Source organism: Oncorhynchus mykiss, chromosome 13 (genome assembly GCF_013265735.2).
Source record: "Oncorhynchus mykiss isolate Arlee chromosome 13, USDA_OmykA_1.1, whole genome shotgun sequence".
Taxonomy (NCBI): domain Eukaryota; kingdom Metazoa; phylum Chordata; class Actinopteri; order Salmoniformes; family Salmonidae; genus Oncorhynchus; species Oncorhynchus mykiss.
In genome coordinates this window covers 20,657,798-20,718,745 of record NC_048577.1, presented here as the reverse complement: position 1 = coordinate 20,718,745, position 60,948 = coordinate 20,657,798, and the positions used below count along the sequence as shown (strand labels likewise).

Here is a 60,948-nt window from a genome sequence, read left to right as displayed (position 1 = left end):
AATGTCTCTCACGTTATGTTTTTCCACAGTTGAGTTTTCAGCCATTGTCCACAACATCCTGACAACCTCCTGACAACCCCACTGTTATATCTAACACAGAGTCCCGAGAGTATTATGTGGTTGTCATGCTTTTGAATAACTACAGGCAACAGATGGGGGGTGGGGGGGGGGGCACACAATACAGGCTTATAATGTCATGATAGTCAACTTTTCCAAAAGCTGTCTACCTTATTGAAATAATTTCAGCCACAGAAAATAGCGATTCATATTCACCAGAACATTTATTTTCAGAAACAGGATGGTCACAAACACTCTGGTCACAAACACTCAAATGTTGTTCATTATTCCTACTTTCTCATCCTAATTCCACTTCCTGGAACTCCAGTAAGGCTTCCTATGATTGGCGGATATCGTAAAAACAGGTATATTATTGACCTATCAGGATTAGAGGCATTGCAGTGTTAACAGTACTCCTCAGGTATTGTATTCGACAGCTCTCCTCTTTAGTCGTAACGATGTGTGGTGTTTGCGGGTGTGGGTGTGGGTGTGTTTCTGATAATATTATGCGCTGCCAGTAGAGATGGACATCTAGCTGGAAGAGCGCACTGTTGTGGTTGTGACTGTGGTTTTCGATCCCCCTGCAGAAAGAAAATGAGTTACAACATGCTGATAACCTACTATCACAACCATCATATATTATCATTATAAAGACATGATATAAAATACATGTTATTTACCTGAGCCAACAGTTCTGAAAAGACAGTTGGTGAAAAGAAATGGAAAAAGAATGTGTTAGAGAGTATAGCTATGTTGTATCTGTCTGAAAGACTAATAATAATAACAATGACTAATATGATTATTTGGGCCGTGTTAAATGTATGGACATTTATGGGCATTTCCAATAGATTTGCAAGGTTTACCTGGACTCCTCCCCTTCCAGGAGGCCCCTGTAGGTGGCAATCTCCTGCTCCAGACGGGACTTGATGTCCAGCAGCATCTTGTAATCGTGGCCCTGCGTCTCGATGCTCTGGCGCACCCTGTTTAGCTCCTGTTCCAGCATGTCGATCTGGTTCTGGTAGCCCGAGAGCATGGCGCTGTAGCGGCCATCTGTCTCTCTCAGTGTGTTCTCCATAGCTGCTTTCTGTGTGGCGATAGAGGTGATACAGGGTCAGTAACAGGAAATGCATGTATAGAAATGATGAAAATAAACCTCAAAGCAGCCATAGTTATTGCACTTCATCAACTTAGATAAGCAAATGTCAACGAACTTCTTCTATTACACCATACCAAGACTATGTTGATGAACACAAACGTGCCTGGCACCACCAAGCACAGCGGGGTCACTTCTTGCTTATTTTAAATGAGATACTGAGTTCTATGTATTCCCAGATGTTTATTTTCTTTAAATGGCCTTTAGTGGAGACTGCTTCGGGGATGACGGCTCATAATAATGGCTGGAGCGGAGCGAATGGAATGGCTTCAAACACAAAGAAACCACGTGTTTGATACCGTTCCCCTGATTCCACTCCAGCCATTACCACGAGCCCATCCTCCCCAGTTAAGGTGCCACCAACCTCCTGTGCTTTAGACCGACATGGAATGTAGCCTTGTTACTGCCGCGGGATGGAATGAGATAGACTTACTGAGTTTGATAAGCCCCAGCTAAGTTTCCATGGGAGTTTGGCTCTGGCTCTGTCACCTCTGCATTCCTCTGGACACACTCACACTCAAGCTGTCTTCCAGATAGGGTGCAGATGCCCGTAAAAAGCGAAAAAACCTCTGCATAACCCTAACCTCCCCCCGTGTCCACTAATCCCCCACTTATAGCCTTTTTCCACTGCCCTCTCCCATTTCCCCTCTCCTACTCCATCTCTCTCCAAGTCCTCCCCCTTCTTCCCTCCCTTTTATCTCGTCCATCCCTTTCAACCGCGTCCACCTCGCTCTTTCCCTCTGTTGAAAGAGAGAAGCTAGACTCCAGAGGATTGGTACAGAGAACGGGGACATAGAATCAACTGTTGCCAAAAGTGGCATAAAGTTGTGCAAAAGCTATGGCCCCAAAAACTGTGGTCCGTTTTCAGACGTCAGTGATTCTGGCTCACCATGCTGAGCTGTGACTGCAGCTCGATCTCCAGGCCCTGCATGGTGCGTCTCAGGTCGTTGATCTCCGTTTTGGTGGTCTGGATGATCTCTGTGCTGGTGGCCACCTCCTTGGACAGGTTGGCTGACTGAAACACAAACAAACCAGGGCCGCCATTTTAATCCCGCTGTGGCTCACTCTCCTGACGAATTTGGACCACAATCTTCAAAATGATTACCGTTAATGACAGTCAGTTCCATATTTTGGTTTTGAAGATGTAATTACAAAAGATTAAGTGTGGGAGACAGTTGGAGAATTTTGCTGAAGTGTGCCATGGTGACGGTTACCTTGTCTGTGAACCATGCCTCCTGGTCGCGGCGGTGTTTGTCGATGATGCCCTCGTACTGGGTGCGGATCTCCTCCATCATCCTGGCCATGTCCTGCTGGGGCGCTGCGTCCACCTCCACGTTCACTGTGCCAGTGAGTTGAGCACGCATGGCTGCCAGCTCCTGTGGAATTATGGGAAATGGAGTCACTCTCATCCCTCTTACTTTCTATCCAACTTTTCAAAAACAATCCCCCACCACTAACTTTCTCCTCTCTATCGTCACTGGGGTGTGTTTATCTTGAATAACATCTCATCACTGCAATGGAACAATGTGAAGAAAGTGAATTGCCCCCCACACCTCTATGTGGTTCTTCTTGAGGTAGGCCAGCTCATCCTGCAGACCCTCGATCTGCATCTCCAGGTCGGCCTTGGTCAGAGTGGTCTGGTCCAGCAGGCGACGCAGGTTGGCGATGTCAGCCTCCACCGACTGGCGCATCATCAGCTCATGCTCGAACCTGATTGGTCGGGAGAAAGTGAGGAAGTTATCATGAGACATTTGAATCGAAAATTTGTAGATTAGACATGTAGCTTCGGAGTGATGATTTGGTTGTTTGCCTCTTATAACCTAGTGTTGTAATAACTGAGACTATGGAGCTGATTGAGGAAGTGCCCTAACTTGGTCTGGAAGTCATCAGCAGCTAGTTTAGAGTTGTCAATCTGCAGCAGGATGTTGGCGTTGTTGCATGTGGCACCGTTGATCTAAAAGAAAACATGAAAGACTTTCATTGTTCACCATGGTTGAGTCGCAGTTAGTCAACTTGGAAGCTGATAGTATTTCGATACGCTGTTGCATCTGTCCCAAAGCTTGTTGAACACACATTCCAGGAGTTAAAGCATAAAACCTAAACATCAATGCACTAGAAAAAGCCATCTGTATCACCTCCCTGAATGACCTCATCACCTTCATGCTTGAGATGTAATTAATTTGCTTCATTTGTTTAATTAATAGCTATCTTTAAAAAAATAAATGTTGTGCTCCTCATTCCTACATACAGTACTGTAAGCCAATGTTCCTTTCCCTAGTATCCTGTCGGCACTGCCTACTTAACACTGCAAGAAATGCGAATTTGATGGATTTGATTAGCCCATAGCAGACGAGGTCAGCACACTACCTTGTCCTTCAGGTCGTTGATGATGGCCCAGTATTTGCTGTAGTCCCTCTCGGCGGCAGGGCCCTTCTTCTCATAATACTCTCTGATCTGAATCTCCAACTTGGAGTTGGCCTCCTCCAGGGAGCGCACCTTATCCAGGTAGGTGGACAGGCGGTCGTTCAGGTTCTGCATGGTGGCCTTCTCGTTCAGGTGGATGGCGCCGCCGTCCAGGGCGCTGGACAGGTTGAAGCCACCGCCGCCGCCGCCGCCGGATCCATAGCCGCCACCGAAGCCGGCCCCGCCGCCGTACCCAGAGGAGACTGAGCGGACGGAGGAAGAGGAGATGCGAGTGCCACCGCCAGAACCACCTCCGTACACGCTGAAGGCCTTGGGGGCGCTGGACACGTAGCCCACCCGGCTTGACATGATGTTGGAGCCCCCGGAGAAGTTCATGGGGCCGCCGCCGCTGGAGCTCTTGTATGAGTAGTAAGACATGCTGACTTGCTGGCTGCTGTAGGTCAGTGGAGTGGCGACGAGAGGAGAGAGGACTGTTGTAGAGCTGGAGCCTCCAGGAGTGTGGAGTTGGACAGAGGAAGGCTGGATCCTGATATAGTCTGAGCCCTGGGGCGGGCCGTGTGGAGGTGGGAGAGGAGAGGAGGAGAGAACAGGGAATGGACAGGGGGAGGAGAGGGTGACTTTACAACACTCTCCAACACTCACCACCACAGTCTGTTTGAATTTAAGGACCAGGGTTCAGTTTCCACCCCTGTGATGAAACTGTAATGGAATGCCTGTGTGTGTGTGTGTGTGTGTGTGTGCGGGGGGGGGGGGGGGGGGGGTGAAGTTAGCCAGAGAAGGAAACACAGACTGTTTAATTACTAGGACTTTATGCCAGTCTATCAAACTATATCATGCTCTGTTATTTGCCTGTAGTTAGGTATACATTGTTGAAACATTGAAGTATCCCTTTTTTTCCAAGCTAAAGTAAAGTGTTACCTGCCACACCTAAAGTAAACATCTTATTACAGGATAAGTGCTAAACATACTGTATCTATCATTAAAACGGTGGGTGTCTTTCATTAAAGAAACTAAACATGGTGAAACCATTAAAATGCTTACTCCAAGTTACCTATTGGTACATAGGTAATCAGTGACCATATTGCTTTTATCGTCAACGAGTGATAAAATGTGAACGCACTGTATATCAAATATATGGATTTTATAAAGACGCAATGCATCTACCCAGAAAGGGTTGGCATGCAGTCAATCACTATTGAGCACTTTATTGATTGAAACATAATTGATATGGTAGAAAACATGACTGTATGAGGTCACCCAGACCTCTACTGTTTTCCATGCTCTCAGCCTGGTCCTTTTAGGGGCCCAAGTACACAGCCCATTGTTCTCCTTCTACTCCAAACATCCCCTTCAGCCCCATGGACCGTGTCCTGTGTCTCTGTGTGTTTGTGTGTAATGTGCTAGTGTGTGTGTTAGTGTGTAGTTTGCTAGTGTGTGTGTGTGTGTGTTAGTGTGTAGTGTGTATGTGTGTGTCTTCTGTGTTAGTGAACTGAGACTCCCAGTGCGTATAAAGTATGTTGTTTTTGGTCGGGGTTGAGGTAGAGTGTATGAGGGATGAAGGATGATGAGGGAGAGAGAGAGCCTCAGAGGGGGTTGTGACTGTGTGTGAGATCAGTCTTGGACACTGGCCCGCTCCCACCCCACATCTGGTATCAGCTGCTGAGAAACAGGGAGAGAAAGGAGGGGAATGGGGCCTCATACCTCATACAATCTCTAATAGGGTTGTGCCTGAGTTGGAGGGGGAGGGGAATGCATTCACTTTTTCTTCATACATGTGAGAGATGGTAGTAAATTTGAGGGGAAACCACTCCCTGAATGCAAACGAAGAAGAATTGCACGCAAAACTTTGTTACAGAATAATCCAACAATCCATACAGCAGCATACCCATCACAATGTCGCTGACTTTAGACATTGTGCAGGCTGTGCAGGCTGTGAAGTGTAAGATTAGTTTTAATCTATAGTGGAAATTGAAACATCTCCAATGCAATTTCGTATTCAAAACATCTCCCAATGTAATTTTGCATGAATTCATTCATTGAATTGCAGTAAATCTTCTGTATTCATTGGATCAAAAACAAATACCAAATATAGAATCAACCCTGGTTCTAGAAGTCTCTCTGGTTCATGGAAGTTTTCCACTCTTGCTCAACCCGGCAGCTGCCAGTACCTGGCCTTGGCACAGGTGGTGAGAAGTGGGCATAGCGGGCAGATACCTGGCCTTGGCACAGGTGGTGAGAAGTGGGCATAGCGGGCAGATACCTGGCCTTGGCACAGGTGGTGAGAAGTGGACATAGCGGGCAGATACCTGGCCTTGGCACAGGTGGTGAGAAGTGGACATAGCGGGCAGATGCCAGGCCTTGGCACAGGTGGTGAGAAGTGGACATAGCGGGCAGATGCCAGGCCTTGGCACAGGTGGTGAGAAGTGGGCATAGCGGGCAGATACTGGGCCGGTGAATCGTCTGGACCAGCAGAAGGATGCGGTCACTGACTCACACAGACACTTCAACAACCAACCCATTGTACCGTGTCACATCGGAGCTTGCCACCTGTAGAAATCAACACAGTGACTTAGGCTCACTGTCTGGGTGCCTGTTTTCACTTGCACTGAATGAATCATTCACGTTTACAGAGGTGACCGGAACTTTCTTTCCGTGTAGAATGTTTGTTTTCCTGCCATAAAGATACTGTAGAGATTGTTATGAGTATATATCGAGTCTCAATCCTAAATTGACAAGACAATAAGGTGATATTTGCTGATGAAAAGTATGTGATATAGCAGTCGCAAAAGGTGTGTCTGACCTATCTGAACTCTACAATACAACTCTGTTTGAAGAATATGGCAGCTGCTGTGGCTATGGTGCTACTATGAATGGAATAATAACCCAAAATATATCCTTAGCTGTCTGGCATAAAACTGAATGAGGGTCCATTTATTTCACAATGCATTGAAACCCTGTGCCGTTTCTGTGTGTTTCAGTGCAGCTAAAAACTGGAGATATCCTAACCTTACACGCATTGAAAAGAAGCTGTAGGGCGAGCAATAATTTCACTGTAGTTTTCAAAGAATGACCACAACTCTCAGATCTACAAGTAACACAGCCTGTTTTTTATTTAACCAGGCAAGTCAGTTAAGAACAAATTCTTATTTTCAATAACAGCCTAGGAACAGTGGGTTAACTGCCTGTTCAGAAGACAGATTTGTACCTTGTCAGCTTCTATAATCTGACCTTCCGGTTACTAGTCCAACACTCTAACCACTAGGCTACCCTGCTGCCCATGTAACTGTGTATAACTCCGCTATGACTACACTCATAAAGAAAAATAAATCTAGGTAGGAGCCTTTTGAGTTCCATGTAGAACCCTTTACACGGTGGGTTCTACATGGAACCCAAAAGAGTTCCACCTGGAACCATTTTTTTTTGTTATACCTGGAACCAAAAAGGGTTATCCTAAGTGGAAAGCCGAAGAAACATTTTTGAAACCTTTTTTCTAAGAGTGTATGTGTAACGATGTACGCTGAGTCGGGAAGCAAGTTCAGGAAGTGAATACATTTAATGAATAAACGAACAACACCAGAAACACAAACAGCGCACCGACAAGAAACAGAAAAAATGACGACTGAGGAAGAAACCAAAGGGAGTGACATATAAAGGGCAGGTAATCAAGGAAGTGATGGAGTCGAGCAGCCTGGGGACCTAGAGGCCGGAGAGGAGCACACGGTGACAGTATGTTTATGATGCTTTATGCAAAAGACGCAGGGCTCTATTCAATCTGTGTTGCTGAAGCTTTACAGATTGAGCAATAGAAATGGGAAGGTAACATATGCAGCGTTTAGTGCGTGAGTGCAGTCTCGGCTAAAAAGCATCAACATTTCCTTTAAATTTGAATCACGCTGTAAAGCTGAACGTCTGTGATGCAGATTGAATTGAGCCCTCAATCTCGACTGAATTGACTCAACTTGCCTAGGCCAGAACTAAGCTCTTGACGTTTGTCTAAGGTGCACTCAAGTCTGGCTTTGTCTGAAAGGGGTTTAAATCAAATGAGTTTAAGCCGTAGCTAAGAATGAGTCACTGTAGAAACTCTACTCCACCCATGCACTCTCTTTCTTTCCCCCCATCCCCCTCTCTCTCCCCAGCCCTTCAGCTTAGTTAAACACAGGGGGATAGAAAGGGAAGATAAGAACCCTTGAGAAATGGACAGTCTTTGGAATGGGGTTGTTTTCGCATGGGACTGAGGGAGAGCTTTAGGACCGAGTCTTACAGACTGTCAATGTTATGAACTATGAAGCGAGTAGATTTGTTGGCTTACTGTTGGCATGACAACAAATACAAGGCAGATTGCCTTGTGCTTTTTTTCCATGGTTTACACTTGTTAGTAGTGTTACGGTCTGAAGATAAATAGGTTTTACTACTTGGTAAAAAAATGTAGTGGGTCCATGGAATCTGAGTCGTGCATTTATAGTAAATGTAAACGTTGGTATGAGACACGTTCCTTGTACTTCAATATCCATTATCAAGGATACCTCACTGTTTTATAAATATCCTAAATTAGATTATAGAAGAGACAATGGTTGAAAAATGATGGAGAGATGGAAGGGGGATTGGCTTTGGTCTATACAGAAACTGAACAAGAACAGGTGGCTGCATGTCTTTTTTGTAAGTAGGGATGTGGTTACTGTTGAATACCTCATCTGTTATGTGAAATGTTGCCTTAGCTAGCTTGAACAAAAAATGGTGGTCGGAGTTAGTTCCACTCCGAAACTGGCCATAATTACCTTTACCGAAAAAAACTGGCTTCTGGCTAACAGTTGTGGCAAATATTTTGGCCAATTTGCCGCAAATCTTCCATATTCTGTCATATTTTGTCATCTGTCATATTTTCACATGCAAATTAGTTTTTTTGTTGCAGCAAATTTGTGGTGACTTGGGTACTTCTGGCAAATAATTCTGGGAAAACTCTACTGTTTGCCGCAAATTTGAATATGAATATGCAAAGATTAATAACAACATCGAAATGTTGTAACATGGTCCACGCACCCGCACAGTCATGAAGAGGGCACAACAGTGCCTCTTCACTCTCACTTGGCTGAAAAGCTTTGGCATGGGCCCTCAGATTCTCAAACATTTCTACAGCTGCACCATTGAGAGCATCTTCAATGGCTGCATCACCTCTTGGTACAGCAAATGTAAGAACCTTGACCGCAAAGCGCAACAGAGGGTGGTGCAGACAGCCCAGTACATCACTGGGGCCGAGCTCCCTGCTATCCAGGAACTCTATAATCAAGCAGTGTCAGAGGAAGGCCCAAAAAATTGCCAAAGACTCCCGCCACCCAAACAATAGACTGTTCACTCTGCTACCATCCAGCAAACGGTACCGGAGCATTGGCTCTCTGACCATCAGGCTCCGAGACAGCTTCTACCCCCAAGCCATTAGACTGCTAAATAGCCAGACTGATAAATAGTCAAGTAATGGTACCAAAACTATCTTGCACTGACCCTACGCACACTCACTAGATTATATATGCAAACCATATACACTCACACACTCTACAAACCCCTCATACACCCGCACACACATAACACACACACTAACACTTTTACACATCATTTTCTGCTCCTTCTCTGTTCTTAATTTTACTCTTATTATTATCGATCCTGATGCCTAGTCACTTTACCCTGCCTTCATGTACATATCTACAGCAAGTAGCCTAGTGGTTAGAGCATTGGGCCAGTAACTGAAAGGCTGCTGGATTGAATCCCTAAACTGACAAGGTAAAAAAAATCTGTCATTCTGCCCCTGAGGAAGGCAGGTAACAAACTGTTCCCTGGGCGCTGTGGATGTTGATTATGGCAGCCCCCTGCAGCTCTCTGATTTAGAGGGGTTGGGTTAAATGTGGACACATTTCAGGTGAATGCATTCAGTTGTACAACTATCCCTACCTCAAATACTTTGTACCTCTGCACATTGATCTGGTACTCCCTGTGCATTTTATTTTATTCCTCGTGTTACTATTTGATTTTTAACTCTGCATTGTTGGGAATGGCTCGTAAGCAAGCATTTCACGATGAAGTCTAGTTGTATTCGGAGCATGAGACAAATAATATTTGATAGCTATCAAATCCAAATTTATTTGTCACATACGCCGAATACAACAGGTGAAATGCTTACTTACAAGCCCTTAACCAACAACAAAAAAGTGTTAAGAAAGTATTTACTAAAATAAACTGAAGTAATTTTTAAAAAAGTATTAATTAACAGTAGTGAGGCTATATACAGGGCTATCACATCAATTGTGCAAAATATGATAGCTGATGTTACTAACTACCTAAGCGCTAGCCACTACTAACGTTAGCTAGCGAGCCAGTCAGTGGTGCTGACAGATTGAAACTGATATAGCAACAACATGTGTTTCACCCGATCCCATAAAACATGACATTGCTAACCAGGCATCAATTAGCTAACACAAGTTTGGAAGGAAGTTTAATTAATGAGTTCAGTAGATAGCTAGATAGTCCGGGTCGATATTCACGTAATAATAAGGAATTCCCCTCGACCACACCCACAAATTGGGGGAAACAAACATTCTTTCCCAATGACCCCCAGTGTAAAGAGCCAACTTCGACGTAGATGTTTTGTTACGCAGGAATAACAAAACATTCCCAAACAAGTAACAAGGTCAAAAATGCAACCAGATCAAAAATCCCAACCTATGGTTCGCAATGCTCCCTCGTATGGAAATAGAGCCTGCGAGAAGAGAACTGTGGTTTCATGCTATCATGAAACGTCAGAGAGTGGGAAATGTAGGAACCTGGTGTCCAAGTTGGCTACACATACCTATGTGTGTAGAAAACATTTAATCACAGGTAAGACATTTAACCAAGAACATCGGGCCGTTTCCGTCTAACGGAATCCAGCCAACTTTGCCGGCATCTTACCAGAATCTCCCCAGAAAAGGCCTGATGCAAATTTAAATACATGTATACAAAATGACCCGATTTAGTCATTTTAAATATTACTATTATTTTATGCATACAAATGATACCCATCCATCCCCCAAATAATTATGTCAGAGGAAACACCATACCCCTGGTGATTGTGTCAGCGTGCATGCACCTGGCCCACCACATGAGTCGCAACAGCGCGATGGGACAAGACCATCCTGGACGGCCAAACCCTCCCCTAATTGGGACGACGGTGGGCCAATTGTGCATCGCCTCATGGGTTTTCCGGTCACGGCCGGCACAGGTATCTAGCAACGTCATGAAAAGGGGCATGATGGAAGCCCTACGATGTTATGTTTCTCTAAGTAGTGAGAACGCCCGGGAGAAGGCAATGTAGAAAAGTCATCTTAAGACATGCTGTACTTTTCTTAAATGTTGTTTTGTAATTGACTAAAACAAACAGGCAAGAAAGTTGCGTTTGAAAAAGGTGAAGTTTTTTCTGTGAGCCAATGGGGTAATGTGGATAACCACAGGTTGTTTTCCCAACAGGCGGGCAGGGCTGAGTCTTTCTATCTAATACCGACAGGGACTATATCCAAAGACTTTTAGAACTAACCCAAGATAATCCCGAGCCTGTTGTTTCCAATGAGAGCAAATTAATCATAATGGGCAAATATTTATTTATTTGCATATTTCCGTTGGGGAATGCCTACTCTGTGAAGTGTGCTTGTGCAATAACTCAATTTGCCCTTGCAATCTTTCTAAACAATGCCATTTTTTTAAAACTTTGGCAAAGGGTAAATAAAGTCTACAAAAAGCAGTCCACTGTTTGCTACAGATTCTAGTTTTGGAAACAGAAAACTGTATGGAGGTCAAATGTTTCATCGATGAGAAGATTAGCAGAATGCCGGCCAAAATCCACTTCACTCTATCTTCTTCCACTGCCGGCCACTGGGCTTCCTCTCATCACCATTTGGTAGTGAGTGGAAACTCCAACCGGATGCTTCACATTTATACATCCAGTGAAATATCTGGCTCATTGCTATATCTGTGCTATAGCTTGGTTTCCATTTTCTAAGTGAATGTTCTTCTCCCCCTGACTGGTCGTCAACAGTTACTGGTCTTGGAACTCATGTCTTCACCAGGAACGGCTTCTGGTAAACTGTTTGCCACTAGTCGCAATAAATATTCTTGCCACGTGTTTGCCACAGATTCAAATATGTCGAATCTTGAGATAACTATTTCCCAGAAAAAATCCACTGGCAAATTGTTTGCCACTAGGTTTGCCAAAGGTTTGCCAAAGGTTTGCGCAGATTCACCACTGGTGGCAAATATTTTAAAACTTTTTTTGGCACACTTTAAATTTACCACAAATTTGCAGGAAGTTTGCCACATCAAATTATTTTTTGGAAGGGTACACACTATTTTTCTGGAAATAAAACTGTTTACTGTTCTGTATATCACTTCTACCCATCTATCTCTAGTATGTATGCAGGGTAGCCTAGTGGTTAGAGCGTTGGACTAGTAACCGGAAGGTTGCGAGTTCAAACCCCCGAGCTGACAAGGTAGAAATCTGTCGTTCTGCCCCTGAACAGGCAGTTAACCCACTGTTCCCAGGCCGTCATTGAAAATAAGAATTTGTTCTTAACTGACTTGCCTGGTTAAATAAAGGTAAAATAAAAAATAAAAAAATAAAATAAAATGTACTGTATCTCTCTATGTAATGCCCTCATATGATTGATTATATGAGATGCTTTGGGAATATGGGCCCTGGTTAATATTTATTTACAACATTGCTGCCATGGCGATTGCACCTGATCACATAGTACCAGATGGTGAATATCTCATCATAGGGTGTGAGTGTTTTCTTTACTCATTCTTGAACGTCTCTTTGTCTATTGTTGAAATCTGGATCGTCTGGATTCCTATCATGAGTACAGACGGATACAGTGTCACAGTGTTGTTGTCATCAACAACAATAACCAATGACACAGTGAGAGCTGATGGCCGGTACACCGTTCCCATGCCTGTCACAAGCCTGTAATTGCCTGTTCCTCAATCTCTGAGTGACAGGTGAAGTTGTGAAATATGGTGCGTCTATTGTCACATACATAAACGTTCACGTAGCTTGTGTTTGGACTGTAACATAAAACGTAAAAACAACTGAGAAGCATAAAAAAAGTAAAGATAACAAAGTAGTTTGTTTTTGTCTTTAACGCAGCTGTTTATCACTTGTGAATATGGTAAACAACAAAGGTTGAAGAGTACAATGGTGTGAGTATGGCAATCATATGTGTTGGGAACTAGCAGAAATACAGTATACAGTATACTTTATGTGAGACTCATTGCACTGTATAAGTGTATAATTGAAATATTTGAATTACTCCTCTTTGAGGTTCTTGTCGTTAATGGCTATGAATGCTAAGCATGAATTCAATGTGCATTCATTAATAATATTGTGTCTTTTATTAACTTAATTTTAAGTCACATACCGTAATCTTTAGATACCCAACATCCGCCATTGTATTGTGCGTTCTGTGAGTAAAACCCTGCAATGTAAACAAGGTTATTCTACGCTGATTTCACTGGTATATAGGCCTGCACTACATCATTGCAGTTTTGGATGTACAGTGCCTTGCAAAAGTATTCACCCCCCTTGGCGTTTTTCCTATTTTGTTGCATTACAACCTGTAATTTCAATGGATTTTTATTTGGATCTCATGTAATGAACATACACAAAATAGTCCAAATTGGTGAAGTGAAATGAAAAAAAATAACAGGTTTAAAGAAATTCGAAAAAATAAAAAACAGAAAAGAGGTGTGTGCATATGTATTCACCCCCTTTGCTATGAAGCACCTAAATCAAATCTGGTGCAACCAATTACCTTCAGAAGTCATATAATTAGTTAAATAATGTCCAGCTGTTTGCAATATAAGTGTCACATGATCTGTCACATGATCTCAGTACATATACACCTGTTCTGAAAGGCCCCAGAGTCTGCAACACCACTAAGCAAGAGGCACCGCCAAGCAAACGGCACTATGAAGACCAAGGAGATCTCCAAACAGGTCAGGGACAAAGTTGTGGAGAAGTACAGATCAGGGTTGGGTTATAAAAAAATAGCAGAAACTTTGAACATCCCACGGAGCACCATTAAAATCCATTTTTCAAAAATAGAAAGAATATGGCACCACAACAAACCTGCCAAGAGAGGGCTGCCCACCAAAACTCACGACCAGGCAAGGAGGGCATTAATCAGAGAGACAACAAAAAGACCAAAGATAACCCTGAAGGAGCTGCAAAGCTCCACAGCGGAGATTGGAGTATCTGTCCATAGGACCACTTTAAGCTGTACACTCCACAGAGCTGGGCTTAACCGAAGAGTGGATAGAAAAAAGCCATTGCTTAAAGGAAAAATAAGCAAACAAGTTTGGTATTCACCAAAAGGCATGTGGGAGACTCCCCAAACTTATGGAAGAAGGTACTTTGGTCAGATGAGATTAAAATCAAGCTTTTTGGCAATCAAGGAAAACACTATGTCTGGTGCAAACCCAACACCTCTCATCACCCCGAGAACACCATGTTTTCATCGGCAGGGACCGGGAAACTGCTCAGAATTGAAGGAATGATGGATGGTGGTAAATACAGGGAAATTCTTGAGGGAAACCTGTTTCAGTCTTCCAGAGATTTGAGACTGGGATGGAGGTTCACCTTCCAGCAGGTCTATGACCCTAAGCATACTGCTAAAGCAACTCTCGAGTGGTTTAAGGGGAAACATTTAAATGTCTTGGAATGGCCTAGTCAAAGCCCAGACCTCAATCCAATTGAGAATATGTGATATGACATAAGAATTGTTGTACACCAGCAAACCCATCCAACTTGAAGGAGCTGGAGCAGTTTTTCTTGAAGAATGGGCAAAAATCCCAGTGGCTAGATGTGACAAGCTTATAGAGACATACCCCAAGAGACTTGCAGCTGTAATTGCAGCAAAACTAACTAAGAATAGTTAGTTTTTTGTTTTTTTGTCTTATTTCTTGTTTGTTTCACGAAAATAATATTTTGTATCTTCAAAGTGATAGGTATGTTGTGTAAATCAAATTATACAAACCTCCCAGAAAATCTATTTTAATTCCAGGTTGTAAGACAACAAAATAGGAAAAATGCCAAGGAGGGTGAATACTTTCGCAAGCCACTTTAAAAATGCATCCAACATGATGTTGAAAAGGCTGGTCCTCATTTTTTATCAAACTTAAGTTTGGAGATATTTGAACGTCAGTTATACATTATGATAAAATATTTTTGCATGATTATGAGCAAGCTTACAAAATATAGCGCTGGGTGAAACAGCCAATGTTTTTTTACTGCAGAACATATGTTAATCTGTGAAATTGGTATAATAATATGGGTGTACATACAATTGAAGTTGGAAGTTTACGTACACTTAGGTTGGAGTCATTAAAACTCGTTTTTCAACCACTACACAATTTTCTTCTTAACAAATTGTAGTTTTGGCAAGTTGGTTAGGACATCTACTTTGTGGATGACACAAGTAATTTTCCAACAATTGTTTACAGACAGATTATTTCACTTATAATTCACTGCATCACAATTCCAGTAGGTCAGAAGTTTACATACACTAAGTTGACTGTGCCTTTAAACAGCTTGGAAAATTCCAGAAAATGATGTCATGGCTTTAGAAGCTTCTGATAGGCTAAATGACATCATTTGAGTCAATTGGAGATGTACATGTAGATGTATTTCAAGGCCTACCTTCAAACTCAGTGCCTCTTTGCTTGACATCATAGGAAAATCAAAATAAATCAGCCAAGACCTCAGAAAATAATTGTAGACATCCACAAGTCTGGTTCATCCTTGGAAGCAATTTCCAATGGACTGAAGGTACCACGTTCATCTGTACAAACAATAGTACGCAAGTATAAACACCATGGGACCACATAGCCGTAACACCACTCAGGAAGGAGACGCGTTCTGTCTCCTAAAGATGAACGTACTTTGGTGTGAAAAGTGCAAATCAATCCCAGAACAACAGCAAAGGACCCTGTGAAGATTTTGGAGGAAACGGGTACAAAAGTATCTATATCCACAGTTAGACAAGTCCTATATCGACATAACCTGAAAGGCCGCTCAGCAAGGAAGAAGCTACTGCTCCAAAAACGCCATAAAAAAGACAGTCTACGGTTTGCAGCTGCACATGGGGACAAAGATTGTACTTTTTGGAGAAATGTCCTCTGGTCTGATGAAACAAAAATATAACTGTTTGGCCATAATGACCATCGTTATGTTTGGAGGAAAAAGGGGGACGCTTGCAAGCTGAAGAACACCATGCTACCATGAAGCACGGGGGTGGCAGCATCATGTTGTGGGGGTGCTTTGCTGCAGGAGGGACTGGTGCACTTCACAAAATAGATGGCTTCATGAGGCAGGAAAATTATGTGGATATATTGAAGCAACATCTCAAGACATCAGTCAGGAAGTTAAAGCTGGGTCGCAAATGGGTCTTCCAAATGAACAATGACCCCAAGCATACTTCAAAAGTTGTGGCAAAATGGCTTAAGGACAACAAAGTCAAGGTATTGGATTGGCCATCACAAAGCCCTGACCTCAATCGTATAGAACATTTGTGGGCAGAACTGATAAAGTGTGTGAGCAAGGAGGCCTACAAACCTGACTCAGTTACACCAGCTCTGTCAGGAGGAATGGGCCAAAATTCACCCAACTTATTGTGGGAAGCTTGTGGAAGGCTACCTGAGAAGTTTGACCCAAGTTAAATCATTTAAAGGCAATGCTACCAAATACTAAATTAGTGAATGTAAACTTCTGACCCACTGGTAATGTGATGAAAGAAATAAAAGCTGAAGTAAATCATTCTCTCTACTATTATTCTGACATTTCACATTCTTAAAATAAAGTGGTGATCCTAACTGACCTCAGACAGGGTATATTTACTAGGATTAAATGTCAGGAATTGTGAAAAACTGAGTTGAAATGTATTTGCATAAGGTGTATGTAAACTTCCAACATCAACTGTATGTCTAAAATGTTATCCCAGGGCTACAGACAGTACAGACAATACATTACCACAAAGCATAAAGAGTTGTTTAATAAAAATTGAACCTGTTCATTTCATTGCACTGTATCAACAGAGACAGAGTGCCTGAGTTGTCTGGCCCTCCATCCTTCATCACCTTTCCACACCCGTCAATAAATCTCTATGGCCACACCCTACTGCAAGTCAACCTGATTGGTGGACATACTACCTGTGGTCATAGTGCACACTCTAGTGGTAGCAGAGAGAGACATCAAAACCACTGAACCTTCCAGATGATATCACAACTGTCGCATTATCATTGACAGAAGTAAAGTCTATAATTTTATTTTGCCAAGTGGGACATGATCGTTGATCATGATTGTTTTGGTACCTGGATCAACAATACAATACCAACAAGGTATAAACCAGGTAGTTTGGCTAATGGATGCTGATTGTCTGAAAGCTGTGGTATATGAGACAATATACTATGGGTATGAGGCAAAGCTACTTGTTTGCTGGTCTAATTGCGTTGCGAACCTGTTTATAATAGCAATAAGTCACCTCAGGAGTTTGTGGCATACAGTGGCGACCCGTCATTCAGAGCCCCACTTGTTTTGAGCCCCACCTGTTTCGCAAAATAATATATATATACACATACAGTACCAATCAAGAGTTTGGACACACCTACTCATTCAAGGGTTTTTCTTCATTTTGACTATTTTCTACATTGTGGAATAATAGTGAAGACATCAAAACTATGGAATAACACGTATGGAATCATGTAGTAACCAAAAATGTGTGAAACAAATCAAAATGTATTTTATATTTGATATTCTTCAAAGTAGCCACCTTTTGCCTTGATGACAGCTTTGCACACTCTTGGCATTCTCTCAATCAGCTTCAGGAGGTAGTCACCTGGAATGCATTTCAATTAACAGGTGTGCCTTGTTAAAAGTTAATTTGTGGAATTTCTTTCCTTCTTAATGTGTTTGAGCCACTCAGTTGTGTTGTGACAAGGTAGGGTTGGTATACAGAAGATAGCCCTATTTGGTAAAAGACCAAGTCCATATTTTGGCAAGAACAGCTCAAATAAGCAAAGTGAATTGACAGTCCAGCATTACTTTAGGACATAAAAGCCAGTCAATGCGGAACATTTCAAGAGCTTTGAAAGTTTCTTCAAGTGCAGTCGCAAAAACCATCAAGCGCTATGATGAAACTGGCTCTCATGAGGACCGCCACAGGAAAGGAAATGCATTGTTCGCTGCTGCATAAATTATGTATTATGCCAGGGAGATATGTATACCGTTGTTAAGAAAGTAATACTAATGTATGTTTTATTTTACCTTTATTCAAATAGGCAAGTTGGTTAGAAACTGCCCATGTTCTGACTTCTGTCGCTGTACATTTCAAAAGTGCTGAACAAATAGTTATATTGACGACGTCTGTCTTAGCTCGTTCATTAACATCTTAATGAAAATTACAGGTGGCCTCTGATCCACTCGTCTTGCCATAGTTTGTACATATTGTCAGTAGAAACCACATTTGTATAAGCAAGTCGCTGCCAGGTAAGGCTCCGCTGTTAGCCAGGTGTAGCAGTGGTAAGGATTCACTCCATAGTGCTGAAAATAATGCGTTGCTGTTGGGACAGCATTATGCAGGTTTTGGGCATCATTATAGTGCAATTTAATGTATTGTTTTAGTGTTGTGTTCTGTTGTGTAGTGGCCTTGCTGGCATGCATCTAAAACATTTGTTTTTAGTTGAAATCGCCACTGGTGGCATATGACCAGCATACTGTACCACGGCTAAGGGCTGTATCCAGACACACCGGTTTGCGTCACGCGTAAGAACAGCCCTTAGCCGAGGCATATTGGCCATATACCAAAACCCCTCTGGCCTTATTGCTTAAGTATAGTTCAACCTGTTTAGAAATGGGATGTTGTAATAGCAAATAAGGAAATAAGTTTTACATCTAGATTGAAGTGGTGGTTGAATATAAGGCTAATTTGGCTTCCTGATAATTACATGACACAATCACATCATTACATCATTATATCATTACAAACAGCACCAACTATTTGGTTGTTTGTGATTCATAAAAAATAGCACCACCTGCAAGATAGGTTTTTTTCTAGTTTAAAAACCTCTACAGGATTGGGTGACCCCCCCCCCCCCAACTGGACGGTTGAGCTAACGTAGGCTAATGCGATTAGCATGAGGTTGCAAGTAACAAGAACATTTCCCAGGACATAGACATATCTGATATTGGCAGAAAGCTTAAATTCTTGTTAATTAATCTAACTGCACTGTCCAATTTACAGTAGCTATTACAGTGAAATAATACCATGCTATTGTTTGAGGAGAGTGCACAGTTTTGAATATGAAAAGTTATTAATAATTAGGCACATTTGGGCAGTCTTGACACAAAAGTTTGAACAGAAATGCAATGGTTCCATCGATCAGTCTAAAACATTTCACATACACTGCTGCCATCTAGAGGCCAACATCTAAATGGCGCCTGGGCTGGAATAATACATCATGGACTTTCTCTTGCATTTCAAAGATGATGGTACATATAAAATACAAAAAAAACGCATGTTTGTGTTATCTTTTACCAGATCTAATGTGTTATATTCTCCTACATTAATTTCACATTTCCACAAACTTCAAAGTGTTTCCTTTCAAATGGTATCAAGAATAGGCATATCCTTGCTTCAGGTCCTGAGCTACAGGGAGTTAGATTTGATATGTCATTTTAGGCGAAAATGGAAAAAAAGGTGCGGATCCTTAAGAGGTTTTTACACAGAACATATTACAAACATATTTCTTGCTTTGCAAACACAACAGTGGTCAAATATGTTTTTGTGAATGTGACAACATTTGTGACTCCACAGATTACATTTGTGACTGCATGGATTACATTTGTGACTTGCATTACATGTGTGAGTTGCTCCACATATTTGTGAGTTGAGTTTTACGGATCAGATTAAGACATCCTAAATTTGCATAAAATGATATAAATGAATATATCACAATTACTTTTAGAAATGGATCTGTTTGTTATCCTATCTTATTTTCCTTCTTTCCTATCTTAATTTCCTGTTCCTTTTACCCTTTCCTCCCCTCCTTTGCTTTCCGTGCTCTCTTTCCACCTATGCTTTCCTAGCTCTCTTTCCTTTCCTCCTGTCCTACAGTAGCTTCCTTTCCTCCTTTCCTTGCTCCCTTTCCTTCCTTAGATTTATTTTCCTCTCCTCCTTTCCAATATATTTTTCCTCCTTTCCTAGCTTCCTTTCTTCCTTTCCTCGCTCCCTATCTCCATGTGTATGCTTGCTTATAATCATAATCATATTTTTTTATAATAATGTCAAATTGATGAGAAAATATTTCCAGCAGGTAAAGTCAACTTGTAGAGTTGTTGAGGTTTTAAAAGGCTTCTAAAGTTTGTAATTTCCACTCTACAATGACTTGATTTGCCCTAACGGAAAATGTATCAACCCCCCAAAAATCCCAATGAATTATAATCCACATAATAATAACACAAATCACAATGTGATTTAACTTACAGCCCTTATTACATACAGCCCAAACTACATTCCCTTATCTGGTCAAGCTGGAAACAGGTGCACAAAGATTTCCTGTGTGACGGATTGAACAGATCAGAGCTACTGGCAATAGATCAAAAGGACTTGTAACGCAATGATGCTTTGATGTAGAACACATTAATACAATCATATCAACTTTTTGCCTGCAAGCTGCCTTTTCGTTGGCAGGTAAATGCACCAAACGGCTTTGGGAATCACTAAGCTAACCCTTAGCTTTAACTTTCACATCACATTCTCGGTAACATTTATCAACTTCATAATCACAGTCTTTTGTGATTCACTCAATGGACTAACTCTGTGTTAGATATGGGGGGGGGGGGGGGGGTATTAAATCTGGTGGGGGGGTCTGGGGGTCCTCCCCCGATTTTAAAGAAATGTTTAAATGCATTTCACTTATACCTTTCTGCTAACCATCCATGACTTGCATCTAGAGCACAATTATTCACATACCGGTAGTCCATTGACAAATCAAAGTGTTCTGTATTTTTTATGTTTTTAATGTATGAATGCCAGTAGAAGCAGTAGAGAAATCCAGGGCAACACTTACATTCTCACAAATTCTTTTCATCTGTACTAATAGCTTCTTCCAATCACTTAGTGGAACACGTCTGGTTTAGTAAAGAGAAAAGAGAGCTTGCAGAACTACATTCTCTAGTAGTCCAACCATCAACTGCCTTTAAATGTGTATTGTTTCTGTCTCCATCCTTCTTCTTCTCTGCAACGCTGACGACAGAGTAGAGTAGATCTATACATGTAGATATATACATGTGCTCTATTTCTACGGTTTGAGGTTGACATGATGAGATGCACCTGGAGTAGATGGTTAAAAATGTGGCGTGTGTCACTAATTACTTTATTGGTTTAAAAAACATTGAATCCACATAGTGACAGAGCTTGACATATTTAAAAAAAAGAATAATGGGCAAATGTTGCACAATCCAGGTGTGGAAAGCTCTTAGAGACTTACCCAGAAAGACTCGCAGCTGTAATCGCTGCCAAAGGTGATTCTGACATGTATTGACTCAGGAGGTTATTTTATAAAATCTTCCACTTTGTCTTTACATAGTATTTTGTGTAGATCGTTGACGTAAAAAAATGGCAATTCAATCCATTGTAAAGCTACTTTGCAACACAGTAAAATGTGGAAAAAGTCAAGGGGTGTGAAGGCAGTAAGTAACCTATTGCAGGCTAAGTCTAGTGACAGTTTCAATATCAATAACAGAGCAAAACAATAGCAAACCCTGCATCAGAAACGGGATAAACTCCAAATGTATGCACGTTACTAACTGCAGTTTAAGGAACATGCACCTTACAGTATGTACAATAACTGAATGTTTGTTCTCTATATTGCAGTACCCCTGGCCTCCATGCTTCTCCCTCTCGTTTCATTACAATATTGACTCAAACCTATGTTGATCACAACCCTTTTGGGTTGTTTAACGGATAGAATGTCTCAGAGAGAAAACCCATCCAACTGGGTGTTTAAACATTCCTTTTAAATCTTATCTTTCTGAGAGGTTGGCAGCAATGCTGGTGAACACCCTCCACCCACACGGTCTACTGAAACGTAATCCTCCAGACAGTCATACGAACAATGATATGCTTTGTTTAAAATATACATTTTTAAAAAGGAACATGAAATGGATGCAAAATAGGGACCTGTGAAGTGATGCAGCCAAAATGTCAACATTTGAATTCATTGTCAATGCAATTTTTTTATTTTCTTAATGTGTCCTTTGTTACCATGAACAGAGAACACATCCAATTGTTATTATACTATACATCCAATAGCATTTTTTTTTCATCTACTAAAATAATTTTGGAATTGTAAATCTGTGATTGCAACTTAAATCACAGGAGGCTGGTGTCCCCTTAATTGGGGAGGACAGACTCATGGTATTGGCTGGAGTAGAATCAGTGAAATGGTATCAAATACATCCAACACATGGTTTTCATGTGTTTGATACCATTCCATCCACTCCATTCCAGCCCTTATTATGAGCCGTCCTCCCCTCACGAACCTCCACTGACTTCAATACGTCCCCTTGATCATCGCAATGCACACGCGCAATATGTTATCAGTACAACAGTGTCTTTTTGTCTATGAAATAATTGATGACAATATACTTTGAAACACCTCTGTTTCTCCTGCTACACGATGGAGGTTAATACCACAGCATGATCTTTTCTCACTACTTTAGATTTTCTGGTAAGAATGTCAAACAACACCTCCCACAATATCAAGCTTTAGCTTTTACCATTAGCCTAAGTCATTTTACTGGCCAACTTTACTTATTGATAAGTGGGTTAGTGGGCATGAGTAAAAGTGTCACCTGTTAGACTGCACTTAGTACTTACCCCCCCAACCCCTCCCTTAACTCCATTGTGAAGAACAGAGGGACTCCAGGTAAATGAGCATAACAAGAGCTTTTCCAGGAATGCTTGTTAAGGAACAAGAAAAAGATGAAGTGCGAGTTCCACCAGAAAATGGGGCTGACCCACACCACCCTGAAGAAAGTGGAATGGAAGGAGGTGGGATAGAGTGAGCAGGTTGTTCACATTCTTGGGATGTCCACTGTCATCAACAAACTCCGGGCCAAGGCCCTTTTTCTTCCTCCTCAGGTATATAACCTTGCCACCAGAGTGACGCTTGTCACTGCAGATCCACCACTATGTCGTTCACCTCCAGATCCTACACCTCTTCTGGCCACGGTTCCCGCATCTCCACCTCCCAAGCTGGGGGATTCTGCAGCACATCTTCCTCCAGGGGTGGCTTGGACACGGCTGACGGCCTGGACCTCCACGTGTCAGCCAACGAGAAGTCCACCATGCAGAACCTGAACGACCGCCTGGCCTCCTACCTGGGGAAGGTGAGATGTCTGGAGAAGGAGAATGCCGAGCTGGAGAAGAAAATCAAGGATTGGTATGCGTCACGCACGGTTATCTGCCACGACCACAGCGCCTACTTTGCCACCATCGCTGGCCTGAAGGACAAGGTGAGAGGGGTAGGGGGAAGGGTGTGTGTGTTAGAATTATTCCCAGAAGCACTAACTCCATCCTCACTGTTGATTTATTTGCTGGCTCCTCTGTGTACAGGCAGTTAGTTGTTGCATCTGTTCCTATCTATGGGGGTGAGGAGGGAAATGTGTGTGAGATGGGATGAGGGTGTTTCAGCCAAAAGGAATTCTGGCAGAGAACATTTTTTGTTCTGTTCCTTGAAGGCCAATGCAGGTTACGTACTAAAATAATGTCATTAACTACAACTTCACGCGTCTATGGGTCCTGGTCAAAAGTAGTGCACTATATAGGGAATAGGCTGCCAATTGGGATTACAACCCAAGTCTAATTTCTGGCATTTCTGCTGAAGGTCACAGTCACTTGAGAATGTGTGTATAATGATGTGAGTGAAAATTAACACCGTGCCATTGTGATTTCTGTTACACAGATCCATTTGGCATCCAGGTCCAATGCCAAGACTTTGCTGGACATTGACAATGCCAAGCTTGCTGCTGAGGACTTCAAGATGAAGTAAGGGGCTACTAACTACTATGAATCACGACACACTATTCATATAAAACATGTCTGTCACCCAAGGCTCTATACAACACATTCTGAGTAGAAGTTACCCTTTTCAGATACAGAACCAGAATCAGCCTAGCCAAGCTAAATCCTATCCATAACTACTAGTGAGGAAAAGGCTAAACTGATCACTGGCCGTGTCTGAATACCCATACTAGCGTATTACATACTTAAACTGCTTACTCGTTTTGGCGTTTGATCTAGTAGAATTCATGTGTCTTTTCCGACTCACGTGCTTGACAACAGATTAATTGATACGCTGTGCCAAAATGAACAAATGGTGGGAGTCAATGCATTCGCGCAGTAGACGATGCATTTCGATGACTATTTTCAAATTTCACACACTGTAAAACGTTCTTCTTCGCACACTATTTAGTACGCTAGTGTGGGTATTCAGACAGGGCCCGTGTCTAGCCATCCCTACTCCATAGACGAAGCAAAAGACTACAATCTGAACACATATTGGTAGCCTGTGTGATCTTAGCATGACCTTTGACCTGCTCAGGTATGAGAACGAGCAGTCCATGAGGATGGCAGTGGAGGCAGACATCAGTGGTCTGAGGAGGGTCCTGGATGACATGAACCTGGGCCGCTCTGACCTGGAGATGCGTTACGAGGGCCTGAAGGACGAGCTCGTCGTGCTCCAGAGGAGCCACCAGGAGGTAACCGATTGTTCCGGGGCCAACAGTTAGTCACAGGACAACCACACTGTATGGCACAGGGGAGCTGCTTTTCACTGTACACCCATTCAAAACCACACAGCGTTAGCAACACAAATCTAACAAAATGCCATACCTTCTTATCTTTGATGTCCACCAACGCCCACACGTTTCCACCTGCCTCCTCACAGCCACACCTGCAGTATAACATATATGTTTGTGCTGGTGAATCTGAATAGGAATGACATGCATATGTTTACTTGTTAGTGCTGGCCTAATAGTGCAAACAGTACTAGAAAAATATATTGATTATTTGCTTAGTGTTCAGTGACGATATACATTGGACCTTACATGTATTTCATTCCACTTACAGCAGCAGAAAACTCACTTCAGTAGGCATCCACGACAGTTGCTAGGCGGAAGGATATCATTGGCCACTAAGGAGTACTTAGCCCTGTTTTGTATGGGGTGTTATTGGAGCAGTTAATGTTTAATACACAAATATGACATCTAACTAACCTCTGCTGATATCACACCAGGATTTCCCTTACACAGATGGATGGGTGTTTCTTTTTAAAACACAGTTCCTCTCCCCCTCCTCACACTTCCTAGTATTCTTTATTTCTTCCATTAACTCACTATTATCCTTTGTGGGACTCTTACATCCATAAACACACACATTACAGTTCATGTATGGTGCATAATGGGTCATATATTGACCAGTAAGAGACATTAGATTAGTTGACAATAACTTAATCCCTCAGGTTTAAAATCCTCTGGTTGAAAAACATGTAATCACAAGTGTGATTTATCTAAAACGTTGAGACCTGTTTAATCGCAGTCAAGCTACTGTTGGTTGTTATGGTTACTAACTGAGGTTACGCCCTCTGACCTTTGACCTATAGGAGATTGCCATGGTAAAGTCCCACGTGGGCAGCCAGGTGAATGTATCGGTGGATGCTGCCCCATCCCAGGACCTGAACGCAGCCATGACCGAGATTAGGAAGCACTACGAGTCTGTGGCCGTCAAGAACCGCAAAGAGCTGGAAGCCTGGTACCAGGGCAAGGTGAGCTGAATGACCAAGATACTTACTATATGTTGTCATTTATCCAAAAGAGTTACTCTCGAAAGGTTTTTCCCCCTCATAAGAATAATGCAGTTCAGCTTCAGACAATGTCAGCTGCCCTAAAAGAAACTTGTATTAAAATTAAAAGTGTTACATTTGAAGTGTTAATTAAAAATGCATGAAGAACGTATATTATCGTGTATAGGATGAAGTCAATGATCTACTGAAGCATGGAAATCAATTTAGAGACTGAATGAGTAGGCTCTGAGGTAAACTGTGTTGACTAATGTTGTTGTTTTTTACCTGTATAGCTGGCCACAGTGGAGATTGAAGTCGTGACAAACAATGAGCAGCTGGTTAGCTGCCTCACAGAGTCGAAGGAGACCAAGAACACCCTCCAGAGGCTTCAGATTGAACTGCAGTCCCATCTGAGCATGGTACAAGACCACACACACACACACACACACACACACACACACACACAAAAAAGCCATAATAGAATTGGAAGTGAAAATTCAGGCATGGATTTTAGCCAGGTCTCTGCATATCGTTATTCTGACACCCATAAATACCTTACTGACATTTTGAACTTGGCAACATGCCCACCTCATGTCTGGCCCTGACCAAACATTTTTCTGGGTGTGTAGTCTATTGGAGCACCAGATTCACAACCTCTCACACACTTTTGTGCAACCGAGTTATACAATAATATAATATTATCCATATGTGTAGTGCAATGGAGAGGGCACCCACCCTATCGCCCTTGAACAGAAGCAAAACTTGTGCAACAGTGTCACATACTGTGGCAGTATATCATTGAAGGCACCAGTATACCCACTAGTTCACTCCAGGGGGAAGTTTTCCCTAGGAAACGATCTAGGATCAGCTACCCCTCATCTAATCCTAAACTTTACCATTAGTGGGGAGAAAAAACTGACCCAAGATCAGCGTCTAGGTGCTACTTCACCCTTCACCCACTCCCTCCTCCCCCGATAGAAATCTTCCTTGGAGGGCACCCTGGCAGACACCCAGAAGCGCTACTCTGCTCAGCTGGCAGGGCTCCAGAGCATGGTGACTAGCCTGGAGCTCCAGCTCTCCCAGCTCCACGCCAACATCACCCACAACAAGCAGGAGTACGGCATGTTGCTGGACCTCAAGACCCGGCTGGAGCTGGAGATTGCAGAGTACAGGAGGCTGCTGGACGGAGAGGACGACAGCTCCACCCAAGGTGAGCCATTGTATACAGCTGGCAATAGGCCTTTGTAGACTTCTTCCCAAACGCATCATCATGAGACTGATGCTACTTGGTCTTGCTTGATTTTAAGCTGAAAGCAATATGCTGTATCTTCAACAGTTGAAAGTTGACCATTATTTTGAACTGTATCAAAAGTGGACTAATGAAGAAGATGTTAAGAAACAAAAATGATTCTAAAATGATGCTTTAAAGTGCTCAGTATGAGTATTGCAAAGAGATTTACTCCTTGTCCATTTTTGACTCCACAGTGGTTACCAAGACGATCATCGTGACCCAGACCACTGTGGATGGAAAGGTGATGGAAACTACTGAGTCTTTTAAATAAGTTATTAATAGAACCATCAATAAAGATTATGTGGTTGAATGAGAATGGACTGTGTGGTTTCACTTGTTTCAGAGATATTCATGCTTTATCATAGACAGACTATAAGAATGTCTGAGTATGGATGTCATAGCAGGTACATTTTGTGTTCTCATTTCAAATGAATTGTTTTCAATTTGACATCTTTCAACCAAAACATGGTGTACAGCTCTACAGTTGACCTCAGAAACAGTCTCCATACGTACACGTAACTCTGCATCTAATACTTGAACAACTGAGAGTTTGATTAATGGAGACATACTTATGTAATTCTGCTGACAACTAGTGTGACGACCCTCCCGTTATGTCTGGCAAATTCTTTCTCTTTGCTCTTGTTTTCCTTGGTGGGATGTCGGGGGGCGGAGCCGGGAGGGTCGTCAGCGATGTGGGACGCACCTGGGATCAGTTGTGTCTCGGAGATGTATACACCTTTTCCCCCCGGTTCACTGAGGAAACTCTCACCACGTAGACACACTATTATTTTTGGTTCTGGCGTTTTGTGGTTTCTTTGTTTTGGGACGTCTCAACACCCCTCATTATCACCATCGATGAATGCAACCGCTCACTTACACTACTGACTACACACACCATTGTTAATTGTATATAGTTTACTTTAGTTAATATATGTACTTTTGTTATTCCTCATCTCCACGTTGTCACCCTCTTTGTTATGGGCTTCAAGCCCATTTGTGACACTGGCAATCAGACTTCTTCTATCCGCAATTCAATAATGCAAAGAATTAAGCTCAACTCAGCAGAAGAGAATGTAATAAATTACACTATTCAAGATCATACTGACACATATACTTTCTCAATACCATAGAATTGGCCTCATGTGCAAAATATAACAACCTATGTGATAGTCAGATGTTTGGGAGCACGACAGATCAGATAAATCAAGTTGAAAGACACAGAAGACAGAATGATGGTGTCAGCAAGTCAGAGCATCTTTATTACATTCACAATGGGTTCTGTTGTTGGTGTTCAATCCAGATGTAGTAGAATGTGTTGTTCTGGAAGTGTTAACCATAGAAATAGAATAACCAGAAAATAAATCCCCATTCAAGTCAATGTTCCATATGGGTGTCTGAGGGGCTTTAGCCATTCTAGAAATAATAGGAGGATGATATGGACATCTTAAACGAGAGTTAATCAGAGCTGGCCTAAACAAATAATACAGATAAGGAAGACAGGGATTTCTCATCTTACGAATATTTTATATAAGTTGTAACTTTGTATTTTAGGGTGCATGAATAAAGTACTGGGGAACAACAATATTCCGAGTGCTGGCCTCTCATTTCCTATACCCATTCTAGTAATTATATGTCTATGGGGTTAACCCATTGCTTGCTGCAGTGCTTTCTGTGTGTGTATGTGGGACCTTAAGCGTGTTTGGTTTCACTTGAAGAGACAACCTTGCCGTCCACTATTTCCTCTGTGACGATCACCACCTTGCGTGTGGTGGAGGTGGTGGAGGTGGAGGAGCTGAGGCCAGAGCTAGAGGAGCTGATGTGGGAGCTGGAGGAGCTGTGACCGGATTTCGAGGAGCTGAGGCCGAGTCTGTGAAGGGATACCAATGGTTAAGCATAGTTAGAATCGATGATCATAATAACTATCTATTAAAGGTCACATAGCAGTAGATTCATGTCAAAAGTAACCATGTCTCATAGTAAGGTCAACTTCAAATGAACATTGTTTTTATAGTCAAATGTTGAGAGAGACATCCAATCGCATCCTGCCGTACCCGCTAGCCTCTCCATCCAGCAGCCTCCTGTACTCAGCGATCTCCATCTCCAGGCGTGTCTTGATGTCCAGCAGCATCTTGTACTCCTGGCCCTGGCGTTCCATGTCGCTGCGGAGAGACACTAGCTGCTCCTCCAGACTGGTCACTTGGTTCTGGAGACGTCCCAGCTGCATGGAGTAACGGCCCTCCGTCTCCGCCAGCGTGTTCTCCAGGGAGCCTTTCTATTGGCCGGGAGGGATAGAGATGATGGGTCAAAAACAGTGGGAGTAGGTCTTGAATTTGGAATGTTTACAGTCATACTGAAAAGTTAGCTCTAGTAATTTAATGTGTAGGCAGGTAGAGGTTAGCTATAGTAATGGAGTGGTGCCTGGCTATAACAACTTGAGGGACAGTGTTAGAGACCAGGTGAAAGTGAGATAGTTGAGGGTTGGAAAAGAGAATGATGAAAGAGTCAACTGTTGATTTTTGAAGAAATTTGTAGAAAGTTGTGGTAGTAATGTCCCCTAAACTGTTGTCTGTGGTTAGATGTTTGTAATAAACGGCTCACCATGCTGAGCTGTGACTGCAGTTCGATCTCCAGGCCCTGCAGTGTGCGACGGATCTCTGAGATCTCTGACTTGGAGGTCTGGAGAACCTCTGTACTGGACGCCACCTCCTTGTTCAACGTCTCCGTCTGTAAAAATAATAAGTTGTTAATGGTTGAAAAGCACTCTATTGTCATACTTGAGTAAAAGTAAACACACCTTAATAGAAAATGACTCAAGTGAAAGTCACCCAGTAAAATATTACTTGAGTAAAAGTCTACAACTATTTGGTTTTAAATATATTTAAGTAAATGTAATTTCTAAAATATACTTAAGTATTAAGAGTTAAAGTTTTTTTAGCCAGGGGCATATTCCAACATCCATATTTTCTTATTTGTATTTTTTTTTATACAAATGAAGCATGTGTGTTTAGTGAGTCCGCCAGATCAGCGACAATAGTGTATTACCAGGGATGATCTCTTGATAAGTGAATGACTTGGACCAATTTCCTGTCCTGCTAGGCATTCAAAATGTACTTTTGGGTGTCAGATCAAATGTATGGAGTACATTACTTTCTTTAGGAATGTAGTGAAGTAAAAGTAAAAGTAGTCAAAAAATATAAACAGTATAGCACAGATACCCCAAAACTACCTAAGTATTACTTCAAACTATTTTTACTTAAGAACATTACACCACTATAACTCATCGATCATCACAGGAACAAACCAACTCATGATAGAATGTGACAACATTACCAACTAGAAGTGAAGGAACATCAACACCATGAACATAGTTTAGAGGTTCTAGAGGTTCTACCTTGGTCTGGAACCAGGACTCCAGATCGCGCTGGTTCTTGGCACTAACGGACTCGTACTGCTCACGGATCTCAGCCATGACTCTGGACAGGTCCTCCTGTGGTGCTGCGTCCACCTCCACGTTGATCTGTCCAGTCATCTGTGTCCTCATGGCCAGTAGCTCCTGTGGAGAAACACATAGGGGTGAGTGACTAACCTCTGCTGATGGTAACAACTTGACCTGCCCTCTGTCTTCATTATACATTTGAACACCATTGCTTGATACAGATGTGCTTGAAAGCCAGCAGTGGTGGTCTAGTGGAGACCCATAGCAGGTTGACATGGTCAATAGATGTAATACATTAAGGGACTGTATGGATATGTCCCATCAGCCCACACCCACCTCCTCATGGTTCTTCTTGAGATAGATGAGCTCCTCCTTCAGCCCCTCGATCTGCATCTCCAGGTCAGATCTGGCCATGGTCATCTCGTCCAGCATCCTCTTCATCCCGGCGATGTCCGCCTCCACTGACTGACGCATGGCCAGCTCGTTCTCATACCTGAGAGACAGAGAGAGCTTAGGTCAAAGAACTGTCTGAATGTGTTCCTCTGTGAGAATAGGAAGGGGGGTTACAGAATCTAGTATTCCATTTAGTTTTGGGAAAATAACAGAAAGTAACACCAGGCTTCTGATATGTCTGTTGGGAAGGTGTTATAGATTCTACGTAAACTGAAATAAAAAACAGTATGAGGGTTTTTACAGATTTGGGCTTATTCCATTTGGTATATGGAATGCACCAGCAGTGTACTGTATCTGTGGATGGTGTTTGATATACTTACTTGGTTCTGAAGTCGTCTGCAGCGAGCTTTGCATTGTCGATGTTCAGATAGATGCTCCCATTCAAGCAAGTGGCAGCCTGGATCTGAGAGGTGGAGGATGGCAAAACATTTCAGGATGGGGCATGCATGGCATTTCACCTTAATGCAGTACACACAAACTGTGATATCACACTGTAATCATTGAGTTCTGAGTTTCAGCCGCACTGTAAATGATAGCCCATAGAAGCATTACAGGGAACCTTTTGTCTTTGTGAACATTGTAAAACATGACACAAAGAAACAAATGGCACCTTTCGCAATCGCCTAGGGGCTCTTAACAGACAGGAAGGATTGGCTTCAATGATCTGCTATATTGTCGATGCTTCAGCTGCAAATATGCATACTGTCTTTGCATCTATCTTTGGTGCAATATGTTGGTTGAATCAATTATAACAAATGCATTGAATTTTGCATTTTCCAATAGTCATGAATAACTCTCAGTAACTGACATGTGTACACCATGTATATGTACTCTCTAACGAAGCATGACATTGTCACTCTGCAGACATTACCATGTTTTGACATGCTGTGATGTCATCATTGAGTGCTCTTGCTATCAAGGAGACATGTCACGTACCTTGTCCTGCAGGTCGGCGATAGTAGCGTGGAAGCGAGAGTAGTCGCGAGCGCTGGGGGACGTCTTGCTCTCCATGAACTGACTGATCTTCAGCTCCAGCTTGGCGTTGGCCGCCTCCAGAGAGCGCACCTTCTCCAAGTAGTTGGACAGGCGGTCGTTCAGGTTCTGCATTGTGGCCTTCTCGTTGACCGACACATGGAGGTCGGCTCCACCGCCACCACCACCACCCCCTCCCATGCCGAAACCATAACCTCCACTGCCGCCGCCACCCCCTCCCATTCCGAAACCATAACCGCCACCACCACCTCCTCCGCCGGAACTAAACGAGGAGCTAGAGATGCGCACCCCAGAGCCTCCTGCACCTCCATACACACTGCCGGCCCTCATGGCAGTGACGCGGCCTCCTCCACCACCACCACCACCCATCGAGGAGAAGCGTGAGGAGCCCATACCCATTCCACCTCCACCTCCAGACCTCATGGACATGGTGCCACCTCCACCTCCACCACCGCTGCTGCTGTAGGACATGCTAGATCTGGAGAAGGACATGGCTGCTGAGAAGGAGTCTGCCTGCCTGGGATGAAGAGGAGAGAGAATGTGGTGCCTGGCCCAGCCACTGTTCCCTTTATATGCTGCACATGGCGGAAGGAGGGAGGGAGTGTGGGAGGAGGACATGTGTGGGGGAGGCAGAAGGGAGGAATACAGGGAAGTATTACCACATGTAGGGCAGGGCTCCTCCCCCCACTTTGACACGTTAGAATGCAGAAGACCAGAAGAGGAAAGATAGATATGTACTGTATGTGTGGATATGCACATTTTGAAAATATACTCTTGTTGTGTAACTCCACTCTCCCCCATCTCACTCTGTAGGTGGTGTCAGCCGACAGGGTGCTTGCAGGCACTCACACAAACATATAGAAGTGCACACTCCCATAAAGAGATGGAATTCCTCTCCTTTAAAAGCATCTGGCTTAGAGCATAGACAGGCCTGCTTCTATTAGCCCCAGGTAAGTCATTTAATCAGTCAACACACACAGTATAACTTTGACATGCTGTGACAGGTGACAGATGTTTTCTGAGCATATTTGAATCACTGACTGGCTATTTACCTGTACCTGTTAAGTTACCAAGACAACAAGTTGCAAAGAAACTTCCCAGTACAATATGATCTTTCTCTTGACACCGAGACAACATTCTCCCCGAACAGACCTGTCTTCTTCCTTAAACACAACAGTCGATTGTTCCTTGATAGATTTTCTGATTTTATGCATATACTCAGGTTCCATTTTTCCTAAGTTTCACTCAACTTTATGCGTGTCCCATCTACTGTAGGAGTCTGCAGGACCGACAAAAGTAGTTTTCCCTTCCTTATACCACTTTATAGAGTCCGTAGTCGGGGCATCGTACCCCAGAAAAACTCACCTCAGGTGGGATTAAAGTAGTGTTCTTTTCCGTTAACACCTTGGCAGGGAACTTGGCATCTGAATATTTCCATATACAGTGGGTAGAACAAGTATTTGATACACTGCCGATTTTGCAGGTTTTCCTACTTACAAAGCATGTAGAGGTCTGTAATTTTTTTTATCAAAGGTACACTTCAACTGTGAGAGACAGAATCTAAAACAAAAATCCAGAAAATCACATTGTATGATTTTTAAGCAATTACAGTGCCTTGCGAAAGTATTCGGCCCCCTTGAACTTTGCGACCTTTTGCCACATTTCAGGCTTCAAACATAAAGATATAAAACTGTATTTTTTTGTGAAGAATCAACAACAAGTGGGACACAATCATGAAGTGGAACGACATTTATTGGATATTTCAAACTTTTTTAACAGTTCAAAAACTGAAAAATTGGGCGTGCAAAATTATTCAGCCCCCTTTACTTTCAGAGCAGCAAACTCTCTCCAGAAGTTCAGTGAGGATCTCTGAATGATCCAATGTTGACCTAAATGACTAATGATGATAAATACAATCCACCTGTGTGTAATCAAGTCTCCGTATAAATGCACCTGCACTGTGATAGTCTCAGAGGTCCGTTAAAAGCGCAGAGAGCATCATGAAGAACAAGGAACACACCAGGCAGGTCCGAGATACTGTTGTGAAGAAGTTTAAAGCCGGATTTGGATACAAAATTATTTCCCAAGCTTTAAACATCCCAAGGAGCACTGTGCAAGCGATAATATTGAAATGGAAGGAGTATCAGACCACTGCAAATCTACCAAGACCTGGCCGTCCCTCTAAACTTTCAGCTCATACAAGGAGAAGACTTATCAGAGATGCAGCCAAGAGGCCCATGATCACTCTGGATGAACTGTAGAGATCTACAGCTGAGGTGGGAGACTCTGTCCATAGGACAACAATCAGTCGTATATTGCACAAATCTGGCCTTTATGGAAGCGTGGCAAGAAGAAAGCCATTTCTTAAAGATATCCATAAAAAGTGTTGTTTAAAGTTTGCCACAAGCCACCTGGGAGACACACCAAACATGTGGAAGAAGGTGCTCTGGTCAGATGAAACCAAAATTGAACTTTTTGGCAACAATGCAAGACGTTATGTTTGGCGTAAAAGCAACACAGCTCATCACCCTGAACACACCATCCCCACTGTCAAACATGGTGGTGGCAGCATCATGGTTTGGGCCTGCTTTTCTTCAGCAGGGACAGGGAAGATGGTTAAAATTGATGGGAAGATGGATGGAGCCAAATACAGGACCATTCTGGAAGAAAACCTGATGGAGTCTGCAAAAGACCTGAGACTGGGACGGAGATTTGTCTTCCAACAAGACAATGATCCAAAACATAAAGCAAAATCTACAATGGAATGGTTCAAAAATAAACATATCCAGGTGTTAGAATGGCCAAGTCAAAGTCCAGACCTGAATCCAATCGAGAATCTGTGGAAAGAACTGAAAACTGCTGTTCACAAATGCTCTCCATCCAACCTCACTGAGTTCGAGCTGTTTTGCAAGGAGGAATGGGAAAAAATGTCAGTCTCGATGTGCAAAACTGATAGAGACATACCCCAAGCGACTTACAGCTGTAATCGCAGCAAAAGGTGGCGCTACAAAGTATTAACTTAAGGGGGCTGAATAATTTTGCACACCCAATTTTTCAGTTTTTGATTTGTTAAAAAAGTTTGAAATATCCAATAAATGGCATTCCACTTCATGATTGTGTCCCACTTGTTGTTGATTCTTCACAAAAAAATACAGTTTTATATCTTTATGTTTGAAGCCTGAAATGTGGCAAAAGGTCGCAAAGTTCAAGGGGGCCGAATACTTTCGCAAGGCACTTTAATTTGCATTTTATTGCATGACATAAGTATTTGATACATCAGAAAAGCAGAACTTAATATTTGGTACAGAAACCTTTGTTTGCAATTACAGAGATCATACATTTCCTGTAGTTCTTGACCAGGTTTACCCACACTGCAGCAGGGATTTTGGCCCACTCCTCCATACAGACCTTCTCCAGATCCTTCAGGTTTCGGGGCTGTCGCTGGGCAATACGGACTTTCAGCTCCCTCTAAAGATGTTCTATTGGGTTCAGGTCTGGAGACTGGCTAGGCCACTCCAGGACCTTGAGATGCTTCTTACGGAGCCACTCCTTAGTTGTCCTGGCTGTGTGTTTCGGGTCTTTGTCATGCTGGAAGACCAAGCCACGACCCATCTTCAATGCTCTTACTGAGGGAAGGAGGTTGTTGGCCAAGATCTCGCGATACATGGCCCCATCCATCCTCCCCTCAATACGGTGCAGTCCGTCCTGTCCCCTTTGCAGAAAAGCATCCCCAAGAATGATGTTTCCACCGCCATGCTTCATGGTTGGGATGGTGTTCTTGGGGTTGTACTCATCCTTCTTCTTCCTCCAAACACGGCAAGTGGAGTTTAGACCAAAAAGCTTTATTTTTGTCTCATCAGACCACATGACCTTCTCCCATTCCTCCTCTGGATTATCCAGATGGTCATTGGCAAACTTCAGACGGTCTTGGACATGTGCTGGCTTGAGCAGGGGGATTTTAATCCATGACGGCGTAGTGTGTTACTAATGGTTTTCTTTGAGACTGTGGTCCCAGCTCTCTTCAGGTCATTGACCAGGTCCTGCCGTGTAGTTCTGGGCTGATCCCTCACCTTCCTCATGATCATTGATGCCCCACGATGTAAGATCTTGCATGGAGCCCCAGACCGAGGGTGATTGACCGTCATCTTGAACTTCTTCCATTTTCTAATAATTGCGCCAACAGTTGTTTCCTTCTCACCAAGCTGCTTACCTATTGTCCTGTAGCCCATCCCAGCCTTGTGCAGGTCTACAATTTTATCCCTGATGTCCTTACACAGCTCTCTGGTCTTCTCCATTGTGGAGAGGTTGGAGTCTGTTTGATTGAGTGTGTGGACAGGTGTCTTTTATACAGGTAACGAGTTCAAACAGGTGCAGTTAATACAGGTAATGAGTGGAGAACAGGAGGGCTTCTTAAAGAAAAACTAACAGGTCTGTGAGAGACGGAATTCTTACTGGTTGGTAGGTGATCAAATACTTATGTCATGCAATAAAATGCAAATTAATTACTTAAAAATCATACAATGTGATTTTCTGGATTTTTGTTTTAGAAATCCATCACTCACAGTTGAAGTGTATCTATGATAAAAATTACAGACCTCTACATGCTTTGTAAGTAGGAAAACCTGCAAAATTGGCAGTGTATCAAATACTTGTTCTCCCCACTGTATCTTTTTGTCACGCTCCAGAGGTTACCATTTTCCTCTAATATTTTACCTGGGCATTGCTCCATTATATATTTTGATCCTGAATACACAACACAGGGTGAAACCCTTTGTATTTTCAAGCTTTGTGATGGCAGCATCATGTTATGGGTATGCTTGTCACCGGAAGGAACTGGGGAATTTGTCAGGATCAAAAATAAATATGAAAGGAGCGAAGCCCAGGTTAAACTTTTTATTTCACATATATTAATTACACATATATTAATGCCAAAGACATGCCAGAATGACTTTCCAAGTGGAGTTGAGTATTCCAGAGTGCTCCAGCCTCAGCCCAAAAACAATAGATAAATGTTGCCCTAAGACTTGTCTAAAGTTTGTAAAAACTTAAATATACATCCTCACCTTAGCCTCACCCTTTAATTATTCATAACATATTTCCTGGTTGTTTGTGGCTGAATTACAACCCAGTCACAGAGATCCGAGCCAAGCACGACAGCACATAGAGCCACTGACAGTCACTAGATTCACCCAGAACTCAACCCCTATCCATTGGCATTATGTAATTGGTTCTTGCAGACACACAATGTCCCCAATGTAGGAGGAACAGACAGACCCCCTTCGTATGAACAAATATGTCTAAAAGAAGACATGCTAAAGCAGTCATTTCTAGACCACAATCTAGTTTAAATGGATTCAAATCCCAAGTGCTGTCGCATGTGTCTTATTACATTTGTGAAATTATTGGCTTTTCTGAGAAATGCTAAATCAGAAGGGTGCAGTCAGTCAGTGAGTTTGCATTGGCGTGTTCACACAAACAAGGTGCCAGGCCAATGCAATCAAATTAGATATAATAAATTCATCTGAATCACTATATCATCTATCATACACTACGTGGCCAAAGTATGTGGACACCTCTTCAAGTTAGTGGATTTGGCTATTTCAGCCACACCCGTTGCTGACATGTGTATAAAATCAAGCACACAGCTATGCAATCTCCATAAACAAACATTGGCAGTAGATTGGCCTTACTGAAGAGCTCAGTGACTTTCAATGTGGCACCACCATAGGATGCCACCTTTCCAACAAGTCAGTTTGTCAAATTTCTGCTGGTGCTGCCCCGGACAACTGTAAGTGCTGTTATTATGAGGTGGAAATGCCTAGGAGCAACAACGGCTCAGCTGCAAAGTGGTAGGCCACACAACCTCACAGAACGGGACCGCCGAGTGCTGAAGCGCATAAAAATAGTCTGTCCTCGATTGCAACACCCATTACCGAGTTCCAAACTGCCTCTGGAAGCAAGGTCAGCACATACACAGTTAGCCGGGAGCTTTATGAAATATGTTTCCATGGCTGAGCAGCCGCACAAAAGCCTAAGACCCCCATGAGCATTGCCAAGCTTCTAAAATAATGGTGTAAAGCTCGCCGCCATTGGACTCTGGAGCAGTGGAAACGTGTTCTCTGGAGTGATGAATCACAGGCCTAATCACCAAATATCCATGCCCGACCTCACTAATGCTCTTGTGGCAGAATGGAACCAAGTAAATGCAGCAATGTTCCAACATCTAGTGGAAAGCCTTCCCAGAAGAGTGTAGACTGTTATAGTAGCAAAGGGTGGACCAACTCCATATTAATGCCCATGATTTTGGAATGAGGTGTTTGACGAGCAAGTGTCCAAATACTTTTGGCCATGTAGTGTATATGTGGTCTGCATCTTGATTTATGGCTGTCCACCACTGTGAGTAGAGCACTCTACTTTCCAAGTCTTTGTATGAGTTTTCCAAATCTCCTAAGTCTCCCACAGTCGTATCTGTCAATGCGAAATGACCATCCTCTAACTCCAATACCTACTGATGTTGTGTAACAGTGGAGGCTCCTCAGAGGAGGAATAGGAGGACCCACCCTACTCAGTGATTTTCAGAAAAATAATATATAATTCTAAATTCTAAAGATATGCTTTTTTTATGTAAAACTATACTACATATACTCACATTACCAAATACATGATGACCTAAAACACACTTTCGCAAAGAAGGCCTAAAGTAGTCTCAACAGGACACTCCAGGGTAGCACACTGGTGTAGCCGGAGGACAGCTATTGTCCGTCCTTGTCTGGCTATATTGTCTTCAGTATATAAAATAGGAGGCTCATGCAACTCAGCTACCTCCATAGACCTACATGGTAGTTATGATGGAGAACACATAGAACCTCGATGTGGATGTGGATGAGATCAAGTAATAATTTGTCAACAGAACCATCAATATAGATTATGTGGTTGAATGAGAATGGACTGTGTGGTTTCACTTGTTTCAGAGATATTAACGCTTTGCCATAGACTGACTATATGAGTAGGTGAGTACGGATGTCATAGCAGATACATTTTGGCATCTAATTTAAAATGTATTGTTTTCAAATCTAAATATTTCCACTAAAACATGGTGTACAGCTCTACAGTTGACTCCACAAACACCCTTACATACAATGTAAACTCTGAAAAGAGGTAGAAATACATGTATATCATTTTGATGACATTTTTCTACTATCAATATTTCCATTTGTTTTGCCTTGAAACTCAGTACAAGTGAATGTCATAAATTACACTATTCAAGATCATACTGACACATATACTTTCTCAAGACCATAGATTTAGCCTCATGTGCAAAAGATAACAGCCAAAATAAAAGTCAGATGTTTGGGAGCACGCCAGATCAGATAAATCAAGTTGAAAGACACAGAAGACAGAATGATGGTGTCAGCAAGTCAGAGCATCTTTATTACATTGACAATGTTGTTGGTGTTCCATCCAGATGTAGTAGAATGTGCTGTTCTAGAGGTTTTAACCATAGAAATAGAATAACCAGAAAATAAATCCCCATTTAAGTCAATGATCCATGATGGGTGTCTGAGGGGCTTTAGCCATTCTAGAAAGAATAGGAGGCTGGTATGCACATCTTAAACTAGAGTTAACCAGAGCTGGCCTCAACAAATAACGATGTTATTTATTTGACAAAAACTTTTTTTTAAGTTGAAACATTGTATTTTAGGTTGCATGAATTAAGCACAGAAATATTCTATGTGCTGGCCTCTCATTTCATATACCCATTCAAGTAATTATATTTCTATGGGGTTAACCCGTTGCTTGCTGCAGTGCTCGCTGCTTGTGTGGGACCTTATGTGGTGTGTTTGGTTCCACTTGAAGAAACAACCTTGCCGTCCACCATTTCCTCTGTGACGATCACCACCTTGCCTTTGGTGGAGGACCTGGGGCCGGAGCTGGAGGAGCTGTGGACAGATTTCGAGGAGCTGAGGCCGAGGCTGTGAGGAAGGGAAACCCATGGTTAGCATAGTTAGCATCTATGATCTATGATCATAATACGTATCTATTAAAGGTCAAACACCGGTAGATTCATGTCAAAAGTAACAATGGCTCATATTAAGGTCAACTTCAAAAGAACATTGTTTATAAAGTCAAATGTTGAAGGAAACATTAATTAATTTTCACTTGTTTCAAGGACCCTTGTCACCCTTCTTCCCATCCTGCCTTACCCGCTAGCCTCTCCGTCCAGCAGCCTCCTGTACTCAGCGATCTCCATCTCCAGGCGTGTCTTGATGTCCAGCAGCATCTTGTACTCCTGGCCCTGGCGTTCCATGTCGCTGCGGAGAGACACTAGCTGTTCCTCCAGACTGGTCACTTGGTTCTGGAGGCGTCCCAACTGCATGGAGTAACGGCCCTCCGTCTCCGCCAGCGTGTTCTCCAGGGAGCCTTTCTATTGGCCGGGAGGGATAGAGATGATGGGTCAAAAACAGTGGGAGTAGGTCTTGAATTTGGAATGTTTACAGTCATACTGAAAAGTTAGCTCTAGTAAGTAAGTAATGCCCCCTAAACTGTGGTCCTTGGTCAGATGTTAGAAATTACGGCTCACCATGCTGAGCTGGGACTGCAGTTCGATTTCCAAGCCCTGCAGTGTGCGACGGATCTCTGAGATCTCTGACTTGGAGGTCTGGAGAACCTCTGTGCTGGATGCCACCTCCTTGTTCAACGTCTCTGTCTGTAAAGCAAAGGTCAAACATCACAGGAACAAACCAACATTTCAGCTCATGATAGAATGTGACAACGTTACCAACTAGAAGTGAAGGAACATCTACACCATGAACACCGTTTAGTGGTTCTAGAGGTTCTACCTTGGTCTGGAACCAGGACTCCAGATCGCGCTGGTTCTTGGCACTAACGGACTCGTACTGCTCACGGATCTCAGCCATGACTCTGGACAGGTCCTGCTGTGGTGCTGCGTCCACCTCCACGTTGATCTGTCCAGTCATCTGTGTCCTCATGGCCAGTAGCTCCTGTGGAGAAACACATAGGGGTGAGTGACTAACCTCTGCTGATGGTAACAACTTGAGCTGCCCTCTGTCTTCATTATACATTTGAACACCATTGCTTGATACAGATGTGCTTGAAAGCCAGCAGTGGTGTTATAGTGGAGACCCATAGCAGGTTGACATGGTCAATAGAATACATTAAGGGACTGTATGGATATGTCCCATCAGCCCACACCCACCTCCTCATGGTTCTTCTTGAGATAGATGAGCTCCTCCTTCAGCCCCTCGATCTGCATCTCCAGGTCAGATCTGGCCATGGTCATCTCGTCCAGCATCCTCTTCATCCCGGCGATGTCCGCCTCCACTGACTGACGCATGGCCAGCTCGTTCTCATACCTGAGAGACAGAGAGAGCTTAGGTCAAAGAATTGCCGGAATGTGTTCCTCTGTGGGAATAGCAGGGGGGTTATAGATTCTAGTATTCCATTTAGTTTGGGAAAATAACAGAAAGTAACACCAGGCTTCTGATATGTCTGTTGGGAGGGTGTGGTTATTGTGGACGTGCAGTGGTGGGCCGTCAGGGCCAGCAAGGCCTTCTCTGCTGGCCTAAACATCATCAGAATATATATATATTTTTAAATATATTTTCCCACAAATATGTATTAAATTATTCCCCAGAGTAAGAATTATACTCTTCATTTCATAGCTTTCCTCTTGGTTGCACTGCTTCCAGCCCCAGGTTGAGATTTGGAGGGCTGGTCTTTATGTTAGATCTTTTATCCAATAATATTCAGCCATCATGTGTTGCCAGGGGTCTAAAATCTGCCCTCAGGCCTTCAGAATCAACAGTGCGGGCGCTTGTAGCTTAAAGTGAAATGAAATGAAAATTTAGTGTCAACCAATCAGCTTTAGAGTTGGCTATTGTACGCCTGCTGGCTGGCTCTAGTGTTACACAGGAGCCAGCTAGCAGGCGTAGTGCGTGCACGTCTTTTGATTGGATTACCAATATTGAGAGGCAGGTCCTATGGGCAGGTCTATGCAGAACCTCAGAACTAGGAAACTGAATTTGATAAACAAATTAATTCTCGTACTACTAAGCTGTTTTTCAACCCACCATGGCGGAAGGAGGAGAAGATATCGATTTGGTCGAGGATACAATTATAACGCCATTCTCAAGACAAACTTTTCAAGAAAAGTTAGACATTGTAAGGAGAGGTCGCCCGACGCCGACGCTACAAAGCCTGTCACAGGCGGGAAAGGGGTTCGTTCACCACTTTCAAAGTTCCAACTACGAGCGCGATCAATGGCTCACAGGCTCCGAGAAACACTGCAAACTGTACTGCTGGGAATGCCTATCATTTGCAAGTGATCGATTTGGTGTTTGAAGCCACACTGGCTTTGCAAACTTGAGTTGTCTAACCAAGGCAGCAATGAGACACCAAAGTACGGCTGGCCACTTACAAGCAATGGTGCTTTTGAAAACCTTTGGGGACACCCGAGTGGATCTACAGCTCAACGAACAAGCGCGCAGGGCAACGGAGCTGCACAATGAAAAGGTGAAGAAAAATAGGGAAATATTGAAAAGACTCGTTGAGTGTGTCATGTTTTTGGGTAAACAGGAACTGTATTTTTGGGGGGAAACTTAAAGCTCAAAGTTTGTGGATCAGAAATGGATAGAAGAAGAATATTAATATAACTCTGTTGCACTCGACTATGTTCTTGCCTATTAGTTGAACTGTACTGTATTGTACTCTTCCCCAGCAATTCTCTGAAGAAAAATGTCAATTTCAAGGGAACATAACGCCTGGTTATACTGTGTTTCTGTCTAAATGTACAGTGTCTAGAGCCATGGCATCATAATGATGGTAATAAGATTCGGGTGGGACTCACTGAAGGCCCAGGCCCCAGGCCCACGGCACGACACTGTGGAGGTGAAGGGTAATGGCCAGTGGCTTCCATTTTTATAGATTCAACACAAAATTAAATAAAAAGCAGTATGAGGGTTTTTACAGATTTGGGCTTATTCCATTTGGTATATGGAATGCACCAGCAGTGTACTGTATCTGTGGATGGTGTTTGATATACTTACTTGGTTCTGAAGTCGTCTGCAGCGAGCTTTGCATTGTCGATGTTCAGATAGATGCTCCCATTCAAGCAAGTGGCAGCCTGGATCTGAGAGGTGGAGGATGGCAAAACATTTCAGGATGGGGCATGCATGGAATTTCACACTAATGCAGTACACACAAACTGTGATACCACACTGTAATCATTGAGTTCTGAGTTTCCGCTGCACTGTAAATGATAGCCCATAGAAGCATTACAGGGAACCTGCTGTCTTTGTGAACATTGTAAAGCATGACACGAAAAAACAAATTGCACCGATTGCAATCGCCTAGGGGCTCTTAACAGACAGGAAGGATTGGTTTCAATGGTCTGCTATATTTTCAATGTTTCAGCTGCAAATATGCATACTGCCTTTGCATCTATCTTTGGTGCAATATCTTGGTTGAATCAATTATAACAAATGTGTATCATTTAGCATTTAGCAAATCATATTCATGTCACGCTTAGTAACTTGGAAAACAAGCTGATGACATGTGTAACATGTATCTGTACTCTCTAACAAAGCATGACATTGTCACTCTGCAGACATTATCATGTTTTGACATGCTGAGATTGTTATTTAGTGCTTTTGCTATCAAGGAGACATGTCACGTACCTTGTCCTGCAGGTCGGCGATAGTAGCGTGGAAGCGAGAGTAGTCGCGAGCGCTGGGGGACGTCTTGCTCTCCATGAACTGACGGATCTTCAGCTCCAGCTCGGCGTTGGCCGCCTCCAGAGAGCGCACCTTCTCCAAGTAGTTGGACAGACGGTCGTTCAGGTTCTGCATTGTGGCCTTCTCGTTGGCCGACACATGGAGGTCGGCTCCACCGCCACCACCACCCCCTCCCATTCCGAAACCATAACCGCCACCTCCGCCGCCACCCCCTCCCATTCCGAAACCATAACCGCCACCACCACCTCCTCCGCCGGAACCAAACGAGGAGCTAGAGATGCGCACCCCAGAGCCTCCTGCACCTCCATACACACTGCCGGCCCTCATGGCAGTGACGCGGCCTCCTCCACCACCACCACCCATCGAGGAGAAGCGTGAGGAGCCCATACCCATTCCACCTCCACCTCCAGACCTCATGGACATGGTGCCACTTCCACCACCGCTGCTGCTGTAGGACATGCTAGATCTGGAGAAGGACATGGCTGCTGAGAAGGAGTCTGCCTGCCTGGGATGAAGAGGAGAGAGAATGTGGTGCACGGCCCAGCCACTGTTCCCTTTATATGCTGCACAGGGCTTAAGGTGGGAGGGAGGTTGGGAGGAGGACACCGGTGGGGGAGGCAGAAGGGAGGAGTAGAGAAGGGAGGAATATAGGGAGGTATTACCTCATGTAGGGCAGGGCAGGGCAGGGCAGGGCTCCTCCACCCACTTTGACACCCTGCGGGCAGATGCTAGCATGCAGAAGGAGATGGAAGAGGATAGATAGATATATACTTGGTGTGAATTTTGAAAATATACCATTGTCGTGCAACTCCACCCTCCCCCATCTCACTCTATAGATGGTGTCTTCCTGCACAAACATATAAAATTGCACACAGCCATAAACAGATGGATTTCCTCCCCCATAATAGCGTCTGGTTGAAAGCATAGACAAACCTGCTTCTATTATCCCCAGGTAGGTCAGTCAGTCAGTCAACACACACAGTTTAACTTTGACAGGTGAGCTTTGCCATGTCACACAGAATGGCTATTTACCTGAACCTGTTATGTTACTAAGACAACAAGTTGCAAAGAAACTTCACGGTACAAGATGATCTTTCGCTTGACACCCAGACAACATTCTCCCCGAACAGACCTGTCTTTGTCTCACACACTGATATCTCGCAAGAACATCTCCTGTCCTTTTCATTGAACGCAACAGTCCATTGTTCCTTGGTAGTTTTTCGGATTTTATGCACAGGGTCAGGTACCATTGTTTTAAGTTTCACTCAACTTTATGCATGTTCAATCTATTGTAAGAGTCTGTAGATAAAAGTACCACTTTATAGCCCCTATGGGATGAGTCATTACTCCGGGCATCGTACCCCAGGAAAACTCACCTCAGATGGGATTATAGTGCTGTTCTTTTCCCTTAACACCTTGGCAGGGAACTTGGCATCTGCAGAGTGCTATAACAAGCTGTCGCTTGTTTGTATATTGCCATATCACCAGAGCATTTCCTGCAGATTTTTCTTTATCATGCTCCAGAGGTTACCATTTGAGTCTCACATTTAGTATGTGAAAAGGTTTCTTTGTATTTGGTCAAAGCCAAAGAGCATAGCATCATTTATGTCCACATGTTAATAATTTGTGGTAAAGTGGATTATAGTGGCATTGGTGGAATATGTAATAAAAATGTCATATTTAACCTTTGTAGGTAAATTGTCACCATAGCTAACATATTATTAACATGTATTTTTTATTTTTTTTATTTTTATTTCACCTTTATTTAACCAGGTAGGCTAGTTGAGAACAAGTTCTCATTTGCAACTGCGACCTGGCCAAGATAAAGCATAGCAGTATGAGCAGACAACACAGAGTTACACATGGAGTAAACAATTAACAAGTCAATAACACAGTAGAAAACAAAGGGGGAGTCTATATACAATGTGTGCAAAAGGCATGAGGTAGGCGAATAATTACAATTTTGCGGATTAACACTGGAGTGATAAATGATCAGATGGTCATGTACAGGTAAAGATATTGGTGTGCAAAAGAGCAGAAAAGTAAATAAATAAAAACAGTATGGGGATGAGGTAGGTGAAAATGGGTGGGCTATTTACCAATAGACTATGTACAGCTGCAGCGATTGGTTAGCTGCTCAGATAGCTGATGTTTGAAGTTGGTGAGGGAGATAAAAGTCTCCAACTTCAGCGATTTTTGCAATTCGTTCCAGTCACAGGCAGCAGAGTACTGCCATCACACTGGGCACACCACGTCATTTCAACATGGACAATTGGGGGATTTTTGGTTGAGATGTTGATCAATGAGAATTTAACCTACATTCACCCATTCAAAAAGACATCCAAAAGTTTGTTGAATTCCCAATGTGTTATCACTATGCTTTCATCCATCCAAAAACACAACCAAATTCCAACGGAACTCCAATGGAATTTGGTTGTCACCTAAATGAATTATAACTGCACTTCCAACCATTTAGCACAAAGTTCAAATGAGAAAACGATGACAGATATAGTGTTTTTCTGTACAACGGTATGTGTTATCATTGTGCTTCCTCTAATGAATAGTACAACCAAATGAGCTGAATTGCAGTTGAGATTTCATTAAAAGTACATTGTGCAAGCAGGGGTGGACTAGGACCAGAAATTTGGCCCTGACATTTCTGTTTTAAAGCTAAGTTCCTACAATTTTACTTAGTTTAACATGACATATAATGTTGGGTGTGCAATGTCATGAGAATAATTATGAAAAAAATCTAGTCCAACCCATATTTGATGTTATTCTTCCTACCAAATATGTTGTAATATTGTAAACTGAGCAATTATAATTTCTTATTCAGAACACCTGTGACTATCAAAATAGTAAGATGCATTATGGTTTTTGTGCAGTTTTCAGTAAGTGAATAGCTCAATTGACGGCGACAGATTTCCCATTTAAAGCAAAGTCCAAAAAATAGGCTATATAGAAAGAATTATGCTCAAATGGAAAAATTATTCAACAAAATGAAGATTTTTATCATCCTAATCGATTTGGTCGGGGGGTCCCCATCAAGCGGGCAAAACGTTTAGTGGCCCCCTTCTTGACAGTGGAGAGAAACATTTTCTGCAGTTATACACATTTAGCCATGAGGTGAACAGGAAAACACACATTTTCACAGTTGGTCAGGGGGCCCCAAATGATGGCTTACGTCGCTTATGCCTGGAGCTGGCCCTGCTCATATTCCAGCTATTGAACTTGGAAACAAGGCTGCATTTGATTTCTATTAATGGGACTCCCTGTAGCCAAATTCAATGTCTGCTTTAGGTATAATGCCAAGAGTTGCTTTGGCTTTGACAGAGCAAACGCAGTTCCACCTCTGGCAGCGCGAAAACTGCTGCTATGGATGTTTTACTCATTTTAAGGTTTAACTTTTACAAAGGTTTGTAAGAGCCTTCACTTTAGGCTATTGTATTAAACAAATAATATTGAATTGTGTTGGGTTGTCTACACAAAATAGCAACATTTGAAGGAAATGTATCTACTGCTTATGTCACAAACCAGCTCATCGCCAGTAACAAAAAAGGTGCCAACCAGGAGAACAAGGAATAACAAAAACATTTATTAACTAAAGTAAACTATAAACAAGTACGACCCTACATGCTCCGCCCACCGATATCCAATTATGGAAATCAATAGTAAAGCGAAATAATTTGGCAGATAGAGTGGGAGGGTCGTCACACTGAGCTAGTTTAATTTGTGCCACCGGCTCAGTCCTATAGATTAATGGTTGAGATGGAGAAGTAAATCCAACATACTTGTTATTGACAAGTTATTAGGCTATTTACTGTAATGCAAAAAGTGATACTGAACTATGTTTGGTCAGTGCAACCAAATATCAACATTTGAAGGAGAGCTGATCCAAATGGCTTAGTCTTATTATTTTGGTTGAGATGGAGATGTGAATCCAACACATTCATTATTAAGTTGTCCACAAACGGGAATTAAAAGCTTGAAACCCTAGGCCTATATGTATTATCAATTTTTGTCCTGGGATCGGTATCCCTTCCACAGGTTGACTTGTAGTAGGGTGTGGCCATAGAGATTTATTGTTTGGGTGTGGAAAGGTGATGAAGGATGGAGGGCCAGACAACAGAAGCACTCTGTATCTGTTGATACAGTGCAATGAAAAGAACAGATCAAATTTTAATTAAACAACTCCTTATGCTTTGTGCCAATGTACTGTCTGTACTGTCTGTAGCCCTGGGATAACATTTTAGGCATAGATATGTACACCCACATGATCATATTATTCTACCATTATCACAGAGTAGCATATGTTCCACTGTGAAAAACATTGTCTGTTTCACCCAGCACTATATTTTGTAAGCTTGGTCATAATCATACAAAAATATTTTATCTTAATGTCTAATTGGCGTTATACTTATTCAGGATCGGTGTCCCGTCCACGAAATTGTTGAGCTAACATAGGCTAATGCGATTAGCATAAGGTTGTAAGTAAAAAGATTTCCCAGGACATAGACATAACTGATATTGGCAGAAAGCTTAAATTCTTGTTTATCTAACTGCACTGTCCAATTTACATTAGTTATTACAGTGAAAGAATACCATGCTATTGATTGAGGAGAGGGCACAATGTTTAACATGAAAAGTTATTAATAAATAAATTATGCATATTTGGGCAGTCTTGATACATTTTGAACAGAAATGCAATGGTTCATTGGGTCAGTCACAAACGTTGCAAATGCACTGTTGCCATCTAGTCGCCAAAAGCTAAATTGCGCCTTGGCTGGAATAATACATTATGGACTTTCCCTTGCATTTCAAAGAAATGGTACATATAAAATACAAAAAAAATAATGTTTTTTCTTTTTGTTATCTTTTACCAGATCTAATGTGTTGAGGGTTGGATCCTTATTAAGAAGTTAAGAAAAATAAGTAAAAAATGTAAAATAAAAAATAAAATGAACATGTACAAGTAGGTAGTGTTAAAGTGACCATGCAAAGATTATAAACAGAGAGTAGCTGCAGTGTAAACGAGAGGTCTGGGTAGCTGTTCAGGAGTGTTATGGCTTGCAGGTAAAAGCTGTTAAGATGCCTTTTGGACCTAGAATTGGCGCTCTGGTACCGCTTGCCGTGCTATAGCAGAGAGAACACTCTATAACTAGGGTGGCTGGAGTCCGACAATTTTTAGGACCTTCCTCTGACACCGCCTGGCATAGACTTCCTGGATGGCAGGAGGCTTGGCCCCAGTAATGTACTGGGCCGTACGCACTACCCTCTGTAGTGCCTTTTATTTCATTTTATTTTTTTATTTCACCTTTATTTAACCAGGTAGGCTAGTTGAGAACAAGTTCTCATTTGCAACTGCGACCTGGCCAAGATAAAGCATAGCAGTGTGAACAGACAACACAGAGTTACACATGGAGTAAACAATTAACAAGTCAATAACACAGTAGAAAAAAAGAGTGTCTATATACATTGTGTGCAAAAGGCCTGAGGAGGTAGGCAAATAATTACAATTTTTGCAATTCGTTCCAGTCACAGGCAGCAGAGAGCTGGAACGAAAGGCGGCCAAATGAGGTGTTGGCTTTAGGGGTGATCAGTGAGATACACCTGCTGGAGCGCGTGCTACGGGTGGGTGTTGCCATCGTGACCAGTGAACTGAGATAAGGCGGAGCTTTACCTAGCATGGACTTGTAGATGACCTGGAGCCAGTGGGTCTGGCGACGAATATGTAGCGAGGGCCAGCCAACTAGAGCATACAGGTCGCAGTGGTGGGTGGTATAAGGTGCTTTAGTGACAAAACGGATGGCACTGTGATAAACTGCATCCAGTTTGCTGAGTAGAGTGTTGGAAGCAATTTTGTAGATGACATCGCCGAAGTCGAGGATCGGTAGGATAGTCAGTTTTTCTAGGGTAAGTTTGGCGGCGTGAGTGAAGGAGGCTTCTGTTGCGGAATAGAAAGCCGACTCTAGATTTCATTTTCGATTGGAGATGTTTGATATGAGTCTGGAAGGAGAGTTTACAGTCTAGCCAGACACCTAGGTACTTATAGATGTCCACATATGCAAGGTCGGAACCATCCAGGGTGGTGATGCTAGTCAGGCGTGCGGGTGCAGGCAGCGAACGGTTGAAAAGCATGCATTTGGTTTTAATAGCGTTTAAGAGCAGTTGGAGGCCACGGAAGGAGTGTTGTATGGCATTGAAGCTCGTTTGGAGGTTAGATAGCACAGTGTCCAAGGACGGGCCGGAAGTATATAGAATGGTGTCGTCTGCGTAGAGGTGGATCAAGGAATCACCTGCAGCAAGAGCAACATCATTGATATATACAGAGAAAAGAGTCGGCCCGAGAATTGAACCCTGTGGCACCCCCATAGAGACTGCCAGAGGACCGGACAGCATGCCCTCCGATTTGACACACTGAACTCTGTCTGCAAAGTAGTTGGTGAACCAGGCAAGGCAGTCATCAGAAAAACCGAGGCTACTGAGTCTGCCGATAAGAATATGGTGATTGACAGAGCCTTGGCAAGGTCGATGAAGACGGCTGCACAGTACTGTCTTTTATCGATGGCGGTTATGATATCGTTTAGTACCTTGAGCATGGCTGAGGTGCACCCGTGACCGGCTCGGAAACCAGATTGCACAGCGGAGAAGTTACGGTGGGATTTGAGATGGTCAGTGACCTGTTTGTTGACTTGGCTTTCGAAGACCTTAGATAGGCAGGGCAGGATGGATATAGGTCTGTAACAGTTTGGGTCCAGGGTGTCTCCCCCTTTGAAGAGGGGGATGACTGCGGCAGCTTTCCAATCCTTGGGGATCTCAGACGATATGAAGGAGAGGTTGAACAGGCTGGTAATAGGGGTTGCGACAATGGCGGCGGATAGTTTCAAAAATAGAGGGTCCAGATTGTCAAGCCCAGCTGATTTGTACGGGTCCAGGTTTTGCAGCTCTTTCAGAACATCTGCTATCTGGATTTGGGTAAAGGAGAACCTGGAGAGGCTACCTAGCCTCAGTGCAGCGGGCAGCTGGGAGGAGGTGCTCTTGTTCTCCATGGACTTCACAGTGTCCCAGAACTTTTTGGAGTTGGAGCTACAGGATGCAAATTTCTGCCTGAAGAGGTCTGAGGCAAAGCAGTTGCCATAGCAGGCAGTGATGCAACCAGTCAGGATGCTCTTGATGGTGCAGCTGTAGAACCTGCTGAGGATCTGAGGACCCATGCCGAATCTGTTCAGGAATAGGTTTTGCCGTGCCCTCTTCACGACTGTCTTAGTGTGTTTGGACCATGATAGTTTGTTGGTGATGTGGACACCAAGGAACTTGAAGCTCTCAACCTGCTCCACTACAGCTCCGTCGATGAGAATCACATAAAGAATTTGCGATAGTAACATTTTTAAATCGTATTTGTTATTCAAATTAAAAGCTCATTGAATACTCGCCTTTGTGTAATGATTTAAATCCCACCGCTTAAGGGACATTTATTTTGAAGGCACATATAAATAACAACTGCACGAGGACAGACAACAACTGACAGGCTGACACACACTTCACAGTTGTACATAGTACTTACCGCATGGCACCGACAGAGATGGTTGCCTCGCTTCAAGTTCTTAGGAAACTATGCAGTATTTAGTTTTTTTATGTATTATTTCTTACATTGTTACCCCAGGAAATCGTAAGTCTTATTACATACAGCCGGGAAGAACTATTGGATATAAGAGCAACGTCAACTTACTAACATTACGACCAGGAATACGACTTCCCGAAGCGGATCCTCTGTTCGGTCCACCACCCAGGACAATGGAGCTAATTCCAGTAGGCAATCCAAAACATCGACTTCGCGGAAGGGGTCACCTGGCGAGGCTCCGTAGACGTGCACATCGCACACAGCTCCAGAGTACACTACTAAGCAATGTCCAGTCTCTTGACAACAAGGTAGACGAAATTCAAGGGTTGTCTTCCAGAGATTGTAACATTCTCTGTTTCACGGAAACATGGCTCTTTTGGGATATGTTGTTGGAATCGGTTCAGCCAACAAGCTTCTCCATGCATCGCGCCGACAGAGATAAACACATCTCTGGGAAAAGGAAGGGCGGAGGTGTGTGCTTTATGATTAACGACTCATGGTGTAGTCATAGCAACATACAGGAACTCAAGTCCTTCAGCTCATCCGGTCTAGAATTCCCTACTATCAAGTGCCGGCCATTTTACCTACCAAGAGAATTCTCATCAGTTAAAATCACAGCTGTGTACGTTCCCCCTCAAACAGACACCAAGATGGCCCTCAAGGAACTTCACTGGACTATATGCAAACTGGAATCCATATATCCTGAGGCTGCATTTATTGTAGCTGGGGATGTTAACAAAGCAAATTTGAAAACAAGTCTACCTAAATTCTTCCAGCATATTGATTGTGCTACGCGCATGCGCAATACCCTCGACCACTGCTACTCTAACTTCCGCGATGCATACAAAGCCCTCCCCCTCTCTCCCTTTGGCAAATCCGACCACGACACCATCTTGCTCCTTCTGCCTTATAGATGTACCAGTGACGAGAACCATTCAATGCTGGTCCGACAAATCGGATGCCACGCTTCAAGATTGTTTTGATCACGCGGACTGGAATATGTTCTGGTCAGCCTCAGAGAACAACATTGACCTATACGCTGACTCGGTGAGTGAGTTTATAAAGAAGTGCATTGGAGATGTGGTACCCACTGTGACAATCAAAACCTACCCTAACCAGAAACCGTGGATGGATGGCGGAATTTGCGCAAAACTGAAAGAGCAATCCACCGCATTTAACAATGGAAAGAAGTCTGGGAATATGTCTGAATATATACAGTGTAGCTATTCCCTCTGCAAGGCAGTCAAACAAGCGAAATGCCAGTACAGTGACAATGTGGAGTCGCAATTCAACGGCTCAGACACGAGACGTATGTGGCAGGGTCTACAGGAAATAACGGACTACAAAAAATAATTCCAGCCACGTCTCGGACACCGACGTTATGCTTCCAGACAAACTAAACACCTTCTTTGCCCACTTTGAGGATAATACAGTGCCACCATTGTGGCCGGATAACCAGGACTGCGCCCCCCCTCCTCCGTGGCTAACGTGAGTAAAACATTTAATTGTGTTAACCCTCTCAAGCTGCAAGCCCAGATGGCATCCCTAGCCGCATCCTCAAAGCATGCACAGAACAGCTGGCTGGTGTGTTTACGGACATATTCAATCACTCCCTATCTCAGTCTGTTGTCCCCATCTCAGTCTGTTGTCCCCACATTCTTCAAGATGGCTACCATTGTTCCTTTACCCAAGAAGGCAAAGATAACTAAACTAAATGAATCCCACCCCGTAGCACTCACTTCTGTCATCATGAAGTGCTTTGAGAGACTAGCCAAGGATCATATCACCTCCACCTTACCGGCTACCCTAGACCCACTTCAGTTTGCATATCGCCCAACAGGTCAACAGTCAATGCAATTGCCATCACACTGCACACTTCCCTATCCCATCTGGACAAAAGGAATACCTATGTAAGAATGCTGTTTATTGACTACAGCTCAGTATTCAACACCATAGTACCCTCCATGCTCATCATCAAGCTGGAGTCCCTGGGTCTCAAATCCGCCCTGTGAAATTGGGTCCTGGACTTTCTGACTGGCTGCCCCCAGGTGGTGAAGATAAGAAACAACATCACCACTTTGCTGACCCTCAACACTGGGGCCCCACAAGGGTGCATGCTCAGCCCTCTCCTGTACTCTCTGTTCACTCACAACTGCGTGGTTATGCATGCCTCCAACTCAATCATCAAGTTTGCAGACGACACAACAGTAGTGGGCTTGATTACCAACAACAATGAGACGGCCTACAGGGAGGAGTTGAGGGCACTCGGAGTGTGGTGTCAGGAAAACAACCTCTCCCTCAACTTCAATAAAACAAAGGAGATGATCGTGAACTTCAGGAAACAGCAGAGGGCGCACCTCCACATCCACATCGAAGGGACAGCAGTGGAGAAGGTGGAACGTTTTAAGTTCCTCTGCATACACATCACAGACAAACGGAAATGGTCCACCCACACAGACAGAGTGGTGAACCTCAGAAGGCTGAAGAAATTTGGCTTGTCACCCAAAACAAACTTTTACAGGTGCACAATCGAGAGCATCCTGTTGGGCTGTATCACAGCCTGGTACGGCAACTGCACTGCCCTCAACCGCAAGGATCTCCAGAGGGTCCCCGGGGCAAACTACCTGCCCTCCATGACACCTATAGCATCCAATGAACATCAAAATATTTCTTTATTGAGGTATCAGGGAAAGCTGTGTTCTTAGTGTGTCTTGAAAGACTACAACTTGTCCCGACACTTCAAGACGAAGCATGCAGAAAAATAGGAATATGTCTTCAGAGCAGAGGGCAAGAAAGTTTCTTTCTCAGTTGCAAAAGCAGCAAGGACTTTTCACAAAACTGCATTCTGCAAACGACGGAATTGCAAGAGCTAGCTATGTACTATCCCACAAAATTAATAAACAAAGCAATTATTTCGCTGAGGGCAAATTCATGAAATAATGTTTACTTGACTCTGCAGTTGTTGATATTCTTACGAGCCATAACCCCAGACTTTGAAATTACAGAGGGGCTTGCTTCAGTGCAGTCAATGAAGAGCACAACCACAGATAAATATTTATTGGAGGAGGATAAGTGTGTGGCAAAGCTGGGACTGATTTTTGAAAAGTTACCCGTGTGACCACTGATGGGTGCCCAAACAGTCACTAAAGTGGTAAACATCAATAGTTTGTCTCACTGTTGGAATAGACAGAGTCGGGTCATGCAGATCTACCCTACCACACACATGTGAGATGGCTGAGTTTGGGGAAGGTGCTTAAAAGGGTGTGGGACCTGAAGTCGGAGATTGCTGAGTTTTAGCAAATGAAAGGAAAATATGTGGAACTGTTACGCGGTGTGGAACAGGGAAACCCAAGAGCAGACTCAGATGAGGAGACTGGGATGAAGTAACCAATGTATTTATTGAAACACAGGGGGAAGATGGAGTGCAGGTCAGGGGAAGCTTGGGCAGGTTGAAGGAAACCAGGTGTAGAGGCTGAGGCTGGAGCGAGAGGTGTTGGGACAGGGTAAGCAGGTCCGGAGGGGAATCCAGGACAGAGTAGCAGGATGATGAGACATTGGACTGGAGACAGGGACCAGAGTCAGAGCTGGCGGAACTGTAGCGGAGAACAAAACAGCATCAGGCAAGGAAAACAGGCACAACAGGATCTAAATAGAAACAAACGGCTAGAACCGTAGACTGACTGAGCAGAGATTACGATCTAGCAGCGTGGAAGTGGCAGGACTGAGTATTTGTAGAGGTCTTGATTATGGAACAGGTTGCAGCTGGTGGGATCTGCTCTGACTCCAGCACACCTGTCTCCACCCACACAATCACACACGCACAGAGAGAGAGAGAGAGAGAGAGAGAGAGAGAGTACTGGGGGAGTGGCGGCAGGTCAAGGAGACACAGGATGAGAAGTAGAGGGCATTGCAGGAACAGATGTGACATCACCTAAAGATAAAGAAAGGATGGCTAATTTTGCCTTCACTGTGGACATCATGGCCCTCATGAATGAACTGAATTCCAAACTACAAGGGAAGGAAGGGTCTTTTTGCACATTAGATGTACAGCCTTGTCAAAACCTTCAAGGGAAAATTACTCCTCCTGACCCGTCAAGTAGAAGCCAACAATCTCACCCACCTTCCGACACTGCTAGTCTGTTCCCTATCAGATGACCAGTGGGAGAAGTATACACCACTGCTGCTTGCTTTGAATGGTGAGTTTTCTTGTCGTTTTGAGGATTTCAAAGTGTTGGAAAATGACATGCTGTTGGTTTCCTCTCCTTTCACCTTCAATGTGGATAACGCTCCCACTGACCTGTAACTTGAGTTTATCGATCTTCAGTCTGGTGCAGTGATTGGAGAACTATTAAAAACAATGTCACTGACGAGGTTCTATGCATCTATTGATGAACAGAACTTTCCAAAGATTAGGAGTCATACTCAGAAGATGTTTGTACTGTTTGGGTCAGCCTACGTACACTACTGTTGAAAAGTTTGGGGTCACTTAGAAATGTCCTTGTTTTTGAAAGAAAAGCACATTTTTTGTCCATTAAAATAACATCAAATTCATCAGAAATACAGTGTCGACATTGTTAATGTTGTAAATGACAAGTGTAGCTGGAAATGGCAGATTTTTTATGGAATATCTACATAGGCGTACAGAGGCTCATTATCAGCAACCATCACTCCTGTGTTCCAATGGCACGTTGTGTTAACTAATCCAAGTTTATCATTTTTTACAGGCTAATTGATCATTAGTAAACCCTTTTGCAATTATGTTAGCTCAATTTGATGTTATTTAATGGACAAAAAAAATAGCTTTTCTTTCAAAAACAAGGACATTTCTAAGTGACCCCAAACTTTTCAACAGTAGTGTAGGTGACCAGACATTTTCAGTGAAAAAATACAACAAGTCAAGGCACAGATCATCTCTTGCTGACTCTCACCTCTCAGCAATCCTACGCATAGAGACGTCAGAAACTATACCTGACTTCACTGCTCTAGTCAATGCCCATCAGAGACTTCCCTCCTCACACTGATTGAGTAGTTTAAAGGTAATGTTGAGCTCTCTTTCTTTTGTTATTGTGCATACCCTTTAACAAGAGTTCTGTCCGTGGTGCTGAATGCATAGTGTACTTTTTCTTCCCTGTAGTTCATTGCATGTTTAATAATGGAAATACCTACCAATAGGAGAACATGGTTGTGGTTTATTTCTGTGCATGTTAAAAAAGTCAAATAAGTAGCATATCTGGACGTGATTTACAGTAGATATATCTGTCAACACAGTCATACACATGATGTATAATCCTGTAATATGATTCTGGCCCGCAAAGGCAAAAATATATTCTAATGTGGCCCTCCATGGAAGAATTTGCCCAGACCTGGTTTAGCCAGAGTTATTTATTATTCAGATCTGACTCCTGACCCCTTTACATAAACCTACATGGTAGTGATGAGAGACAACCCAGAATGTCAAGTAATCATTTGTCAACACAACTATCAATAAAGATTATGTGGTTGAAGGAGAATGGACTGTGTGGTTTTACTTGTTTGAGAGATATTCCTGCTTTATCATAGACAGACTATAAGAACGTCTGAGTATGGATGTCATAGCAGATACAATTTGTGTTCTCATTTCAAATGAATTGTTTTCATCATTGTTTTCATCTTTCAACCAAAACATGGTGTACAGCTCTACAGCTGACTCCAGAAACACCCCCATGCAGTACATAACTCTGAATCGAATGCTTAACATTTTTGGAGTTTGATTAATAGAGATTGAATTGTATAATTTTGCTGACACCTTGAATCCAAATTTCGACTGTCAGCGTTAATACATTTATTGCCAAGTATTAAACTCAGTACAAGTGATTGTCATTATTACACTATTCAAGATCATAATGACACATGTACTTTCTCAAGACCATAGATTTGGCCTCATGTGCAAAAGATAACAACCTATGTGATTGTCAGATGTTTGGGAGCACGCCAGATCAGATAAATAAAGTTGAAAGACACAGAAGACAGAATGATGGTGTCAGCAAGTCAGAGCATCTTTATTACATTAACAATGGGGTCTGTTTTTGGTGTTCCATCCAGATGTAGTAGAATGTGTTGTTCTGGAGTTGTTAACCATAGAAATAGAATTACCAGAAAATATATCCCCATTCAAGTCAATGATCCATGATGGGTTTCTGAGGGGTTTTAGCCATTCTAGAAATAATAGGAGGATGGTATGCACATCTTAAACTAGAGTTAACCGGAGCTGGCCTCAACAAACAATGTTATTTATCTGTCAAATACTTTTTATAAATTGAAACGTTGTATTTCAGGTTGCATGAATAAAGCACTGGGGAACAGCAATATTCTATGTGCTGGCCTCTCATTTCATATACCCATTCAAGTAATTATATTTCTATGGGGTTAACCCGTTGCTTGCTGCAGTGCTCGCTGCATGTGTGGGACCTTATGTGGTGTGTTTGGTTCCACTTGAGGAAACGACCTTGCCGTCCACCATTTCCTCTGTGACGATCACCACCTTGCCTTTGGTGGAGGACCTGGGGCCGGAGCTGGAGGAGCTGTGGACAGATTTCGAGGAGCTGAGGCCGAGGCTGTGAGGAAGGGAAACCCATGGTTAGCATAGTTAGCATCTATGATCATAATAAGTATCTATTAAAGGTCAAACACCAGTAGATTCATGTCAAAAGTAACACTGGCTCATATTAAGGTCAACTTCAAAAGAACATTGTTTATAAAGTTAAATGTTGAAGGAAACATTCATTAATTTTCACTTGTTTCAAGGACCCTTGTCACCCCTCTTCCCATCCTGCCTTACCCGCTAGCCTCTCCGTCCAGCAGCCTCCTGTACTCAGCGATCTCCATCTCCAGGCGTGTCTTGATGTCCAGCAGCATCTTGTACTCCTGGCCCTGGCGTTCCATGTCGCTGCGGAGAGACACCAGCTGCTCCTCCAGACTGGTCACTTGGTTCTGGAGGCGTCCCAACTGCATGGAGTAACGGCCCTCCGTCTCCGCCAGCGTGTTCTCCAGGGAGCCTTTCTATTGGCCGGGAAGGATAGAGATGATGGGTCAAAAACTGTGGGAGTTGGTTGGGGTTTTGAAATGTTTAAAGTCATACTGAAAAAGTTAGCTCTAGAAATTGAATGTGTAGGTAGGTAGAGGTTAGCTATAGTAATGGAGTGGTGCCTGGCTATAACAACTTGTGTTAGAGACCAGGTGAAAGTGAGATACTTGAGGGATGGTAGAAAATGGTGAGAGTCAATTGTTGATTATTGAAGAAAGTTATAGAAAGTTGTGTTGGTAATGTCCCCTAAACTGTGGTCCTTGGTCAGAAGTTTGTAATTACGTCTCACCATGCTGAGCTGGGACTGCAGTTCGATTTCCAAGCCCTGCAGTGTGCGACGGATCTCTGAGATCTCTGACTTGGAGGTCTGGAGAACCTCTGTGCTGGATGCCACCTCCTTGTTCAACGTCTCTGTCTGTAAATCAATGGTCAATCATCACAGGAACAAACCAACATTTCAGCTCATGATAGAATGTGACAACGTTACAAACTAGAAGTAAAGGAACATCTACACCATGAACACAGTTTAGTGGTTCTAGAGGTTCTACCTTGGTCTGGAACCAGGACTCCAGATCGCGCTGGTTCTTGGCACTAACGGACTCGTACTGCTCACGGATCTCAGCCATGACTCTGGACAGGTCCTGCTGTGGTGCTGCGTCCACCTCCACGTTGATCTGTCCAGTCATCTGTGTCCTCATGGCCAGTAGCTCCTGTGGAGAAACACATAGGGGTGAGTGACTAACCTCTGCTGATGGTAACAACTTGAGCTGCCCTCTGTCTTCATTATACATTTGAACACCATTGCTTGATACAGATGTGCTTGAAAGCCAGCAGTGGTGGTCTAGTGGAGACCCATAGCAGGTTGACATGGTCAATAGAATACATTAAGGGACTGTATGGATATGTCCCATCAGCCCACACCCACCTCCTCATGGTTCTTCTTGAGATAGATGAGCTCCTCCTTCAGCCCCTCGATCTGCATCTCCAGGTCAGATCTGGCCATGGTCATCTCGTCCAGCATCCTCTTCATCCCGGCGATGTCCGCCTCCACTGACTGACGCATGGCCAGCTCGTTCTCATACCTGAGAGACAGAGAGAGCTTAGGTCAAAGAATTGCCGGAATGTGTTCCTCTGTGGGAATAGCAGGGGGGTTATAGATTCTAGTATTCCATTTAGTTTGGGAAAATAACAGAAAGTAACACCAGGCTTCTGATATGTCTGTTGGGAGGGTGTGGTTATTGTGGACGTGCAGTGGTGGGCCGTCAGGGCCAGCAAGGCCTTCTCTGCTGGCCTAAACATCATCAGAATATATATATATTTTTAAATATATTTTCCCACAAATATGTATTAAATTATTCCCCAGAGTAAGAATTATACTCTTCATTTCATAGCTTTCCTCTTGGTTGCACTGCTTCCAGCCCCAGGTTGAGATTTGGAGGGCTGGTCTTTATGTTAGATCTTTTATCCAATAATATTCAGCCATCATGTGTTGCCAGGGGTCTAAAATCTGCCCTCAGGCCTTCAGAATCAACAGTGCGGGCGCTTGTAGCTTAAAGTGAAATGAAATGAAAATTTAGTGTCAACCAATCAGCTTTAGAGTTGGCTATTGTACGCCTGCTGGCTGGCTCTAGTGTTACACAGGAGCCAGCTAGCAGGCGTAGTGCGTGCACGTCTTTTGATTGGATTACCAATATTGAGAGGCAGGTCCTATGGGCAGGTCTATGCAGAACCTCAGAACTAGGAAACTGAATTTGATAAACAAATTAATTCTCGTACTACTAAGCTGTTTTTCAACCCACCATGGCGGAAGGAGGAGAAGATATCGATTTGGTCGAGGATACAATTATAACGCCATTCTCAAGACAAACTTTTCAAGAAAAGTTAGACATTGTAAGGAGAGGTCGCCCGACGCCGACGCTACAAAGCCTGTCACAGGCGGGAAAGGGGTTCGTTCACCACTTTCAAAGTTCCAACTACGAGCGCGATCAATGGCTCACAGGCTCCGAGAAACACTGCAAACTGTACTGCTGGGAATGCCTATCATTTGCAAGTGATCGATTTGGTGTTTGAAGCCACACTGGCTTTGCAAACTTGAGTTGTCTAACCAAGGCAGCAATGAGACACCAAAGTACGGCTGGCCACTTACAAGCAATGGTGCTTTTGAAAACCTTTGGGGACACCCGAGTGGATCTACAGCTCAACGAACAAGCGCGCAGGGCAACGGAGCTGCACAATGAAAAGGTGAAGAAAAATAGGGAAATATTGAAAAGACTCGTTGAGTGTGTCATGTTTTTGGGTAAACAGGAACTGTATTTTTGGGGGGAAACTTAAAGCTCAAAGTTTGTGGATCAGAAATGGATAGAAGAAGAATATTAATATAACTCTGTTGCACTCGACTATGTTCTTGCCTATTAGTTGAACTGTACTGTATTGTACTCTTCTCCAGCAATTCTCTGAAGAAAAATGTCAATTTCAAGGGGACGCAACGCCTGGTTATACTGTGTTTCTGTCTAAATGTATAGTGTCTAGAGCCATGGCATCATAATGATGGTAATAAGAGGTGGATTAATTCGGGTGGGACTGTGTAGGACCTCGCTGAAGGCCCAGGCCCCAGGCCCACGGCACGACACTGTGGAGGTGAAGGGTAATCAGTGGCTTCCATTTTTATAGATTCAACACAAAATTAAATAAAAAGCAGTATGAGGGTTTTTACAGATTTGGGCTTATTCCATTTGGTATATGGAATGCACCAGCAGTGTACTGTATCTGTGGATGGTGTTTGATATACT

At 43.1% G+C, this 60,948-nt stretch overlaps 5 protein-coding genes across 7 annotated transcripts in view; 1 reads left to right on the top strand and 4 right to left on the bottom strand.

Annotated features, from left to right (window-relative positions):
* Positions 1-258: 258 nt before the first annotated feature.
* Positions 259-4,051, bottom strand: LOC110485899 (keratin, type I cytoskeletal 13-like). The gene is made up of 8 exons (XM_021557114.2): positions 3,578-4,051; positions 3,082-3,164; positions 2,764-2,920; positions 2,425-2,586; positions 2,100-2,225; positions 921-1,141; positions 738-751; positions 259-638 (listed from the first exon to the last, which is right to left on the bottom strand). The coding sequence occupies exons 1-8, from the start codon at positions 4,049-4,051 to the stop codon at positions 589-591; spliced, it is 1,287 nt and encodes a 428-aa protein (XP_021412789.2). The 3' UTR covers positions 259-588.
* Positions 4,052-22,644: 18,593 nt separating this feature from the next.
* krt98 (keratin 98) lies at positions 22,645-27,936 on the top strand. Its single transcript, XM_036940573.1, has 7 exons — positions 22,645-23,222; positions 23,672-23,754; positions 24,311-24,467; positions 25,370-25,531; positions 25,843-25,968; positions 26,528-26,759; positions 27,035-27,936. The coding sequence occupies exons 1-7, from the start codon at positions 22,899-22,901 to the stop codon at positions 27,109-27,111; spliced, it is 1,161 nt and encodes a 386-aa protein (XP_036796468.1). The 5' UTR covers positions 22,645-22,898; the 3' UTR covers positions 27,112-27,936.
* A 134-nt stretch (positions 27,937-28,070) lies between these two features.
* On the bottom strand, positions 28,071-32,288 carry LOC110485898 (keratin, type I cytoskeletal 13-like). Of its 2 annotated transcripts, none has more exons than XM_021557111.2 (7): positions 31,666-32,288; positions 31,050-31,132; positions 30,613-30,769; positions 30,232-30,393; positions 29,439-29,564; positions 28,892-29,112; positions 28,071-28,707 (listed from the first exon to the last, which is right to left on the bottom strand). In XM_021557111.2, exons 1-7 carry the CDS (start codon positions 32,212-32,214, stop codon positions 28,530-28,532), a joined length of 1,476 nt encoding a protein of 491 aa, XP_021412786.2. In that variant the 5' UTR covers positions 32,215-32,288; the 3' UTR covers positions 28,071-28,529. The 2 variants fall into 2 exon arrangements, with proteins under 2 accessions (XP_021412786.2, XP_021412787.2); XM_021557112.2 differs by having other exon boundaries at positions 28,071-28,701.
* Positions 32,289-39,124: 6,836 nt separating this feature from the next.
* On the bottom strand, positions 39,125-44,023 carry LOC118936333 (keratin, type I cytoskeletal 13-like). Its single transcript, XM_036940572.1, has 7 exons — positions 43,419-44,023; positions 42,789-42,871; positions 40,940-41,096; positions 40,563-40,724; positions 40,304-40,429; positions 39,927-40,147; positions 39,125-39,695 (listed from the first exon to the last, which is right to left on the bottom strand). Exons 1-7 carry the CDS (start codon positions 43,953-43,955, stop codon positions 39,551-39,553), a joined length of 1,431 nt encoding a protein of 476 aa, XP_036796467.1. The 5' UTR covers positions 43,956-44,023; the 3' UTR covers positions 39,125-39,550.
* A 13,084-nt stretch (positions 44,024-57,107) lies between these two features.
* Positions 57,108-60,948, bottom strand: part of LOC110485896 (keratin, type I cytoskeletal 13-like) — a 5,081-nt gene continuing 1,240 nt past the window's right edge. Inside the window, exons 3-7 of one of the 2 annotated variants that reach the window (XM_036940570.1) lie at positions 59,085-59,241; positions 58,708-58,869; positions 58,449-58,574; positions 57,914-58,134; positions 57,108-57,689 (exon numbers count right to left, since the gene is read on the bottom strand). In XM_036940570.1, the coding sequence (XP_036796465.1) occupies positions 57,545-57,689; positions 57,914-58,134; positions 58,449-58,574; positions 58,708-58,869; positions 59,085-59,241 (811 nt within the window). In that variant the 3' untranslated portion in view covers positions 57,108-57,544. Of the gene's footprint in view, positions 57,690-57,913; positions 58,135-58,242; positions 58,310-58,404; positions 58,575-58,707; positions 58,870-59,084; positions 59,242-60,948 lie in introns of those variants that run through there. The other variant, XM_036940571.1, reaches the window with a different exon arrangement.

What these genes read in the sequence shown, in the direction of transcription:
- LOC110485899 (XM_021557114.2), bottom strand. Translation starts at nt 4,051, where the DNA reads ATGTCTTACTACTCATACAAGAGCTCCAGCGGCGGCGGCCCCATGAAC. An exon ending in TCAAGAAGAACCACATAGAG is followed by an intron (nt 2,587 to 2,763) that starts GTGTGGGGGGCA and finishes ATAATTCCACAG; the next exon opens with GAGCTGGCAGCCATGCGTGC. An exon ending in TGCAGTCACAGCTCAGCATG is followed by an intron (nt 1,142 to 2,099) that starts GTGAGCCAGAAT and finishes ATCGCCACACAG; the next exon opens with AAAGCAGCTATGGAGAACAC.
- krt98 (XM_036940573.1), top strand. Translation starts at nt 22,899, where the DNA reads ATGTCGTTCACCTCCAGATCCTACACCTCTTCTGGCCACGGTTCCCGC. An exon ending in TCGCTGGCCTGAAGGACAAG is followed by an intron (nt 23,223 to 23,671) that starts GTGAGAGGGGTA and finishes TCTGTTACACAG; the next exon opens with ATCCATTTGGCATCCAGGTC. An exon ending in TCCAGAGGAGCCACCAGGAG is followed by an intron (nt 24,468 to 25,369) that starts GTAACCGATTGT and finishes TTTGACCTATAG; the next exon opens with GAGATTGCCATGGTAAAGTC.
- LOC110485898 (XM_021557111.2), bottom strand. Translation starts at nt 32,214, where the DNA reads ATGTCCTTCTCCAGATCTAGCATGTCCTACAGCAGCAGCGGTGGTGGA. An exon ending in GCAGACGACTTCAGAACCAA is followed by an intron (nt 30,770 to 31,049) that starts GTAAGTATATCA and finishes TCTGTCTCTCAG; the next exon opens with GTATGAGAACGAGCTGGCCA. An exon ending in AGTCCTGGTTCCAGACCAAG is followed by an intron (nt 29,565 to 30,231) that starts GTAGAACCTCTA and finishes TTATTTTTACAG; the next exon opens with ACGGAGACGTTGAACAAGGA.
- LOC118936333 (XM_036940572.1), bottom strand. Translation starts at nt 43,955, where the DNA reads ATGTCCTTCTCCAGATCTAGCATGTCCTACAGCAGCAGCGGTGGTGGA. An exon ending in TCGCCGACCTGCAGGACAAG is followed by an intron (nt 42,872 to 43,418) that starts GTACGTGACATG and finishes TCCACCTCTCAG; the next exon opens with ATCCAGGCTGCCACTTGCTT. An exon ending in GCAGACGACTTCAGAACCAA is followed by an intron (nt 41,097 to 42,788) that starts GTAAGTATATCA and finishes TCTGTCTCTCAG; the next exon opens with GTATGAGAACGAGCTGGCCA.